Source organism: Chrysemys picta, unplaced genomic scaffold (genome assembly GCF_011386835.1).
Source record: "Chrysemys picta bellii isolate R12L10 unplaced genomic scaffold, ASM1138683v2 scaf116, whole genome shotgun sequence".
Classification (NCBI taxonomy): domain Eukaryota; kingdom Metazoa; phylum Chordata; order Testudines; family Emydidae; genus Chrysemys; species Chrysemys picta.
In genome coordinates, this window is record NW_027052823.1 from 23,666 (window position 1) to 95,754 (window position 72,089).

Consider the following 72,089-nt stretch of genomic DNA (forward strand, 5'->3'; position numbering starts at 1 on the left):
TCCAATCCAGGCTCTGCTGTTCTGATGCTGCAGAGCCGATAGGGAAGGTGTGAGGGTTCCTGGGCAGCATGGTTCTCTTTCTTTCCCGGTACTTTCCAATGGAGGGAAGAAAGGGAGACATGAGATGGAGTCTCTCCCTGGCTTACAGATAACCCATTCTGCAGTAACACAAGTGTGGACTCAGGGGAATGCTGTGCTGCGGAGCATGTGCCCTGCAAGATATCACTCATGAAGGGAAGCAACACTGCTCTTGGCACTGGAATCTGGGCAATAAGGAAGAGAAGTTGGAAATTCTCCCTGGGGAGGGGAAATGGGGAAACCCAGTGGGATGATGTGTATGACTGGAATGTTAGTGTCGCTGTGACGTTCCCTTCTGGTGTTATCTGGACCAGTGATATACTAGGCCACTCCAATCCTTGACTCTGGGAGCCAGCCTTACCCTGCTCTGCTGTGAAAACCCCACTCCTGGGCTTTTCACCCACAGCCTCTCGCATGTAAGCTGCTCCCAGCTACTCGCAAGCGAATGACACCAGCCAATATCTCCAGTCCCAGACGCAACCCTAGAAACCTCCATCTTGCAGTGTCCAGTTATGCCCACTGGATGCTGCAAGGTTATATAAGTTCGTCAATTTAACAAAGAAATTGATATGCACCAGGCTTGCTATCACAAGGGGAGCCTCGGACACACTTCAAACCAAACACACTGCTTCACGTAGAATAAACAAACAGATTTATTAACTATAAGTGATTATAAGTCAAAGCATAACAAGTCAGATTTGGTCAAATGAAATAAAAGCAAAACGCTGATCTTAACACTTTCAATGTCCTTAAAAATGCTTCTCACCACAGGCTGGCTGATTACTTTTCAGTCAGGCTCTCCCCTTTGATCAACATTTCAGTTGCTTGCTGGTAGTGGTGTCTGTAGATGTAGGTGGAAGAGAGAGAGCATGGCCTTTCTTTCCTTCTGACTTTGCTCCCCGTCCCCTTCAGAGTCAGGTGAGCATTACCTCATCGCAGTCCCAACCTGCCTAAAGGAACAGGGTGACTCCCTTGAGGGTCTAATAACAGATTATTTTGTTGCTGCCTGCCTAAGCCAGTTTCCATTGTTCCTGTGAGGCTGGGCTGGAGCTATCTCTAGACCAGATCCTGCATTCCCTGGGCACTCTAATTCCCTTTGGCTTTGGGAGGTGCACAAGGAAAGTAGGTGCAGGTCTGAAAAGCAAATTCATATTCCCCCAGCAACACCAAAACCACAGCAGTACTCAGAAATTCGAAAGCCACTAACAGTGGGGAAACCTCGGGAAAAGTTCCCCAAAGCCCTAGCTACAAAATAAAATATTGATCATTATTAATGCAGTTTGTTAAAGAACAAAGGCCCAGTGAGGAATCAACTGCAGGAGACATAAGCCATTCAAAACTACATAAAGTACAGTGAATATGATCCAGGCGTAAATCAACATCTCTTCATTTCCATGGCATTAGCATGATTTACACCCGCTGAGAATCTGGCCCATTATGTGTTTGCACATGTTTGATGGGAGGTTGGATTGGTAAACAAAAGCACAATGTTGTCAAGGGGGTAATAATTACTAGGAAATTACTAGTTCTAAAATACATGGCTGGCAATGTGCTCCCTTGCCTCTCTTAACAGCTGTATGGAACTAACAAATCTTAAAAAAAGGCAACATATCAGTGAAATCAGTCGGGGGGAGGGTCAAAAGTTATCCAAAAAAACTGTTTTTTGATGGAAACAGGTTTTCAACTAATAAACATTTTTCACAAAAAGGATCTGCTTTCTGTGGAAAAACTCAAATACTGCAAACTCAAAAGATTTTGGCCCAAAAACAGATGATTTTGGGCGTGGATCAAATTTTGGGAGGGGTTTCAGCTGAAAATTATCAGGTTTTGAATTTTTGCAGGAAAAAATATCAAAATTTTCTGCAAGAAGCAAACCAGCCCATTTTTCTTTCAGACAGGGCTGGCTCTGCCCAAGTGCTGGCAAAGTCCACAGTTCCCACTGACTTCAATACGACAGTGGGCACTCAACTCTGGAAAAATCAAGCCCTTAGAGCTGCTCCTAGAGCGGGGAACTGTATCTAAACCCGCTACGGTTTTCTAGCCATGTATTTTTTTAATGAGAAAATAAAAAAAATTTGCAAGGAAGGGAGCTTGCAGGGACCGCCCCACGAGCCCTGAGCTCAGCGTTACGCGGGGGCTCGCTGTCTGCCAGGGAACTGAGTCTTTGAGTTCACTTGGCTGCTGCCAGGGGGACGGGACAGCTCCTCTGCACTGGGCATCTCTGGAGCTGCAGGCGCCTGGCGTGGCCTTGGGGCTCTGGCTGCCCCTGGCTCCCGGCTCTGCCTGGCCCTGGGGCTCTGGCTGCCCCTGTGTTCTCCACACGTTGGGTGGCCCCCGCTCACCTTGAAGCCTGGCGGCTCCCGCAGGTCCCACCGGCAGGCACAGCAGCAGGATGCCCATGATGCCGGTCACCTTCCTGGCCATGGTGTTCAGTCCCCGCAGGACTGGAACCCGCCGGGCTGGGGCTGGGCCTGGGGCTGCTGCATTAGCAGGCGGGGCTTCCTCCTCCTTCCTGGTGCGCTGCCCGGGGCCTGAGATGGGCCAGGAGCCCGGATGCTGCGGCAGGGGGCACAGGTGATCGGCCCATGGCTCCTCCTCCCGGGACTGCTGCAGCGTCGGTGTTTGACACAGGCCATTGGAAATTGGAAAGGTGCAGGAAAGAGCCACAAATACGATCCAAGGGGCTGGAGAAAATGTCTGATGGGGAGAGATTTACAGAGCTGAATCTATTGAATATCACAAAAAGAAGATCAGAAGTGACTTGATTACAGAGCATAAATACCATCCCAGGGAGAGACTCCCGGGTACTAAAAGGCTCTTTAGCCCAGCAGAGACCACCAGAACAAAAACCAATGGCTGGAAGTTAGAGCCAGACTAATTCAAATGAGAAATAAGCATATACGCTGACTTTTATTTTTCCTGGTGGGTGCTCCATCCTCACTGCACCCCAAGGCCCCCCCACTCCACCTCCTCCCTCGAGGCCCCGCCCTCACTCTGCCTCTTCCTGCCTCTGCTCTGCCCTCTCCTCCGAGGCCCCATGCCAGCTGCCAAACAGCTGAATGGCAGCCCAGCTGTGACTGGTGGGTGTTGACCACCCCTGCTATTTTTTTCCATGGGTGCTTGAGCCCTGGAGCACCAATGGAGTCAGTGCCTATGCCTGATTCTCTTCTCACTTGTAGCCGTGTAAATCAGGAGCAACCCTAAGGAAATCAGTTAATGAACCCCAGCGGTTCACCAGCCTGGGAAGAGCCTAATGAGTGGCTGTGGTTCAATAACAGATATAAACCCAATCTGACAAGCCAGAGAAGGCACGTCAGACTGGCAGTGCCAGCAGGAATCTGAAACACACTTCTTGAGTTGAAGAGGGTACTCAGCAGGGGTAAGGCTGACTGGCATAGCTATACTGGCAAAGACGCTATAGTGTAAACAAGACCTGCATTAACCACGTTTTCAGGCAGTTAATTTCCCTTGTTTCCTGAGGAAGTGGTGTTAGTGAGGGGGCATGATTGGAGGGCACCTGTGGGAGGGGAATGATCTGCCACTTTAGCTACCAGCTCTGAGCAGAGCAGCTTGGCACGCACAGAATTGGGGAAAGGCAGTGGCAGTGAGTCTGCATGCCCCCCACCCCCAAACTGCACCCATGGTGGAACTCCCCATCCCCCCCCAACACTGCAGCATCACCACCCCCGCCAGGCTCCCTCTGCCTGAAACAGGACTCACCTAGTGGTGCCTGCAGTTGGCACTGGCTGGGAGCTGGAGCTTGCCCAGGAGATCTAGGTAGCAGGCGGGGCGACCCAGGAGAGCAGGGTCTCACCACTGCTGATCAGACTGGGTTTTTGCAGAGCAGAGGGAGCCTGCTGCTCCCCCCTTACCCACCTCTAACCCTAGCTGGAGCAGTGGAGCAGCTCCCTGAGGCTGCTGGAGGAGGAGCCCCACCCTCCACCGAAGTCTGACTCAGGCCTGGGTCAGCCTTTGCTGCAGCAAGCCCAGGGGGGCTACAAAAGTTGAACAGCTAATAGGTGATTAATGCAGCCATCTACCAGCTGATCGGTGGGGGTGGGGCTACTTATCCCTGGCTGGGGCTGCAGCTCTATTGCTGGTGGGTGTTAAGCACCCGCTAATTTTTTTCACTGAGTTCTCCAGCTCTGGAGCACCCATGCAGTTGGCACCTATGGAAATAAGGCCCAACATTATGACAGTGGGGGGTGATTAACCACTAGAACAACCGGCCAATGGAAGCATTTGATTACCCAGATTCTGATTCCTCCAGATCCAACCTGGAAGCCCTGCTGGAAGGTGCTTTCGCCAAACATAAGTCATTGGGTCAATATAGGGGTAACTGGGAGAAATTCTCTGACCTGTGCTATACAGGGGGTCAAAGTCAATGTTCTAATGTTCCCCTCTGGCCTTCAAATCTCTGGACCTATGAAGCTGCTGCCAGGCAGCACTAGGTATGACGGCTTGAGTGTGTGCCAGGCGCTGGGAACAGGCCTGCTCAGTGCATGGCACAGGCCCACATTGCAGAGACTGGGGTGTGGAGCTGAGAACAGAGAGAACTGTCATTGTAGGCTGTGTTCAGGATGGGATTGGAAGGGACAACAGGTGTCTGGAGTTGCCCGTGTCTGGGGTCTTGGACAGACAGCAGAGGGGAAGCTGTGTGTGGTGTACATTGCCCTGGTACAGTTTCTAGTAGCAGGGAAGGGAGAGAGATGAGGAGCCAGAGAGGGTTTCTGGAGGCAGGTTGGGTGGGGACTGTGAACCTGGGACAACAGGGGGTGTTTTCATCAGAAGGATGTGAGTTGTGTCAGGTCCTTCCAGAAAGATCCAGACTGCTGACCCCAGCTTTGTGACCTGGGATCTTTCTGTGTGGGACACAATTCCTCATTTCTCAGTCTAGTCATCTAGACATCTGAATTCCCATCACAATTAAAAACAGACTGTGTCTCCTGTTCATAGAATCATAGAAGATTGGGGTTGGAAGAGACCTCAGTAGGTCATCTAGTCCAACCCCCTGCTCAAAGCAGGACCAACACCAACTAAATCATCGGAGCCAGGGCTTTGTCAAGCCGGGCCTTAAAAACTTCTAAGGATGGAGATTCCACCACGTCCCTAGGTAACCCATTCCAGTGCTTCACCAACTTCCTAGTGAAATAGTGTTTCCTAATATCCAACCTAGACAGGCAGGAGTATAAAAAATATTGCTCGAGCATGCAGGGATGTAATCAGAAAGGCCAAAACACAACTGGAGTTGCAGCTATCATGAGATGTGAAGGGTAACAAGAAGGATTTCTACAGGTATATTAGCAACATGAAAAAGGTCAGGGAAAGTGTGGGACCCTTAATGAATGGTGGAGGCAACCTAGTGACAGATGATGTGGAAAAAGCTGAAGAACTCAATGTTTTTTTTGACTTGGTCTTAGCAGACAAGGTCAGCTCCCAGACAGCTATCCTGGGCAAAACAGTATGAGGAGGAGGTGAGCAGCCCTCAGTGGTGAAAGAACAGGTTAAGGACTATTTAGTCGATTTAGTTGGTGTTGGTCCTGCTTTGAGCAGGGGGTTGGACTAGATGACCTCCTGAGGTCTCTTCTAACCCTAATCGTCTCTGATTCTATGATTGTTTTTCTATTTTTCCCAGTCATCCTCCACCCCTTTCTAGTCAATGTCATTTTACTGGTGCCAGGGGCAGTGTCTTCATGTGACCAGACCAGGCTCCACACTGAGATTTCTGGGATTACACTCGGCTGTTTGCAGACTACGAATAGTGTCATGATACAAATCACTCACCTATATTACCATCATAACTGGAACTGGTATCACAGATCCTAGTGAGTGCTCCTTCCTGGCTACCCGCTAAGGCTGCTGTCAGGGCCGGCTCCAGGTTTTTTGCTGCCCCAAGCAAAAAAAAAAAAAAAAACAACCGGAGAGCCACCGCCGAAGCAAAAAAAAAATCTACACAAAACCCCCCGGAATGCCGCCCCTTGAAAAGTGCCGCCCCAAGCACATGCTTGGAATGCTGGTGCCTAGAGCCGGCCCTGGCTCTGTATTCCCAGGGGTGTTTCAAGCTCATGGAGCATGAGCAGAGTCCAATCACACCCCCAGTTTTGGGGTCCTTGGCGCAGTCTCTTGCCACTTAGGACTTGGTCAGATAAAAGAAAGACTTTGAAGCTTCTCCATTCTGATTCTCCTTCCATATGTTTGTGTTCTTCCAGCATCCAGCGAGTCTCCTTTTGAGCCTCCAAGGAGAGGCATGTGTGTAGTAAAGGTTGGCTTTTCAGCCTGGATTATCACACACACATCGCCAGAGGAGCAGAGGGGAGTGAAAAAGTCAACAGACAGATTGGAAACATTGTTTGTTGATGTTTTTTAACTCTCATGGTTTGTGGGGCCAATCTGATGGTTTTTTAGGATCTGACTCATGATTTTTGATCTCTGAGGCTGACAGTCCTGCCCCAGTGTGTCAGAAGTGAGTGAAATCTGCTCTCCAAAGCAGGAGTAAAGGAAGAAAATGGCCAGAGTGGTGAGTGAGTGGGGACAGTGGCGACTCAGGGTGGAGAGCTGTGGGAGCTGCAGCAGGAGGAGGCAGAGTCGTGTCTCAGCGCAGCACTGCAGTCCCTAGTGCAAACGGCTCTGCGACAGAAATGTGATTGTGGCAAATCAGGCAGCTGGTCTTGCTGGAAGCAGAGATTTGAGCAATTCCAGACGACTGCTGGTTTAATAGAGGAAGCCCAAGAATACCAGGTAAATGCCTGGCCATTTGCCATGGGTGATGCTGCTGATGACATCCTGTGTGCCAGACTCCTCACTCTGAGGAGAGGAAAGACTACGCCAAAGGGAAAGAGGTGTTTAAGGCCCATTTCCTGGGCACATAGAATGTTATCTAGGAAAAGGCCAGTTTGAATAGCAGGTGCCAGGAACCAGAGGAAACAGCTGAGATTTTCATTACTGCAGTTCATAGTCTGGCTGAACGTTGGAAATATGGAACATTTAAAGATGAACTAATAGGAGATGGGCTAGTTATAGGGTGACCAGACGTCCCGATTTTATCGGGACCGTCCCGATATTTCCTTGTTTGTCCCGCGTCCCGACCGACATGCGGTCGGGACAACCGGACAAACAAGGAAATGCCCCGGAGCCTGGAGCCCGGAAGTGCTCGCACCCCACCCCACGCCCCGACTCCACCCCCTCCTCCCCCGATTGGCTCCCTCCCCGAATCCCCACCTCTTCCCCAGGCTCACCATTCCTCCCCCCTCCGCAAGTGCTGGAGGGAGGCCCGGGAGACTCAGGGGAAGCGCGGGACCAGGGTGAGTAAGAGTCCGGCCTGGCCCCGAACAGGCAGGACTCAGTCGGGTGGTAGGGAGAGGAGGGGGGGCGGCCCGCGGGGCCAAGCGGCGGCTGTTGTTCTCCCCCCCGGGCAGCGGGACACAGGAGCAGCTGCTGCTGCAGCTCCCACTGCCGCGGGGGGAGGAAGCGGCCATGGCGCTCGGCGGCTGCGGCGCCCCCGAACCCCCCGAGCCCGGGCCTGCTGCGGGGACCCAGCAGCGCGCACGCTGGGCCCAGCCCCTGGCCAGTCGCGTCTGGGCTGCTGCCCAGCTGGTGCTATCCCGCGGAGGCATCGGCAGCCCAGCCCCGTTCGTTCCCCTGCGGGACCCGAGCGAGACGGGGGGGCTGGGGCCTGCTGCCCCCACTCCGGGGCCGCCGCGGGATAGCACCAGCTGGGCAGCAGCCCAGACGCGACTGGCCAGGGGCTGGGCGCAGCGTGCGCGCTGCTGGGTCCCCGCAGCAGGCCCGGGCTCGGGGGCTTCGGGGGCGCCAGAGCCGCGGAGCGCCGTGGCCGCTTCCTCCCCCGCGGCAGTGGGAGCTGCAGCAGCGGCTGCTCCCGAGTCCCGCTGCCCGGGGGTGAGAACAGCCGCCGCCTGGCCCCGCGGGCCGCCCCCCTCCTCGCCCTACCACCCAACTGAGTCCTGCCTGCTCGGGGCCAGGCCGGACTCTCACTACCCCGGCCCCGCGCTTCCCCTGAGTCTCCCGGGCCTCCCTCCAGCGCTTGCGGAGGAAGGGTTTTTTTTTTTTTTTTTGGCCCCGCCCCCCGCCATGCCCCCCCCCACGTCAGCCCCCCCCCGCGTCCCGATATTTGTCTTTGGTGATCTGGTCACCCTAGCTAGTTATAAGAGACACTGACTGATCAACACAGCTTGAGTTAGACCCAGACTGCACACCAGCAAGTGTGATAGCAAAAGTGAGAATGGTGATGTAAGCAGAGTCTGAATGAATGAGCTCTTCTCTGATTTCTAGTGATGAGCTGGAACAGGAGTAGTCAATTATTTTTTGTCAAGGGCCAAATTTCTTGGTCAAGGTATAGTCAAGGTCCAGACTCCGGAGAAAATAATAAAGACATTATAACAACAATGATAATTATAAGATTTTGGGTCTGTTCAAAAACATCTGGTGGTCCGGATTTGGCCCGCCATCATCTGCCCATTGACTGCTCCTGGGGGGAAAAGACTTCAGGAGCAGATTGTATTTGCACAGACACACCTACACTGCCTAGGCATGCAGCAGAGGGAGCTGCTCTGCCAAAATGATCAGTTTTGGCTGGTTTTGGGTTACAAATCACTCTAGTATTTGAGTGGAAGGGCAATGAAATGTTGTTATCCTGAGTGTGTGAGCAAAGGGCATCAGAACTGTGATTTGCAGGCCCCTGACTGAGTGGGTCACGCAGGGATTCTCACTTGCTAAGCAGGGGGTAGAGTTGCCAAATCCCAGTGAAAGAGAGACAAGGGTGGAGGCGGGAATTCTTTTCTGGTGGTGTGGGCTCTGGCTAAGAGTGGTCTCTCCCTTGTTTAAAGACAGAGCTGGTTAGTCTCAGTGGTGAGCCCTTGTTTTGTTCCGTGGTCACTACCCCTGCAATCACTGCTAACCAGCTGTAGGTGCTGAGCCTTAGACCTGGTGTGGGGCCATGTTACAGTGAAAGGGACTGTCCAGCCTGCACCAGCAGGGAGGTTCCCCACTACTGGCTGAAATCCCTGAGAGCTGGGTAAGTGACAGAACCTCCGAATGTGGCAGCGGAGAAAGTGGTGGCAGCAGCGGGCCATGACAAAAATGGGTGGAGCAGCAGAGTGAACAACAGCAGTGGTGGGTGACAGCAGCGAGTGAATGCTAGCAACTGTGAGCCAATTGCAGAGGCAGCAGCTGAAGCATTGCTCAATGCCTCCCCCCACACCCATGGTGGGAGGTTGTAACGGGGTCCCTGAGGTGTAACGTGGACTGTGGGACTGCTGAGCCCTCCAACCCCACCTGCCTGGGCCGTCCCTCACACTGCGGTGCTAATGTCAAGCTACAAGCCTCGGACAGGCCCTGCACTCACACAGCCATCCACAGGCAGGGACACACCTGTTACCCGAAATTGGGTCAGCTAGTGAGCTTAGGGAGGACTAATGACCCACCAGAGTTTGGCAGAAAGCAGTACGTTTATTATATTGATAGCTAAGCTCAAAATAGAGGGTGGTGTCACATTCACACTTGCATACTCATGCTCCCAGGACAGGCATGGCACTGGAGATGTCAGGATCCTTCAACGTAAGTGTCCCACAGCATAGCGATGGATTGTGCGATGAAGGTAAGTCTTCCCGAGGCATGATGGAATGCAATGCGGTGAACCACTGGCCAGGCGGTCCGGGCGAAGGGCCTTCACGGGAGGTACAAGCTTGTGAGTGCACTGCTGAGCACATGGCCCCTTCCCCTTTTAAGGACCTGCTCCTCATGGCCTGTGACTAGAGATGACTTGGCTGCATCTGGTTGGTCACACTCCACCTCAGCCAGTGTCCATGCAGTGTCCATGCATTGGGTGTGTGAACGCTGCCTAATTAGAGTCCCAGACACCTTGTGGAGCTTGGGGGCGGAGGCTCGACTGATTAGGGGGCCTATAAAAGCGGCCGCCCAGCCAGGCAGCGGCACAGCTGTGAGCAGCGGCACAGGAGGCTGCTAACAGGGGAGTTTGAGTGGGAGTCTCATTGGAGGAGAAGGTATCTGTACTTGTGTCTGTCTTTGTAGTGCTTGTGTGTGTAGAGGCCTGTAGGGGCACTGTGCTGGGAGGGCAGCCGAGCCCTGAGTAGGGGGCGGAGCTTGGCTGATTAGGGGGCCTATAAAAGCAGCCGCCCAGCCAGGCAGCGGCACAGGAGGCAGTGAACAGGGCTGCTAACTGGGGAGTTTGAGTGGGAGTTTGCAGGGGGAGGTGGAAGGGGAGGCAGGAGGGCGCGGTGTCCCGTGTGCTCTGTTTCCCCAGGTGCACTGGGCAGAGACTACAGCGGCCATGAGCCAAGCAGCAGGGGACACAATGCAGATGATTGCATGTGGAAGCTGCGGTATGTACATGGTACTAGAAGGGGGAAGCCTAAACAGAGGTATGTCTGTATGAAGTGCCGTCTAATAGAGCTGCTGGAAGAAAAGATCCGAGGGTTGGAGATGCAGGTAGATACCCGGGTAGAGTTTAGAAGGGGGTTCGAGCAGCTGATGGAGGAAAGGCAAGGAGGGGCTGAAGGGGAATGCTCAGGGGTTCAGGTGGAAGCAGGGGCTAAGGTCTGTGAGGGGGGAATATCTGAGGGAGAACAAGGGCAGTGGAAGCATGTGACCATGAGAAGCAGGCCAAGGAAAAGGAGGGCTAGTGAAGGGGAAATAGAACTCAGGAACAGGTTTGGGTGTTTGGATAGCGAGGAGGGGGGGCAGCAGGTGGTAACTGAAGGTGGGAGGGTGAGGAAGAAGAGAAGAGCAGCTAGCCCAATAGAGAGAGGGGAGGAGTTGATGGAGACAGCACCAAATCTGGGCCCCGGGAGGATACAGGATGGCACAAGGGGGAGTATAAAGGAAAATAGGAACGGACACGGGTTACGACTAGAGGGAACAGAGGATAGATTAGTAGATCGCACTGTTGCCAGGCAAAGGCAGGTTTACGTGATTGGGGACTCCTTACTGAGGAGGCTAGACAGGCCTGTGACCAGGGCGGACCCAGAGAACAGAAGGGTGTGCTGTCTACCGGGTGCTAAGATACGGGATGTGGACCTGCGGTTGAAAAGGATCCTCAAAGGAGCAGGTAAGAACCCCTTGATAATCCTTCACGTAGGAACAAATGACACAGCTAGGTTCTCGTTAGAGAGAATCAAGGGAGATTATGCCAGACTGGGGAAGACGCTCAAGGAAATCGAGGCTCAGATCATCTTCAGTGGGATTCTGCCTGTTCCTAGAGAAGGGCAGCAAAGGGCTGACAGGATTGTGAGGATAAATAGCTGGCTAAGGGAGTAGTGCTATAAGGAGGGCTTTGGGATGTATGGTCACTGGGAGGCTTTCGGGGACAGACAACTGTTCTCACGGGATGGACTTCACCTGAGTAGGGAAGGAAATAGACTTCTGGGAGGGACGCTGGCTCATCTCATCAAAAGAGTTTTAAACTAGGAATCTGGGGGAGACGGTTGGGAGATGTCCAGTTAAACTCCACGCCAGATTCCAACATTGAAAAGGAGGGTGATGAGATAAGAACAGATATGTCCAAACCCTTCCCCCCGGCTATAAGAAGGAGAGGGGGGATGAACAGCAAGGGGTCCGTACCAAATTGCATAACTGATGGGAGACAGGCTAAACGGCATACATTAAGATGTTTATACACCAATGTGAGAAGCCTAGGTAACAAAATGGAGGAATTGGAGCTCCTGGTCCGAGAAATGAAACCGGATATCGTAGGAATAACCGAAACCTGGTGGAACAGTAGTCATGACTGGAGTACAGATATGGAAGGGTATGTGCTGTTTAGGAACGATAGGAACAAAGGTAAAGGTGTGGGGGGGTAGCATTGTATGAGGTAAACTGTAAAGAAATAATAACTGATGGAATGGATAAGACGGAGTCTGTCTGGGCAATACTCACACTGGGTAAAAGAACTACTAGAGCCTCCCCGGGATAGTGCTTGGGGTGTGCTATAGACCGCCGGGACTACCCTGGATATGGACAGAGAACTATTTAATGTTTTTAGGGAAGTAAATACTAATAGGAACTGTGTAATCATGGGAGACTTTAACTTCCCGGATATAGATTGGGGGACAAATGCTAGCAACAATAATAGGGCTCAGATGTTGCTAGACGTGCTAGCTGATGAATTCCTTCATCAAGTAGTAGCTGAACCGACGAGGGGGGAGGCCATTTTAGATTTGGTTTTGGTGAGTAGTGAGGACCTCGTTGAGGAAATGGTTGTAGGGGACAACCTTGGCTTGAGTGATCATGAGCTAATTCGATTTAAACTAAATGGAAAGATTAACAGAATTATATCAGAGACTAGGGTTTACAATTTCAAAAAGGCTAATTTTAATAAATTAAGGGGACTGGTAAGGGAAGTGGATTGGGCTAACATATTTATGGATCTAAAGGCGGATGGCGCCTGGGATTATTTTAAGTTGAAGTTGCAGGAGCTGTCGGAGGCCTGTATCCCGAGAAAGGGAAAACGGTTAGTAGGAAAGAGATTTAGACCAAACTCGGGGGTGGTACCGTTGGACTGGAGAATAGCTAATGTGGTTCCTATTTTCAAGAAAGGGAAAAAAAGTGACCTGGGTAACTACAGGCCTGTTAGTTTAACATCTGTAGTATGTAAGGTCCTGGAAAAAATTTTGAAGGAGAAAGTAGTTAAGGACCTTGAGGTCAATGGCAATTGCGACAAATTACAACATGGTTTTACGAAAAGCAGATCGTGCCAAACCAGCCTGATCTCCTTCTTTGAGAAAGTAACAGACTTTTTAGATAAGGAAAATGCAGTGGACCTAATATACCTCGATTTCAGTAAAGCGTTTGATACGGTACCGCACGAGGAATTATTGGTTAAATTGGAAAAGATGGAGATCGATATGAAAATCCAGAGGTGGATAAGGAACTGGTTAAAGGGGAGACTGCAGTGGGTCATACTGAAAGGTGAACTGTCAGGTTGGAGGGAGGTCACCAGTGGAGTTCCTCAAGGTTCGGTTTTGGGTCCCATTTTATTTAATCTATTTATTACTGACCTCGGAACCAAATGTAGGAGTGGGCTGATAAAGTTTGCGGATGACACAAAGTTGGGAGGTATTGCCAATTCGGAGAAGGATTGGGATATTCTGCAGGGAGACTTGGATGACCTTGTAAATTGGAGTAATAGAAATAGGATGAAATTTAATAGTGAAAAGTGTAAGGTGATGCATTTAGGGATGACTAACAAGAATTTTAGTTATAAGCTGGGGACGCATCGGTTGGAAGTAACGGAGGAGGAGAAAGACCTCGGAGTCCTGGTTGACCGCAGGATGACTATGAGTCGGCAATGTGACGTGGCCGTGAAAAAAGCTAATGCAGTCTTGAGATGCATTAGGCGAGGTATATCTGGTAGGGATAAGGAGGTGCTGCTTCCGTTATACAAGGCACTGGTGAGACCTCATTTGGAGTACTGTGTGCAAGTTCTTGTCTCCCATGTTTAAAAGGGAACTCAAACTGGAATGGGTACAGAGAAGGGCCACTAGGATGATCAGAGGAATGGAAACCTGTCGTATGAAAGGAGACTCGAGGAGCTCGGTTTGTTTACCCTAACCAAAAGAAGGCTGAGGGGGGATATGATTGCTCTCTTTAAATATATCAGAGGGATAAATTCCAGGGAGGGAGAGGAATTATTTCAGCTCAGTACTAATGTGGACACGAGAAGGAATGGATATAAACTGGTGGTGGGGAAGTTTAGGCTTGAAATTAGACAAAGGTTTCTAACCATCAGAGGGGTGAAATTTTGGAACAGCCTTCCGAGGGAAACAGTGGGGGAGAAAGACCTCTTTGGCTTTAAGATTAAGCTTGATAAGTTTATGGAGGGGATGGTTTGATGGGATAACATGATTTTAGTCAATTAATCAACAGCGTGCCATCACTGGTAAATAGTATCAATGGTCAATGAGGGTCTGGCTAGAGAATCTTGCCTGCATGCTTGGGGTTCTACTGATTGCCATATTTGGGGTCGGGAAGGAATTTTCCTCCAGGGTAGATTGGCAGAGGCCCTGGAGGTTTTTTGCCTTCCTCCGCAGCATGGGGCGGGGGTCGCTAGCTGGAGGTTTCTCTGCGACTTGAAGTCCTTAAATCACAGGATTCGGGGACTTCAACAGCTGAGTCAAGGGAAAGGGGGTGGGTCAGCTTTTGTGGCCTGCATCATGCGGGAGGTCAGACTAGATGATCATACTGGTCCCTTCTGACCTTAAAGTCTATGAGTCTACCTGGGAGCTCTCCTGATCTTCCAGCTGTTCAACCAATCCATTCATCCCACAAGCATTCCAGGAGGGAGGGGTGGGGGAAAGTGTAACAGACCTTTTGAGCATACAGGTTATACATAGCATACAGATCACTGCTGCTCCTACAACAACACCCAACTGCATTACATGAATACTCTCCCAGCCACTCATGAGCCATAGTAGGGAGGCTCCAGTCAATTCCCCCCAGCTCCCCAGCCTTGCACCCCAGGATTGTACCATTGTGCACTTGTCAGCAGCCTAGCCAGTGTAAGCTCATTACCTAGTTCACCACACCCTCAGTGTGGAATGGACACACATCAGCCTTTGTAGTCTGAGCTGCAATTCCCCAAGCACGTCAAACAAAACACACTGTTTGAGGTAACATATCAAACAGGTTTATTAACTACAGAACAGTTGATTTAAGTGATTATAAGTAGCAGATGCAGAGGTCTTAATTCTAACTTAAAGAGGCTAAGCAAGATTTGAATCAAGCAGTGTCTCACCCTAAGAGCTGGTACAAGCAGCTTCCACTTCTCCAATACACAGACTGAACCCCTTTCCAGCTTGGGACCAAACTCCCTCCTTCAAAGTCTTCGGCTACACTACGGACCTTACAGCGGCACAGCTGTACCGCTACAGATGTGCCGCTGTAAGGTCTCCCATGTAGCCACGCTTTGCCGATAGGAGAGAGTTCTCCTGCTGGCATGATTAAACCACCCCCAATGAGCGGCGTTAGCTATTTCTGCAGGAGAGCCTCTACTGCCAACATAGCGCTGTCCATATCAGCACTTCTGTCTGTGACAGTTGTCTGTCAGGGCTTTCTTTTTTCGCACCCCTGACCGACAGAAATTTTACCAACAGAAGTGGTGTTGACAAAGCCTTTGTCTTTCAGACAATCTTCCAGGTGTTGAGCTGAGCGGGGAGAGAGGCCAAGTAATGATGTCACTCTTCCTCTTTTATACTTTTTTCCGGCTGCTCGAAAGATTCTTGCTGTGACGTGGGTTAGCGTATCCCCATGGCATACGTGCCTTCTCCGAAAAGTCTCTGGGATAGTGGATTGAGTGTTGATGAGCCCTTAACTCCTGTCTGGCCACTGATGGCTGCTCCTTTGTCCCTACTGAAAGGCTGGCTTTGGGCATCTCCCAACCCCATGACCTATTTCAGTAACACAAAAGGCAATACCTCATAACTTCACACACAATGATAGCAGAGACAATCCAACAGGATATTACGGTTCAACAGATCATAAAGTAATCGTTCTAGATTACTACATTTTTAATTGACTGAAACAAAGACATTATTTTAAATTAATCAGTCACAGAGGTTTAGTATGTTCATAACAATGTTCATTGCTTTTAGAAAAAGGGAACACTAATTTATTTTGTGTTATCTCCATAACCAGACATGTTTATGAAATTTCACCAACTTTATGTTTCCAAAGATTTTAGGCATAACAAAGGATTTTAAATCTTACTAAGGTACTGATTGTGCTGGAGGGTTCTCTTAAAACTAGTTAATCAAATAGTTCAGAGGTAAAGAAAGGGAAACTTGTTTGTCCAGCTATCTGGAAGGAAAGCGTTGTCCCTTTAAGGGCTAGCCTCTCTTCAACAGGGGGGTGAAGGGAGAAAGGGATGGACAGAAAGGACAGGGAGACTTTGGAAGCAAGTTTTTTGTACTATAGTAACTAAAATTAAAATATGTATTTTAGATAAGAGTGGTCTTTTGAAGGATTTATTTTAAAAACTATATGTCTGAAGAGCCAAGCATGTGAGGCTAAAGGTGAATACTCAGATCGTGGATCTAAAACTCTATGCAAGGATTTTTTAGAGATGTGATTTCATAATCTTCAGCAATCTTCTAATGAAATAGTTTAAAATTTGCTTTAAAAATAAGGTCCCGTAGACTAACATATTCTGAGTAAATATTACAGTAATGCACAACTGTTTTTGTCAGTAAATTCAGAAACTGAGACCTGGTCCACACTAACCCCCCCACTTCGGACTAAGGTACGCTAATAACGTAGCTGAATTCGAAGTACCTTAGTCCGAACTTACCGCGGGTCCAGACGCGGCAGGCAGGCTCCCCTGTCGATGCCACGTACTCCTCTCGCCGAGCTGGAGTACCGGCGTCGACGGCAAGCACTTCCGGGATCGATCCCAGAAGATCGATCGCTTACATCCGGACCAGGAAGTAAGTATAGACGTACCCTGACAGTATATACCTAGGGGTTGGCAAATGCCTGTTAAATGGCTTCATTACCACTCGAATGGCTCTTTAACAGTTTCAATGTTGTGCTAATAGGATTGGCAGGCTGGAGGCTTTTTCACTTTTAAGTTACTAGCTCCCTTCCGGAGTAAGAGACACCAGGCTGCAGCAGCCAGCTGTGGGAGCCTGCAGGAAGGGTCAGAACAGGGATAGGAAGGTGGGGGGGTGGACACTAAGACCCAGGAGGTGCCCCGAATTTTCCGGTGCCCTACACAGCTGTGTATGCTGAGTATGCCTAAGGACGGCCCTGGGTGAATGTCACCCCCGTCCCTCCATCTCAGGGACCCAGTCTGAGCTGGGAGTTCATCTGAAAGAAAGGACGGATTCTCTCCCCAGCGAAGGAGGCCTCAGTGAAAGTGAAGATCGGGGCCTCATTATCAGCACTGAAAAATGCCACCTGCCCCTGTTCATAGTCCAGAGAGACCCGAACCTGCCGGTGCCAGCTGCTCTGGGGCAGGGTGCTCTGAGGGGCAGGTTGAACCTTAGACACCCATCCCCACCAATTCATGGCCCAGATCCCCTCCTCAGGGGAAATGCCGATCCAGCCTTTCCTCCACACAGACTCCCTGGCCACCCCGATGGCCCAGAATTCCTCATCCCCCACCTCCACCTCCCAGTACCAACTCCCCGTGGTGAACCCTGGAGAGCCCAGCACACAGTGCCAACGATCAAATCGCTCAGGATTGTTGGGCAGGTCCTGCCGTGTGTCTCCCCATCTCACACCCCGCCGATCCTCAGACAGGATGAGTTCAGGATGAGCTGTGTCTGGATCCAGAGTCACATGCACTGTGGGGAATTCAAGGGAATGGGTTAAAAAACCTCGGGACAGGAAGGGGGACAGCAGCTGAAGGGGGGGGTAGGGAGTGGGGGGAAGGGGAAGGACTGCAGTAGAGGACAGTAGGAGCTGAAATAGGGGGCAGAGAATGGGGAGGGGATAGGTAATTTTAAGTTGAAAAGATCGTAAATGTGTTATAAGACTGAAAACTATTATAACTGTACTTGTCATGAACCCCCCTTTCAGTGACAGGTGGGTCCCCCTTGCCGTCCCTTCATTCCCCATATTCGTCTCCTCACCAAGGGGTGAAGGCAGAAACCCCCCCTCCCTTCAACCCCCGTTGTGATAACTGTCCCTACAGGCTGACCCTGACTGTGAGCGCCGCTGGCAGACGTGAGTGAGAGCTCATCAAAAGTCACAGTAACCCATGGTAATAAATGTTGAAAGTAGGGTGACCAGAGAGCAAATGTGAAAAACGGGACCAGGGGTGGGGGGTAATAGGAGCCTATATAAGAAAATGTCCCAAAAATCAGGACTGTCCCTATAAAATCGGGACATCTGGTCACCCTAGTTGAGAGGAAAGGGGTTGAAAGGGGAGTGAAACAGACTGAAATAGCCCAGACAAAGAGACCTCCTGCTATAACTCAAGGATTGAGTTAAGCTCATGCCTGGTGAACAAGCGACGTGTGGGACTGGTACTAAGGAGACCAAAATTGGTGTGTCAGAAACTGGGTGTAATTGGTGGACAATATAATGAGTGAACAGAGCTATTCCACCTCTCCCTTCCCTGTGGGGTTCTTGAAAGAAAAGCCTGTGGCAGGAGAGTCTGAGACTCACTGCTGATGGGGGGAGGGGTGACTGAATGGAGTGAGCTGCATCATCATGGCTGCCACCCCCACTGTCCCCTGGAACCCCGGGATCCCCCATGACACCGTTGGATCTTTGTCATCCTGAGCCTGAAAGGCACCTGACCAGACCAGGCCAGAATGTGGGACCCAGATGACATCACTACCTCCATTGGGTCTGGCTAAAACCCACCACCACCTGGGATGTGAGACTTTGCCCCTCACTTCCTGTGTCCTCTTCCTCCCTCACGTCTTCTCTTTCCTATAGCCAGGGCTGCCTGGGGGGGCAAGTGGGGCAATTTGCCCCAGGCCCCGCAGAGGCCCCCACGAGAACGTCATAGGCTCCCCCCCGCCTCTGCCTTCCCCCATCCCCCAGCGCCACGGCGCGCCGCATCCAGGAGCAGCCCTGGACAGCGCTGCAGCGGCATGGCTCGGGCGGGGCCTGAGCTCCTCCCGCTCAGAGCCGCGAGGTAAGGGGCGGGATTGCGAGTTGCGGCCGAGCGGCGGGAGCTCAGGCCCTGCTGGAGCCACGCCGCTGCAGCACTGTCCAGGGCTGGGCTGTGTTTCTCCAGCAAGGGTCACACTCCACTTCTGAGCATCTCTCATTGCCTAGTTTGTGTGAATCACATTCATAGGCCTCACGTCTCCCCACACATGGTATCAGGGGCCTAGGTGCCTGACTGAGGCTTTGTAGATGCCACGGGGGGGGAGGGGAGGGGCTAGCTGAAAGTTAGGCATAGTGCCCAAGTTCCTTTGTGGATCTGGGCCTGAGTGCAGAAGGCTCTGGGTGTGTTATATTTCACCCAAACCCACAGGGCTGCACTAATGATAATTCTTTAAACTTATCCCAGACCTTTTTCCCACCATCCTGTTTGTTTCCTACAGCAGTCTGAGGTGCACTCAGAGTTTGCTTCTGAGCTTCAAAGTGAACTTAGTGCCAGAGATAAAAGGAGGATTCAAACTCCTTTGAAATCCCTGGGTATAATAATAAATAATCTCAGAACAACAGTTTCTTCCACCAACAAAGCAGATCTCTGGAAGGGCAATGTCTAGAGAAAGGTTTCTCTCCCTAGCTGATTTAGCCAATATTCTGCAAATCAGTCAGATACACCTCTACCTCGATATAATGCTGTCCTCAGGAGCGAAAAAAATCTTACCGCGTTATAGGTGACACCGCGTTATATCGAACTTGCTTTGATCTGCCGGAGTGTGCAGCCCCCTTTCCCCCCGGAGCACAAGGGGGAATGATGTTAGCTAAGGTGATGGAAGCACTCTTCCACTGGCCTGGAAGACTTTCATACCCCTGACCAATGTAGCTACACTGATAGAATTTTCATGTGTAGACCAAGCCTTAGCTAGACTCTTATTTTAAGCTCTTAAGTGGTGCTATATATATAGCTATACTTTTTCCAGTTCATTGTAGAAAGTGGAACTATGCTTTTCATTCATCTCTTCAATCTCTCACACATTTAAAAAACATAACAATGAATACATTTCAAATATTGCTATATTTGAAAACAAAACAGCTTGTGGAGGTGTCAGCAAGAAGAGGTGTCAGCAAACATTTCTAACAAGACCTTTTAACTTATTTTTATTTTCTAGTTTTTTAATCAGATTCTTAAATGTGTAGAAATAAAATGTTAAGGTTCCACATTAAAAACAATTTTCAAAAGATCATACAACTCCCATCCCTTAGTGGAGGTGTTTCTCTGTACTCCAGGTAGAAGGAAGAGGGAAAATGGAACTTACCAGATTTAGCAAGAATTTCCTCTAAAAGACAAATAAAGAAAAATAAATAATGTATGAAAATGATGATAGTTGTTAAGATGTTTCATAATAGAGGTATTTTTTCTCCCCTGTCCTTTTTTGTATTTTTGCAAAGTCAAATGGTCAAATATGGATCAGTAATAGAAACCTGTGTTCCCAGGAGCCACATCATATGTCAGGGCAATCCAAGGAACCACGCTGATTTTAGAGCAGTTAGGAAAGACCAGCTTCAAACACAGGCCTGATCTAAACCTTAACTCTGGCAGGGCTGTCACCTTTATATGTTTAATACTTAATATACCTTAGAGAATATTTATGAAAATACTTATGTACCTTAATATTTAATACTCATTGGCCCAGAAAGCAAGTGTAGGCTCTGTAGGGTAGGGATTAGGATGGTCACTGGGGAGGGGTGAGCTCCTGGGTTTCAGTCTCTGTGCCTAAGACTATTTAATGATTTATACACCTAGAACAGCTTCGACAGAGAGATTGAGAGAGACCCACTTAGAATAGCCAGCAGCCCTGCAGTTAGGGCACTCGCCTAGGAAAGGGGAGAGCAGGGATTCAAAGCTGGGCCGCCGCAGTTCGTCTGAGTGACTTAATAACTGGGCTATCGGTGATCAGAGGGACATCATCTCTGCAGTGCTGTACATGTAGACAAGCCATGACGCATCATTCGAAAAACTAAGGAGGTGCTCCTTAGTTTTTAGAATGACGCGTCATGGCTTGTCTACATGTACAGCACTGCAGAGATGAAGAAGCTCTCTCGTCAACAAAGCGCTGTCTACACCAGGGTTAGGTCGGTATAATTTTTCACATCCCTGAGTGACGTAGTTATACCGAGATGTTTGTGGTGTAGATCTGGCCTAAGGCACCTTGTGAAACCTAACAACATAGGACTGGAAGGAACCACCTGAATCATTGAGCCAGTCCCCTGCTATCACTGACCACCTCTTTAAATCTAGCCCTTCATTTCCAAACTGACTTAGCTTTTAATTTAAACAATGTTTTCAAAAGCCCCAAATCACAATGAAATAGTTTTGAAGTTTTTATAACTACCAGACAAACAAAAAATCAATTATTTCAACAGCTCTTTCTCTGACTCTGTCATTCACCAACCAGTCTGCCTGCACAGACCAGGGAGCAGAGGCGTTAAGTTGGAGAGGTTGTAGCTGATAGACTTTTTGACCTTTGTTACATCTGAATACCTCAGCTCTTTGACTAAGCAATGGCACTGTTATAAAATAACTGTGCTCTCTGATGCTCAACCATTGCTATTCTCCTGAATTTCAAAAGGTGTGAAGTAAACTTTCTTGTCTGAAATTACAGCACGTTGCTTTGAATATACAGCAGGGAAACAGATTTCCTCCATTCGATGGAAAATTTTATCTCTTCCACTGTCTGACTGAAAACGACAACATGTACTCAGTAAATCCATTGTACCCTGCTTTGCTGCTATTTGAAATGACAGCTGTGTCAGAGATGATGGTGCACACCTTGGGCTGGACTGTACACTGCGCTAACACCTCTGAAATCCAGGAAATACAAAGTTAAGTTACATGCCACCTGTTCAAAGCATCCTTAGTTCTGCCCCTTTTAAGCTGTGTCCCACCATGTCCACAACATACCATTCCCATCAGGCAGAGCAGTTTTCAATCAGTTTTAGCTCAGTGAGAAAAGTTATCTTTTAAACTGCGAGTCTCAATCCTAACTACAGCAGAGTTGCTGCTCCATTATCAGACTTCACTGTTAGCTACATCCATGCAGCCTACCTTGATATACACCTGGACCTTTTCCCTAGTGAAGCCTGCACTTACTCCAGTCCCCTGCTCTCACAGACAGCTCCTGTGGCACTTTGTACCTCAAAGCAGCCCCCTGAAATCCCTATATTCACCCCATCATATAATTATGAGATGTTTCCTACAAAGTATCCATTGTAAAGTATCATTTTAAAATTCTTGATCTGTTTAACATTAATATCCTGTTGGATTGTATGTGCTATGATTGTATGTGAAGTTATGAAGTTTTGCTAGGTGTGTGTTACTGAAATATGTTGTGAGGTTGGAAACATCCACAACCAGCCTTTCAGGTGCAACAATGGAGTAGCCAGATGTGCTGATGGGCCATTAAAGGGAATTCACTTTCCCAGCAGCCATCCCAGAAGATTTCTCAGAGAGGTCACGTAGACAATGGAGATTACTTGACCAATGGAGGCAGACCCCCACCTCGCAAGCATAGATCTTTGCAGCAAACTGGAAGAAACTATAAAAGAAGGGATGTGACATCGTGATTGGCTTCACTCCTGCCACAACTCAACACCTGGAAGAAACATCTAGCGGACAAAGACTTTGAACTGTGGAGGGTGGTCCGGTGCTGGAGGAGAGACCCAGCCACTGTATTGAAGATCTGTGACCTGTTTGTACCATCTGTCAGGGTGAGACACTGCTTGATTCAAATCCTGTTTAGTTTATAGAACTCAGATTGCAAATTTACTTTTCTTTCTTAGGTAACCAACTTTGATCTCTATGTCTGCTACTTATAATAACTTAAAATCTATCTTTCTGTAGTTATTAAATCTGTTTTATATTTTACATAAAATAGTTGAAGTGCTTGGAAAATCTCAGCTCAGGATACAAAGGTTAGTGTGTGTCCTCTCCACATTGAGGGAGGGGCAGACTGGGTAATGAACTTACATTGCTCAGGCTTCTGACCAGCGCAAGACACTTCAGCTCTGGGGTCCTAGGCTGGGGAGCTGTGAGGATTGGCTGGAGCCTCTCTGCTGACGATTCATGAGTGGCTGGGAGAAGCATTCATGTAACTCAGCTAGGTGTGTCCCTTCCTGTGGATATCCGTGTAAATGCAGAACCTGCCAGAGGTCTGTAGCTTGCCAACAACCACCCAGTGGTGGGACAGAGGGCTCAGCAGTCCCCCAGTCCAGGTGACATCCTGGGATCCCCATCACAGCCCCTTCATAAAATCCTATTAAAAAACTTAGCAAGTTCCATTTTAACATTAGTTCTGTTTCATAGATTCATAGATTCTAGGACTGGAAGGGACCTCGAGAGGTCATCGAGTCCAGTCCCCTGCCCGCATGGCAGGACCAAATACTGTCTAGACCATCCCTGATAGACATTTATCTAACCTACTCTTAAATATCTCCAGAGATGGAGATTCCACAACCTCCCTCGGCAATTTATTCCAGTGTTTAACCACCCTGACCGTTAGGAACTTTTTCCTCGTGTCCAACCTAGACCTCCCTTGCTGCAGTTTAAACCCATTGCTTCTTGTTCTATCCTTAGAGTCTAAGGTGAACAAGTTTTCTCCCTCCTCCTTATGACACCCTTTTAAATACCTGAAAATACCTGTTGTTTTCTCTCACAACACTTCCTGGCAGTCTGCTCCAGAACCTCACTCCTCTGATGGGTAGAAACCTTTAGTTCCCAGCCTGAATTGAATTCAAGGCCAGATAATCCCCATTTCTTCTTGATCGATTTGATTGTTAGCTTCAACAGTTCATCTCTCTCCATGTTGTTTACTCCCCTGATGCATTCGCAAAGAGCAATCACATCCCCTCTCAGCCTTCCCTTTGCTACCCAAAACAAGCTCAGTTTTTTTAGTCTCCTCTCTTACGGCAGGCCCTCCATGACCCTGATCATCCTGGGAGCCCATCTCTGAACCTGAAATTCATCCACCTCTGGCTGAGGTTGTGGGACACCCCACAGATGCCAGGACAGGAGAGCAGCCCCTCTTACAAAATATCCAGCTCCTGGGTGCTGATCCTTGGCATTGAGGAGAAGCTACAATTTGCTGCAGAAGTAGAAGAGGAGCCAGGGGAGGGATTTGAGTAGGGAGCGGACGACATGGTTGGAGAACAATTGAGGCAGCTGATTTTGCTGGCACAATGTTCGATCAGGCTCTTCATTTCTCTGGTGGGAGAGAAGAGCTTGAGAAGCAACAAAAGCACCTGGTGCCAGGGCTGAGACCCAACCAGAGTCCCCCTGACCACAGGGGAACCAGCCCCATGTAACCTCCTTGCCCAGCCACATGGCGATGGGGGAAATGACAGCAGGAAAACTTAGAGGTGTTCCAAGCCCCTGCAGCCAGAAGGATTCCTCCAGCAGTAGCCGGCAAAGCAGCAATAGCCTGCTGCCCAGACAGCCTCTGGCCTTTTCAGTTTGCTGGTTTCCTCTTTGCTCTGCTCCGTTCCCTGCCTCCCTCTGCCCTCCATGGTCCTAGGCAGGACCTGAATTGCTAATATATTGAACAATCACATTCTAAAAAACAGTGTTTCAGCCCTTCTTCTTTCATCTTAAAGGAAGAGCAGAAGCTGTGTTTATTTCCCCTTTGCTAGTCTTTTGAATACACCCCACTGGTCCCAGAAATTACCTTTGTCTTTCTTCATTTCAGATCGCAAGGTTGCTAGAAGGAGAAAAAGGCAAATTATGAGCTTTCGTTCTGCCATGGTTATGGTGATATTCCAACGGTTGAACACAATGTGTTGTGCTTGTGAAAGAGAGGGACAGATTTACAGTCAGTGGTTTAAAACACACCTGTCTCAAATGCACCGTGTGATCAAGTGGGGTCAAGTGAAGGCAGGGAGGAGTCGGCTATGTGGGATGAGGATAGAACTTGGGGGCAGAGAGGTGTGATGATCTGGCAGAATTGGGAGGGGAAAGATGAGGAAAGGAAGGAGATGTAGGACTGTTGTTTTTTTGGGGGGATGCACAGGTCAGGAAAGCCTCATCCCTTAGTGGGAGAGGTTTCAGGGGACTCCAGAAACAAGGAATAGGAAAAATTGAACTTACCAAGTTCAGCAAGAATTTCTTCTAAAAGACAAAAAAGAGGAATTAATAATGTGTAATAGCTGTTAAAAATTTTAGTACAGTGGTTCTCTCCCCACCCCTGCTACCTTCATCCATTTCGTTATGTTTGCAAAGTCAAACACAGGCAGTTTTTGTTTGTTTGTTTCCTGTTTTGGGCATGCTCTCTTGTGACGTTTTTTATCACTAGAGTTGGGCAACATTTTTCAGCTGAAATCATCATCATCGGCAGTTCCTTGGTTCGCGGATGATCTCTACCACAGATTTACTTATGGGTCCTGAGATATCTCAGGAGTCCAATCCTGGAACCACAGATCTGCCCGCAGTAGGTACAGACATTTCCTAGCGGGTCAGCTCCCCATTGTGAGAAAGTTCTTTTTCCTTCCTTCAGCTTTGAGGGAAAGGCGCTTCTCCTCGAAGCGGGCCACTACCTGATGGAGGCTGACCACTGAGGTCAGTTGGTGGCTTGCTCCTCCCAGCTTGTGATGTCCACATCAGTTTTCTTGAGATACATTTTCAGTGTCTATTTGTAGCGTTTCCTCTGACCACCACGGGATCTCTGACCATGGGTGATCTGAGAGTAGATGGCTTGTTTTGGGAGGCGAGAGTATGGCATCCGCACACAATGTTCAGCCCAATGAAGCTGGTTCATGAGAATCATTGCTTAGTGCTGGTGACATTGGCTTCAGTGAGGATGCTGGCGTTAGCGTAGCAATCTTCCCATTTGATGCGAAGGATCTTCCAGAAGCATTGTCGGTGGTACCTCTCCAGACAGTTGGGTTTGCATCCCTAAAGGAGTGTAGGAGTCATATTTGTCTTATGGGTTATGTAAAAGGCCTGAGGCAGGCTGATGGAGCACTTTAGTCTTCCGAATATTGAGTCAGAGTCCTAGGCTTCGATGAGCTTGTGCAAAAAAATCCAGTGTGGACTGAAGGTCAGTCTTAGTGTGCACGAGGATGTCATCAGCATCTGGCCCTGCTGCCTTGCTGTTCTTCATTTGCATGATGGATCATGTTACTTCTTCAAGGGCAGGAGGATCAGCAAGAGATTCTCTTTCATGTCACTGAGGTATAGATTCGATGGTGGCATTAGAGACGGTTGACTCACGATTCAGGAGTGACTCAAAATGCTCCTTCCATCTGGCTTTGATGGCTTCATTGTCCTTAAAATATGTCAACCCGTCTTAGGCTCGGAGTGGTGTAGGACCATGGGATCATGGATTGTAGACTTGTTCATTTAAATTGCACAGATTACAGCTAATAGCCTTTTTGACTATTGGTACATCTGAATCAGGGCCGGCTCCAGGCACCAGCTTCTCAAGCAGGTGCTTGGGGCGGCCGTTCCGGACAGGGGCGGCAGTTCCAGGTATTCGGCAGCAATTCGGTGGAGGGTCCGTCACTCCGCCTGGGAGTGAAGGACCTCCCGCCGAATTGCCGCCGCAGATCGCGATTGCGGCTTTTTTTTTTTTTTTTTTTTTTGGTACAAAGGCCCATGGTTCAGAAATCCCTTTCCTAGGCCAGTGTTCTCGACTCGGCTGACACATTGTCCCTGAAAGGGTCAGTTGAGAACTCAGCGTGCGCACAGCAAGCTGGAAATCTGCACAGTGTGTGGAGCGTGTGTATGTGACTTGGAGCTTGGCAGGGCAGCAGCACTGGTTCGTGGGGTTAAGGCAGCTGGGCTGTGCAGGAGCACTCCACAAAGCAGGGTGGCAGACATGGGGTCTGCAGCTGGGAGTGTGTCTGAGAGGCCCAGAAGCACATGGGATCCTGGGGTTAGGCCCACCCACAGCAGACTGGCGTCAGTCCAGAGAGGGGGTGACACAGGGCCTTGAAGTGATTTAATTAGCTAGCAAAACACCCCTACCTTGGACCCATGAGCAGCCTTTGCCATGGGAATCACAGCGTGAGAGCGGTGAGTCGGGGATCCTTTGCAATCTTCACAAAGAGCTTTGGCAATCTCCTTACAGAACCATGTGAGCTCCTTGCCATGTTCCCCACAGACATTCCCTTCCCTTCCCCTTTTTCCTGGTTTTAACCCCAGTTGTTTGATGAACTCTGCTATGCTGTCCAGCTGAGTGTTGGAAAGGTCTTTTCCAGAATGTGCATTTGGATGTTTAAAAGCGCGCTGGCGCAGCTTACTGACTCGCTCAGACCTCAGCAAAAAGAATATCCCCATTGTTATTGCTGCTTGCTGTGCACTCCACAATATCTGTGAGTGTAAGGGGGAGACATTTATGTCGGAGTGAGAGATTGAGGCAAATCGCCTGGCTGCTGATTACGTGCAGCCAGACACCAGGATGGTTAGAAGAGCACAGCAGGGCGCGGTGCGCATCAGAGAAGCTTTGAAAATGAGTTTTGTGACTGGCCAGGCTACGGAGTGAAACTTCTGTTTGTTTCTCCTTGATGAACCGTCCGCCCCCACCCCACCCGGTTCACTCTACTTCCCTGTAAACCAACCACCCCACCCTCCCCTCCCACCCTCGAGCAGCACATGCAGAGGCAATAAAGTCATGGTTACTTCACATTCATGCATTCTTTATGAATTCATCACACAACTAGGGGGATAATTGCCAAGGTAGCCCGGGATGGGTGGGGGAGTAGGGAAGGAAAAGGACACACTACAGTTTAAAACTTTAACTCTTATTGAAGGCCAACCTTCTGATGCTCGGGCAATCATCTGGGGTGGAGTGACTGGGTGGCCGGAGGCCCCCCCCCACCGTGTTCTTGGGCGTCTGGTTGAGGAGGCTATGGAACTTGGGGAGGTGGGCTGTTGGTTACACAGGGGCTGTAGCGGCGGTCTCTGCTCCTGCTGCCTTTCCTGCAGCTCAACCATACGCTGGAGCACATCAGTTTGATGCTCCAGTAGACAGAGCATTGACTCTTGCCTTCTGTCTGCAAGCTGACGCCACCTATCATCTTCAGCCCGCCACTTGCTCTGTTCATCCCGCGATTCAGCCCGCCACCTCTCCTCTCGTTCATATTGTGCTTTTCTGTAGTCTGACATTGACTGCCTCCATGCGTTCTGCTGTGCTCTGTCAGCGTGGGAGGACATCTGGAGCTCCGAGAACATATCATCCCGAGTCTGCCGTTTTCTCCTTCTAATCTTCACTAGCCTCTGTGAAGGAGAAACATTTGCAGCTGGTGGAGGAGAAGGGAGAGGTGGTTAAAAAAGACACATTTTAGAGAACAATGGGTACACTCTTTCACGTTAAATTTTGCTGTTCACATTACACAGCACATGTACTTTCGTTACAAGGTCACATTTTTCCTCTTATATTGAGGGCCTGCCGGTTTGGTGTGAGAGATCACTCACGCAGTGCCAGGCAACAGATTTCGGCTTGCAGGCAGCCATGGTAAGCCACAGTCTTTTGGCTTTTTTAACCTTCTTAACATGTGGGAATGGTTTCAAACAGTAGCACCCTCCTTTCCCATACCAAGCACCCGTTGGGTTGGCCATTTAAAAGGGGCTGCGGTTTCCGGGTTAACATGCAGCACAAACCCAACTAACACCCCCCCCAAATCTCTGGGATGATCACTTCACCCCTCCCCCCCACGGCGTGGCTAACAGTGGGGAACATTTCTGTTCAGCAGAGCAGGAACGGGCACCTCTGAATGTCCCCTTAATAAAATCGCCCCATTTCAACCAGGTGACCGTGAATGATATCACTCTCCTGTGGATAACAAAGAGCGATAAGGAATGGATGTTGTCTGCATGCCAGCAAACACCGAGAACATATGCTGCCATGCTTTGTTATGCAATGATTCCAGACTATGTGCTACTGGCCTGGCATGGTAAAGTGTCCTACCATGGCGGACGGGATAAGGCAGCCCTCCCCAAAAAACCTTTTGCAAAGGCTTTGGGAGTACATGAAGGAGAGCTTTCTGGAGATGTCCCTGGAGGATTTCCGCTCCATCCTCATACACGTTAACAGACTTTTCCAGTAGCTGTACTGGCCGCGATTGCCAGGGCAAATTAATCATTAATCATTAAACACGCTTGCTTTTAAACCATGTGTAATATTTACAAAGGTACACTCACCAGAGGTCCCCTGTGTGCCCTCAGGGTCTGGGACCACGCCTTGGGTGAGTTCGGGGGTTACTGGTTCCAGGTCCAGGGTGATAAACATATCCTGGCTGTTGGGGAAACCGGTTTCTCCGCTTCCTTGCTGCTGTGAGCTATCTACATTATCTTCATCCTCATCTTCCTCATAGCCCGAACCTGCTTACCTGTGTGTTTCTCCATTGAAGGAGTCAAAGCACATGGTTGGGGTAGTGGTGGCTGCACCCCCTAGCATGGCATGCAGCTCTGCGTAGAAGCGGCATGTTTGCGGCTCTGCCCCGGACCTTCTGTTTGCCTCTCTGGCTTTGTGGTAGGCTTGTCTTAGCTCCTTAATTTTCACGCGGCACTGCTGTGCATCCCTGTTATGGCCTCTGTCCTTCATGGCCTTGGAGACCTTTTCTAATATTTTGCCATTTCGTTTACTGCTACGGAGTTCAGCTAGCACTGATTCATCTCCCCATATGGCGAGCAGATCCCGTACCTCCCGTTCGGTCCATGATGGAGCTCTTTTGCGATCCTAGGACTCCATCCATGGTTACCTGTGCTGATGAGCTCTGCGTGGTCACCTGTGCTCTCCACACTGGGCAAACAGGAAATGAAATTCAAACATTCGCGGGGCTTTTCCTATCTACCTGGTCAGTGCATCTGAGTTGAGAGTGCTGTCCAGAGCAGTCACAATGAAGCACTGTGGGATAGCTCCTGGAGGCCAATAACGTCGAATTCCGTTCACACTACCCCAATTCCGACCTGCTAAGGCCGATTTTATTGCTAATCCCCTCGTTGGAGGTGGAGTAAAGAAATCGGTTTAAAGGGCCCTTTAAGTCGAAAAAAGGGACTTAGCCGTGTGAACGTGTCCAGGCTTAATTCAATTTAACGCTACTAAATTCGACCTAAACTCGTAGTGTAGACCAGGCCTCACTCCTGTTGTGTCTGTTGTGTAGATTGTGAGCTCTCTGGGCCAGGGAGTCTCTTGTTACACATCTGTGACTGGGGTTCCTAGGCACTAACACACCATCACTGATACTGATAACCATTAACAGCGAACAGGGGAATAAACAAATGTGCTGACTATACTGTGGCCTTCATCGCTCCTTCATCACTAACCCACCTCAGAGTAATACAGCACCACCCACCCCTCCTGAACTTCCCAGAGAGGGGCCACCAGTACAGATGTGGACAAGGGAGCGGGGTTGGGCAGAGGGAAGGTATTAGAGGGAATTACTGGAGACAGGCCCATCCAGCTCAGCATATCGGGGGGACCAGTAAAGGGCAGGGAGCCATTAGCTCAGCTGTAAATAGGGCCAGAGATCTCCTGCTGTTACCACTGGGCATGCTGCCTCTGCCTAATCCTTTCTAGCAAAGTTACACAGACAACACACATGGTGACAGCCCAGCCTGGCACACCCACTCTGGCTGCCACCCCTTCCCCCACACACTGCTCGGCCTCGCTCCTATTGAATGTGGCAGTTGCGTTATAGACACACGTTACAGCTTAGCAATATCGCCTGTGTGCCCAGCACCACGTGTCCCTGCTGGGCTCCCCACTCAGCCCCTCTCCCTTCCCTTCCACTGTTCTCTGCTGCCCTTGGCTTGCCCAGCATCGCCTCGGGTTAGAAGCAAAACGAGGTCTGCATGAAGCATGGTCTGAGTATGCCTCTGCCCCACCCAGAGACCAGGGTGAAGCCCTGCCAGTCAGGTTTACTGGACCCTGCTTTAGCGCAGGGGGCTGGACTTGGTGACTTCTCCAGGGCCTATCCAGCCTGACATTTCTATCCATGAGCTCTGCTCTGTTTGAGACGCTCTGGGACTTGGAGCCTGACCAATTGCAATCAATGGTGAGATTCCCATTGGCTGCTGGGTTTGTCCCTAGGGCACATCTCATCACCCTGTGTATTGCAGTGTGTGTTGTTAGGGTCCTAGAGACCCCTGGGTTATTGTTATGGGGGCCACTGAGCTGAGCTCACAGAGTTCTGTCTCCTCTGTGACATCTCCTCTGGGTTTTGCTATCCTGCCCCTGAAAATGAAATTGTCAGAAAGTAACAACATAGATCAATGTATTTGACAAACGTATTTAGCAACTATTTATGATCAGTTCTTGGGCAGCTGACAAACCAGAATGGAGGTTGAGCTCACTGGACACATCACATGCTGCACATTATTCCCCCAGCTCTGCTTTTCAGCCCTTCTGTCCCTCCCCCACAATCTCCCCTGCCCCCCCCCCCACACACACATACACTCTCTGGGTCTTGGTCTCCTGACTTGTATTTACCCCTTAGCTCTGCCTGAGGAATTACTAGGGTTACTCCCATGTTATTTCTGTAGCCCCCTCAGTGCCCTGGGCATGTTCTATGGTTCCTGCCCTGGGAGCTTCCAGGCTGGGCTGGGTTTAGGGGCTCACTAATGGGTGTAAGCAGGGAGGAGGAGGAGACATCTGCAGGCCCAGGGCAGTAGGTCAGGGTGGGTGTTCCAGGCATGGAGGAAGATGCAAAGATAGAAGGACATTGGGCAGGGGCAGGCAAGAGGCTGGCATGGACTAACACATAGGGTGAGGGGCAAAAAGCTTCCTGGGTTCTTTCCTCTATCCCCTTCCCCTGGCCCAGCTACCAGATTCCCTTCCCCAGCTCTCCCCATTCCCCATCCCCTCTCTATTGTGCTGGGACCAACTCCCCTCACACGGCTGAGTCTGCAGCACAGAGCAGACCATCTATTCGACACTGGTGACGCCGCACCTGGAGTATTGTGTCCAGTTTTGGTCCCTCCACTACAGAAGAGATGTGGACAAATTGGAGACAGTCCAGCGGAGGGCAATGAAAATGATTAGGGTGCTAGTGCACATGACTTATGAGGAGAGGCTGAGGGAACTGGGCTTGTTTAGTCTGCAGAAGAGAAGAGTGAGGGGGGATTTGATAGCAGCCTTCAACTATCTGAAGGGGGGTTCCATAGAGAATGGAGCTAGGCTGTTCTCAATGGTGGCAGATGACAGAACAAGAAGCAATGGTCTCAAGTTGCAGTGGGGGAGGTCTGGGTTGGATATTAGGAAACACTATTTCACTAGGAGGGTGGTGAAGCACTGGACTGGGTTATCTAGGGAGATGGTGGAATCTCCATCTGTCAGGGTTCCCTCCCCACGCTGAACTCTAGGGGACAGACATGGGGACCCGCATGAAGACCCCCTAAGCTTATTTCTACCAGCTTAGGTTAAAAACTCCCCAAGGCACAAATCCTTCCTTGTACCTTGGATTAGGTAACGCTGCCACCACCAAGTGATTTAAACAAAGATTTAGGGAGGGCCACTTGGAGACCTACCTTCCCCAAATATCTCCCCAAGCCCCTACACCCCTTTTCCTGGGCAGGCTTGAGAATATATCCTCACCAATTGGTACAGGTGAACACAGACCCAAACCCTAGGATCTTAAAACAATGAAAAATCAATCAGGTTCTTAAAAGAAGGATTTTAATTAAAGAAAAGGTAAAAGAATTACCTCTGTAAAATCAGGATGGTAAGTACTTTACAGAATAACAAAAGACTCAAGAACACAGAGGATCTCCCCTCTAAGCAAAACCTTAAAGTTACAAAACCAGGCATAGTATCAGAGGGGTAGCCGTGTTAGTGTGAATCTGTAAAAAGCAACAGAGGGTCCTGTGGCACCTTTGAGACTAACAGAAGTATTGGGAGCATAAGCTTTCGTGGGTAAGAACCTCACTTCTTCAGATGCAAAACCAGGCATAAACCTCCTCTTACACAAAGGAAAACACAAGCCAAAATAAAAGTAAACTAACACATTTCCTTGCTAAATACTTACTAACTCTATAGGAGTTGGATTGCTTGCTTCCTTGATCTGACTCCAGCAAGCACACAGAACAGACAGACAAAGCCTTCCCCCCCACCCAGATTTGAAAGTATCTTGTCCCTTTATTGATCCTTTTGGTCAGGTGCCAGCTTGAGCTTCTTAACCCTTTACAGGTAAGAGGATTTTGTGCCTCTGGCCAGGAGGGACCCCATAGCACTGTATACAGAAAGGTGGTCACCCTTCCCTTTATATTCATGACACCATCCTTTTAAGGCCCAGCTTGACAAAGCCTTGGCTGGGATGATTTATTTGGTGTTGGTCCTATTTTGAGCAGGGGGTTGGACTAGATGACTTCCTGAGGTCTCTTCCAACCCTGATATTCTATGATTCCATGATGGGTACAGCAACGCTTTGGTGGTCTCAGTCCTGCTCCCTGTGGCTGTTTCACTCCTCCTCATGAGCAAAGAGTCCCTAGGGCAGTAAATGGCAGGACGTTCCCTAACACTCACTGGCCACGTCGCACTCACTGGGCCCCCGGGACTGGCTTCCTTTGGGAGTGGCCCTGAGGGAATCTGGGAATCCCCCTGACTTGGAGCTGATGCCACTGGGATGCTCTTGGAGATTGTGTGGGAGGTGCTAAAATGAGGGGCCCTAGGCCCCAGGACATTCTGAAATCCTGCTGCAATTCTCTGAATTTTATACGATTTAAAAAAAAATTGAGGACAAAAATTGCAAGTGCCCATGTGGGACTCTGTGAGTGTGTGTGTGGGGGGGCAGCCTTCGTTGAGCTGGCCTAGTCGTTCTTGTTCTGAAAGGGCCTCACCACTGTACCGAGTCCCTTACAATGGACAGTGTCAGTGTTATGGAGGCCCCGAGAGATTGTGGCTTGGTCTACAGATAAATGTTGTGTTGGCAAAGCTAGCTTGCTTAGGAGTTTGAACCCGCCTCACCCCCAGCCCACATAGGTATGCCAGAAAAAGCCGCCCTGTGGCCCTTTTGTTGGTACAATTTGTTCCCGTCAGGGAGCTGGTGTCATCTCTCCTGGGGAAAGCATTCTCTGCTACTATCCGCTGCATCTCCACTTGGCAGGAGGGGCTGCTGCTCATCTTGCTGCATAGACGAGGCTGAACCATCTCCTCAGCCCACAGCCTCCCAGCCTACCCATTGCAGCAGCTGCCCCCCACAGGCGCTCCCTTGCATACAGGTACATGGGGCTCCCTGCGCAGCTCCAATCCACAGCCAGGCCGTGTCAGCAACTAGCACACGATGTTCTCACGGTGATGTGATTCTGGACAGTCTGGAACCTGTCCCTTGATAATACAGGAAGCTCCATCCCTCCACCACGCTGCTCTTCCCACATCCTGGGGCTGAACAGTTGATCAGGGCTGCCACAGGAAGAGCTCCCCTTCCCCTCCCCCAGCATCCCGAAGCCGTTCTCACGGGAGGGGAGCTGCCGCCTCTGACATTACAAGAGGGTGACACAAGAGGCGATACAAGAGGCTGCTGATCTGGGCCAGGGTTACTGACCAGTGTGTGCTCTAGGGGGCCCAGAGACATTGGGGTCCCATACAGCCCCGCGGTACCAGTACAACCCTTGCCCTCCTCACATGACATACACACACCACACACACACACTGCATTTGGGGCCAGCAAATGAGTGAGGGCCAACACCTGAATGAGAAGCAGGAGGCAATGGGATTTCGGGGAGGGGAGAGATATAATACCTTTGTGTCACATGTGGATTCTTCAGCCACCCCCTCTCCTGCCTGCAGCCACTGCCCCCTCTCCTCCCCACCCAGAGAAGGGCCGTAGGCCTGGCTGCTTCCCCCCAGCCTGGCTGGCCAAACTCGGCAGTACAGCCAGTGTAGACATGCCCCAGAGCCAGGCAGGCCTGGAGTTATTGCCTGGGCAGATTCCTGGCACATGGCTCTGCTGGCTTCTGCCTTCAGCCACCCCCACGCCCCCACAGATTCCCTGCAGCAGTGGATCCTTCCCAGAGATCTCCTGCTCTAACTACTGGGCCTGCTGCCTCTGCCTAATCCCTTTCTAGCAAGGTCTCACCGAAAATGCACATGGTGACAGCCCAGCCTGGCACACCAACTCTGGCTGCCCCCTCCCCCCCCACCACACACACACATACCCCTCTTCCCCTGTGCTATACTCTGCCTTGCTCCTATTGAATGTGGCAGCTGCATTATAGACAAACACGTTACATCTCAGCAATAGTACCTGTGTGCCCAGCACCCCATGTCCCTGCTGGGCTCCCTGCTGAGTCCCTCTCCCTTCCCTCCTGCTGTTCTCTGCTGCCCTCGGCTTACCCAGCATTGCCTCCTGTGAGCAGCAAAATGAGGTCTGCACAAAGCCTTGTCTGAGGATGCCCCTCCCCCACTGCACCCAGAGACAAGGGTGAACCCCTGTCAGTTTATTGGACCTTGCCTCAGTGCAGGGGGCTGGACTTGGCAGGGCCACCCGGGGTGGGGGAGAAGTGGGGCAATTTGCCCCAGGCCCTGCAAGGGCCCCGCGAGCCCTGGCCCGGTGGTGGTCCAGGTCTTTGGTGGCATTTCGGCGGTGGGGGGTCCTTCAGTGCTGCCGAAGACGCGGAGCGACTGAAGGGCCCCCCGCCGCCGAAATGCCACTGAAGACCCGGACCGCCGCCGGGTGAGTACAAGTGCTGCAGCTCCCCCGCTTTGCCCAAGGCTCCCTGAATCCTCTGGGCGGCCCTGGGACTTGTTGACATCTCCAGGGCCCTTCCAATCCCACATTTGGAACTAGTGGTCACCAAATGAAATTAATAGGCAGCAGGTTTAAAACTAATATAAGGAAGTATTTCTTCACACAATGCACAATCAACCTGTGGAACTCCTTGCCAGAGGATATTGTAAAGGCCAAGACTATAACAGGGTTCAGAAAAGAACTAGATAAGTTAATGGAGGATAGATCTATCAATGGCTATTAGCCAGGGTGGGCAGGGATACAAAACCATGCTCTTGAAGTGTCCCTAGCCTCTGTTTGCCAGAGGCTGGGAATGGGCAACAGGGGATGGATCACTTGATGATTACCTGTTCTGTTCATTCGCTCTGGGACACCTGGCATTGGCCACTGTTGGAAGACAGGATACTGGGCTAGATGGACCACCGGTCTGACCCAAAGTGGCCAGTTTTATGTTCTTATGACATTTCTTATCAGTGGGCTCTGACGTATCTGAGACTCTCTGGGCCTTGGAACTGACCCTAGCGCACAGCTCATCACCTGTGTATTGCTATGTGCATTGTTAGGGTCCTAGCAACCCCTGGGCTATTGTTACAGGGGGGCACTGAGCTGAGCTCACAAAGTTCTGTCTCCTCTGTGAAATCTCCTCTGGGTTTCCGCCACCCTGTCCCTGAAAATGAAAATGTCAGAAAGTAACAACAGCCCTTGCGCTGACCCGAGTGATTCTGCAGGGACACGGTGGTCCAGAGTCTGACGTTCACAGCCCAGCCCAATCCAGGCTCAGATAAGACTCAGGTGCAGCTTTCACTTTGAATGTGGCAAACCCCAAGTTCCTGAAGAGGAAGGAGCAAAGAGAAACTAACAATGTGATTTTATCAGCTGTTCTTTTATGTGGCCATATTATTGTTTCCAAGGAAAGAGGTGAGAATGGGAGAGAAAAATCCTATTTAAAAATTAAGGGGAAAAGCTATCAAGACACCCTAGTTACTGTCCAACTGTTCCCGATCATTACTCAGGGCATTCTCCCCTCCCCCATCATTTACAATCCAGCTGAGATGATGACCTTGGATAACAGCAGCAGAAAGGGGCAAGTGACGAGCATCAGGGACAAAGGGTAACAATAAGCATCAGTTGATTGAGCTGCAGAGGGGAGCGATGTCCAGTGGGAGCCTCTGGGGGTCAGAGTCTCCTTTTTTATTGCACATCATTGAACTCTTATCTGACAGAGAGGCCCTGAGTTGGGGTAATAGCAAGGCTGAGCCCATGTGCTCCAGAAAACACTGATAGGAAATGATAATTAAACACTCCACTGCCTGTGCTGACAGAGCTCAGGGGCTCTGAGATGCTTCAGGTGCAGCTCTGAAAGAAGTTCCAGTGTCAGGCTGCACAATTCCTTGCCCTGCTACAGACGCCCTGGGTGGCCTTAGGCAAGTCACTTGGGCCCAAAGTTTCAAAGGTGTTTTGATGTCTAAAGATGCAGATAGGTATCTAGTGGGATTTTCAAAGGTGTCTGGGCACTGAGCTTCCAATGGGAGTTAGGCACCTCGATGCTGTTGAAAATCCCACTAGACACCCAACTGCATCTTTAGGTGCCCACAGACCTTCCAAACTCTGCCCTTAGTCTCTGTCCCAGGTTTGTAAAGCTATTTAGGCACTTAAAGATTCAGACAGAAGCCGAGTGGTATTTTCAAGAGTGCCTGTGTGAGTGAGGTGCCTGGCTCCCATGAACTCCCTTCAGCTGTGATCCTGCCCCTTCTCTATTCGCCCCAGGTATAATCAGTCGAAGGCGCTTCCTGGTAGGAATGGCCATGCAAACCAGGGATTTCTGCTGAATGTTATAAAATATTCATGGGAAGCAATGTTTGAAAATTAAGGCCCTAATCTAACAAGCACATGCATAACTCTCACAATGCAAGGAAACCCACCAAAGCCTGAATCACAAATATTTGCACCAAAATCCTGTTTATAAGAATTAAATTCATCCATTCAGGACTCAGAAACAATCCCATGTGACCTGTGTGTCCAATCAGAACTAACCCATGCAGATCAATGTATTTGACAAACGTATTTAGCAAATATTTTTGAATAACAAATAAATCTGAAAAAATTGTGGTCAGTTTGTGGGCAGCTGAGAAACTGGAACAGAAGCTGAGCTCACTGGATACAACACATGCAGTACATTATTTCCCCCAGCTCCGCTTTCAGCCCTTCTGTCTCTCCCCCACCCCCACACTCTCTGGGTCTTGGTTTATTTACCCCTTTGCTCTGTCTGAAGAATTACTGGGGTTACTCCCATGTTATTTCTGTAGCCCCCTCAGTGCCCTGGGCATGTCGTATGGTCCCTGTCCTGGGAGCTTCCAGGCTGGGCTGGGTTTAGGGGCTCACTAATGGGTGTAAGCAAGGAGGAGGAGGAGAAGTCTGCAGGCCTGGGGCAGTAGGTCAGGGTGGGCGTTCCAGGCATGGAGGAAGGTGCAAAGATAGAAGGGGTAGGCAAGAGGCTGGGGTGGAGCTAACATGGAGAGGGGCAAAAAGCTGCATGGCTCCTTCCTGTGAGTGAGTTTCCTTCACCCAGCCAGGGCCTATTGCTCACACAGTCCTGGGGCAGGGGTCTCACTCCCCTTCCCCTGGCCCAGCTACCAGATCCCCTTCCCCAGCTCTCCCCATTCCCCCTCCATAGGGTTACCATATTTCAGCAAGCAAAAAAGAGGACGGGAGGAGCCCCGCCCTAGCCCCGCCCCTGCCCCTCCCACTTCCCACCCCCCAGAACCCCCAACCCTCCCCCCGTTCCTTGTCCCCTGACTGCCCCCTCCTGGGACCTCTGCCCCTAACTGCACCCCAGGACTCCACCCCCTATCTAAGCCTCCCTGCCTCTTATCCCCTGACTGCCCCAACCCTTATCCACACTCCCACCCCCAGACAGACCCCTGGGACTCCCACGCCCCATCCAACCACTCCCCACCCCCTGACAGCCCCCCCAGAACTCCCAACCCATCTAAACCCCTCTGCTCCCTGTCCCCTGACTGCTCCGATCCCTCTCCCCCCTCCTGCTCCCTGACAGCTCCCCCCCAGAACTCCCAACCCCCCACCCCTCCCGCTCCTTGTCCCCTGACTGCCTCCTCCTGGGACCCCTGCTCCTAACTGCCCTCCAGAACCCCACCTCCTACCTAAGCCTCCCTGTTCCTTATCCCCTAACTGCTCCTTCCTAAGACCCCCCCCAACTGCCCCCCAGGACCCTACCCCCTACCTGTACCCTGACTGCCCAAAACTTTCTCCACTCCCCCCAAAAAGCCCCCCCGAACTCCCGACCCCCCCCCCGTTTCTTGACTGCCCCCTCCAGAACCTCCCTGCCCCTTCTCCTGCCCCCCTGGCCCCCTTACCCTGCTGCTCAGAACAGGGTGTTGGGCTCTGCGCGAGCCGGAGATGTGGCTGCGCTCCCCAGCACAACACACAACACGGTCCCTGGCCCTGCACAGTGCTGCTGGAGCCGGGCGCGGGGCTGCCGGGGAGGAGCTGCCGGCTCAGAATGCAGGGAGGGAGGGAGGAGGAGGAGCTCCTCTACAGCTGCTCCGGAGTCCAGCCCGTGACTTTCCTGCAGCCCTCCCAGCCGCTCGCTCTGCTCTGCCGGGGGGGGGGGGGGAAATGCCGGACATTTTGAGTGATTTACAAATTCCCCCCGGACGCTATTTTTAGCACAAAAAGGAGGACATGTCCGGGTAAATCCGGACGAATGGTAACCCTAGCCGACCCAGGCTGGAGATGCGCCTCCTCCCCCCACACCCTCCTTACCTGCTTCAGGCTTTCCGTGAATCAAATATTCGTGGGAAGCAGGGGAGGGGGCGGAGTTGGGGCGGGGACTTTGGAGAAGGGGCGGAGTTGGGGCGGGGGGGCATGGGCGGGGCCCCGTGGAGTGTCCTCCTTTTGGAGGCTCAAAATATGGTAACCCTAGACCGGGTCGGCCCGCCCAGCACTGCCAGTCCCCGGCCGAGCACCCGCGGCCCAGCCTCGCCGACCGCCGGCCCCCGAGCCCCCGGCCCGGCACCGCCGGCCCCCGAGCCCCCGGCCCGGCCCGGCCGACCTCCGTCCCCCGAGCCCCCGACCCCCGAGTCCCCGGCCCGGCACCGCTGGCTCCCGAGCCCCCGAGGCCCCGGCCCGGCACCGCTGACCGCCGGCCGCCGGCCCGCATGTCCCGATTTTCCCAGACATGTCCGGCTTTTGGGGATTTCCCCCCGGACGGGAATTTGGAGCCCAAAAAGCCGGACGTGTCCGGGAAAATCCGGACGTATGGTAACCCTACCCCTCCATCACACTGAGACCAGCTCCTCTCACAAGGCTGAGTCTGCAGCACAGAGCAGCCCTTGCAGCAGAGCCTGGTGCTCTCACACCTGCCTCCTGTGCCGTTTCACTCCTTGCCATGGGCACAGAGTCCCTAGGACAGTAAATGCCGAGGCGTTGGGACTGGCTTCTTTTGGGCGTCAGATCAGGCAGTTAATGGCCCTGAGGTGACCTGGGAATCTCTTCAAACCTAGCTTACAGCTGACCCTGCTGGGAGGCTCTGGGAGGCTGTGGGGGAGACACTAAAATGAGGGCACCTAGGTCTGCTCCACTAGGACAGTCTGAAATTTTGCTGCCATTTTATACAATTAAAAACAAAGTTGAAGCCATAAATTGTACGTGCCCATGCGGGATGCTGTGTGGGGCAAGCAGCCTGTGGTGAGTTGGTCTAGTCATTCTAGCTATTGTAATGAAACGGCTTCACTGCCATACTGCGCCCCTTGCAATCACTAACAAGACAGACAGGCAGAAATCAGCAATTTCTCAAAAGGACAATTTCCCTCTGCTTTGCACAGTCTCCTCCCCTCCACTCCCCTCCCCTCTGTCCGGCTGACAGCCCCAAATCCTCCTACCACCCTGCCTACCCCCATAGGAAGATACTCAGCAGCATTCTGGTTGTAGAAGAGGGATTTGAAATACCAGTATAACCAACCACAAGCATAGGAGCACAGAAAATCATGAGCCTGGCCCCCAAAAGATAAAAAATAAATCATGCCTTCTGGTCTGCTTGGGGATTTTTGAACTCCTACTCCTCCACTCCGTCCCCTATCCAGCCCCTGATGTTCCCAGCCACATCCATCCCCTGAGGAGACCCCTTGCATTTGCCCCCTGGCAGGAGAAACCAGGCAAGCCAGCTGGTAAATAGATGATATGGTGGACTGGCTATTTGGACCAGGATCAGTTATGGTTGGCATCATGTTACCAGGATTGCTGACCCCAAATGTTAGAAAGTCATGAACCTGGCCCCCAAAACACCATGAAATTTATTTAAAAAAACCGAAACAAAACACATTTTCTCCCAAGACTTCTGGCCGCACTCACTTTCAAGCTTCTGTCTGCAACCAGGAGGGCTTAAAAACTAACTTTTTTTGTTTAAATAAAAACTGAGTCTCTCACCTAGTCACCTGACTCCAGGAGCTGGGGTTCTCTGTCAAACACCAAGTATCACGAGACTCACAATAAAATCGCAGGAGCCGGTGACATTGTGTTAGCTCGCTCTGTTGTTCACTTTGTGGCGCAGAGCAGGTCTGTTTGGGCCCCTCCTAGACCTTTCCCCACATCATCGCATGCGGGGAGTGGGCAGGGTTGGCCCTTTGTGAAAAGGCTGCAGGACCTATCCACAAACCAGTGACAGCCTCAGGCACCTGCACTGATCCTAGCCATCTGTGCAGAGCCCCTGGGCTTGATCACTTGATCATTGCCTATTAGGTTCACTCCCTCTGGGGCACCTGGCATTGGCCACTATCAGCAGGCAGGATGCTGGGCTGGATGGACCCTTGGTCTGACCCAGTATGGCCGTTCTTACGTTCGTATGTTCTACACTGACTCTGCTCCCTGATGCCCATCCTAGCTCCATAGCAGCATCAGTCCATTGGAGCCGCACTGCCAGGGCTCCCCTTGCCCATGGCTGCCCTGGCTCACTTGCTGAGGGGCAGGAGCTGGACTCTGAAGGAAAAATGATGCAGCACAGATTGAAAAATCCCTCCCAGGCTAGGTCTCTTCCTGGGGCCTTCATTCTTCCCCTCCCTTGGCCTGAGCCTGCCAGACAGCAGTGCCCACTCCCCCCCCCCCCCCAGAGGAAGGGAAGGGTGAGAAAAAAGGAACAAAGATCAACTAATTACTGGGGAGAACACAAGAAGGACAGGGCTAAGCCAGAGAGTGCCAGTGGGGTCATCAGGCAGAGAACCATGAATTATGCCTGCTGCTCTGAGGAGATGTCTGGGGAGTGACTGGATGCTGCCTGGGGAGCTCTGCCTGGACTTGTGAGGGAATGAGGAAAAGGAGAGAGCTGCATAGGCTGAGCTGGGCCAATGCCAGGCCAAGCTTATGAAGAGGTCCCTGGGCTTCCTGAGGCTTTGGGCAGGGTGACCATAAATAACCAGGGGAGGGGAGAAGAGAAGCCAGATCTGAAGGGGATGGTCGAGGTGCTGAACCCCAGCTGCAGAAGGGGCAGGGATGTGTGAGAGGCAGGCCACTGCTGTCTGTGAACACCTCAGGGCTCCATGAAGGAGCCTCCAGCTCATGTTGCCAGTGGGCTGTGGAACCCAGGTGCAGTGGGGTCTCTCCCAGGGCTTCATTTGTGCCAGGGCTTGCCAGGATTGAGCCCCAGCACCTCTAGGCTGGCCGCATCAGTTATGAAATTAAAAAAATTGCTTAAGCCCAGGCACCTTTTCATTTCAAATGACCAGTCTGCCAACAATTCTTAAACATAAACATCAGCCATAGCACAATGCTCACTGGGTGCACCAAAGTGCAAAGGAGGAACAGAAAATCAGGAATTGATACTGTTTATCCCCCAAAATGGCTTTTTGTATGAAAAAAAGAATATTTGCTTCCCTCTTTAATTTGTGAATGTGGTGAGTCCTCCATCCCATTTATTTAAAATATATAAAATTGTATTTTTATTTACAAATGTTTGCATGAAAGATATAAAACAAAATCTGAATGCCGAACACTGACGTTTTATAGCAAAGATACTATTCATTCACCAGTATAGCTCATGACCCCTATTAATCACTGAAGTATTGGTTATTCAATTATTCAATGATTAATTAGTAAGCAGGAATTGCTGCACATTGATGGTAACATGCTACTTCAGACACTGAATGAACCCAGCAGAAATGGGCTTCATTGCTGTAAACACTATGATAAAAATGTGAGAACTAGTGGCAGTACAATTAGGCAAAGAGTCAGACCTTAGTTATGTAAGTCATAACTTAGTTTCATTTTTATATTCCAATACACTAGTGATTCTCCAGAATCCAAGAATAAAACAGTTGATGACCCAAGCACTTGGGACCAGTAGCTTTAGAGAGACGCTGGTCCATGAGGGATTCTCTGGTGAAGTGATCCATGGACTGAAAGAAAGGGAGAAACACTGATCTGCAATCATTCAGCGTCAAGGTAATGTATTGAATTCAACTCGAAGGCTGTTGATGTTTACTGACTTTAATATGTTCACTGTTGTTATATCTATTTCTAGTCATAATTCTATTTTTTAAATCTATTTTGCTATGTCTTCATAGTACACAGGCAAAAAAAAAAAACCTCTATGTTGAAGGCAAAAGTGAGAATAAATATAATTAATTTCAAGGTAAAAATCCTGACAAGATCATTATAGTTAAGGGGGGAAATCTGTCAAATGTTAAGAATTTCATGATCTTGGTGGTCTTGAATATATTTATCAATAACTTCGACTTGTTATTTAACAGTTCTATTTCTGTAAGGAATTGTAGCAGGGTACTGATGCAAAAGCACCTCATTATCATGTTCTTTCTTCCCTCTGGGGGTACGTCTTCACTACCCGCTGTATTGGTGGGTAGCAATCGATTTATCTGGGATCGATATATCACATCTCGTTAAGACGCAATATATCGATCCCCGAACGCGCTCACCGTGGACTCCGGAACTCCACCAGAGCGAGCGGCGGTAGCGCAGTCGACGGGGGAGCCGCGGCCGTCGATCCCGCGCCGTCTGGACCCCAGGTAATTCGATCCAAGATACTTCGACTTCAGCTATGCTATTCGCGTAGCTGAAGTTCCGTATCTTGGATCGATCCCCCCCCAGTGTAGACCAGCCCTTGGCTTTGCCCCCACCCCCCCTTCAGAGTCAGGTGAGCATTACCTCATCGTAGTCCCAAACTGACCAAAGGAAGGGAAAGGGGGTGACTCACTTGAGAGTCCAACAGATCCTTTGTTGCTGCCTAGGCCAGTGTCCTTTGTTCCTGTGAGGCTGGGCTGGGTTCATCCCATATATGCCTCGATGAGGTGTGAACTGCCCCTCTGTTCCTGGAGAGTTTTGTCTGGGCTTGTTTTAAGCCATGAGGACACATTTTCAGCCTCACAACTATATAGATGAAATTACTACCTATAACATTATTGTAACAACAATGCTCAGTGCATCATAAACCTTCTGAAGACACCCGACATGACAAACTTTGCATTGGATACCACGCAATTATATTACAAGGATGAACATGGGGTTGCAGGGTGTTCCCCCGAGATACAGAGTGTCACACCTACACAAAAGAGGAAATAGTTCTTATATAGCAATTCCCATCACTAGATCTCAAAGGGAACATTTACACGGCAACAAAAGACCCACGGCAGGGCAGCAGGAGGCACAAATCAGCTCACAGGGCTCTATCTCCAGGATTACAAATTGCAGGGCAGACGTTTTGGCTTGGTCTGGAATCCAGGCTGTGAAAGCCCACAAGGAGGGAGGGTCTCAGAGCCTGGGGTCTAGTCTGATCCCAAATGTTTACACAGCAGTATTTAGCTCCACAGTCCGAGCCCTAGTCAATTGACCATGGCTCTCAGACTTGGTGCCGGGAATTATTTATTGCAGTGTAGACATACTCAAAGTGTCCTACAAAGGAGGTCAGGGAGTAATTATCATCAATTTACAGATTAAAAGCCTTTAAAATGGCTCATCTAAGAAACTGAAAAGTATCTAATGGTTATTTCCCTCCCTCTGCTCCAGAAAAAAAATCACGTTATGCCATGAAATTGGACAGTTTTAGCACTGGCTCAAGCAGGTGGCTGGTTTTAATGATCAGAATATTAAAAGGATGCTGAAATTGCCATTATTTGAAACACTACCTATGATTCCCAGTGAGGAAAATGTAGCTCATATAAAAAATCTTTGTCAACAAAGCTGTGAGATTCATTTTCCCTGTTGAATTGATAGAGGGCGTATGTTGGGGCCAGCAATGGTTGAGGAGATTGAAGGCTCTTGTATATAGTTGCAGCACTAAACACTTACTTATGGTAAGCGGGTTTGTGTCAGAATTATTACTGATCACTGCCCCTTTTCCATTAAAGGGCGGGGAGAGAACATAAATCCTTTTAACCTTCTATTAAAAACACAGGGGAAGGAGAAGGGAAAGGAAAACTCTTAAAGCATTTACAACTGAAAGAACTAAATAAGACTTTCATTGTGGCTGCTTCCCATACTCCCTTTCTCTGTACAGCATTTTCTTTAGTGGAAAATCTCCTCACCTTTGTCTAAACTAGAGATTTTGGCCATATCAGACAAGTGACTTGTTTGCCAGCTATAGCAGGGGTGTAAATGGTCATCTAGACACTCTAGAAATGTTTGTTCCTGGCTGGACTATCCTTGGGCTCTGGTGCTGAAGAAGGATTGAATGACCTTGTTGGGGACATGAGGTAGATACAGTAAGATGGTTGCTTTGGGGGTGTTGAATTCCAGTCCTGTTTCTTTTAAAGACAAGACAAAACAAAGCAGACACACACAGGAGAAGAAATATAAGAAGGCCCAGCTTCTGTCCCTATTATTTGCCATTTAGCAGCTGCAAATTCCAAGAGTTTTATTAGTAGAGCAGTGCAAAGAACTGACTTTTAATTTTGCTGGCAGTTCCAAAAAATTTGGCGGGGGGAAATGTTTTAGGTAACCCTGAATGAAAAAAAATTCAAAATTTTGGCCTATAAAAATTTTTTTTCAGTGACATGAAGTGTTTGACATGAAATGTAACATTTCATTTTGTTTTGGAGCTTTTAAAATGTTTTTATATATTTTAAATAAAATTGAAGAAAATTTAAAAAAAAAGTCATTTTGAATTGAGAAATCAAATGTTTCCATTCAACAATGTCAAAACAAAACAATTTCCTTTTTTCTGCATGTTTGTTGGTTTGTTTTTCACCAAAATAATTCTGCAAAATTAACATGAATTCGCAAAATGTTTTAGTCAGCCTAAATCTGCATTTTTTACTGGAAAAAGAGGTTCAGACAAAAGGTTTCACGCAGCTCTACTTATTAACCTGAGATTTAGCTGTTACTGGCTGGGGTGAAAGCATGGCTCTCAGGTTGTCTCTTTCAGTACAGCAGAGTTGCAAAGGTGGAGTTTTTCTGGCTGCCTAAGCTAGACTCTCATGAGACGGAAGGCAAAACAAGAAAAAGAGGAAGCGTAATGTGGAGTGCTCCTGTGTGGGAAGGAAAAATGATGTGCTAGAGCATGGGTGATATTAGGAACTTCAGGTTCTCATCATCCCAGGCATTGCCCAGGATTCAGCTGAACCCAATGGAGATTGTCCCAGTTTTGGGGTTAACTGCACCTGTTCCCCCTTCCTGGCCTCCAGCCATCATCCCACTATGAGCAGGATGATTTAGTTGGGGTTGGTCCTGCTTTGAGCAGGGGGTTGGACTAGATGACCTCCTGAGGTCCTTCCAATCCTGATATTCTATGATTCTATAACCCCTGTCCCTCTCCCTCCAGACCACAATTTTAGGGCTGCAGTCCCCCGGCAATTCCCTGTGACTACCCTAGCAGGTCTGACTTTAGGTTAGCACCTGCAGTTCTGCTCTCCCCCAGGGATAATGACAGGGTTACCAGTGACTAGCCAGCTTTCACAGAACACAGTATCTTGATTTAGTACAAGTGTATGTCAAAGAAAACCTATCCTAAAACAATAGACAGCACAGATATTAACCTTAGCCAGTGTCACCCATCATCCACAGGGAGTCCTGGTAGGTCCATACACTGGTCCAGAGTGAGTCTGACCTAAGTCAGATCAGGCTGAATCGTTATACTATTTGGGGCCTTTGTCGTCAGGCCTCCAGGACCAGGTAAAACCAATCAGTGCTACTTCTCCCCAGGACCAAAGCTTCAAAGGTGCTGGGTGTCTGAGTAACTGGCATTGGGACTTGCATTCATTACCCTCCCCACCCCGCAGTGAGTCCAGATTCTGCTGAAAACTCACTCAGCGAGCCAGAAACACACAGCTGCATATACCGATTATTGATACAGCAGTCTGTGAACATCCCCTGTGCCCATAGTGGCTATCACATCTCAGTAGAACAGTCTTTGAAGTTTCCATGCTTGCAAGGTCTCACGTTTGTCACAGTGATCTTGTCTGGTTGCTTCCTCTTGTCTGGTCAGGACGTCTTTCAAGATGTGATGGCTAAATGAGTGGGCTGATTTTCGGAGATGCCAAGCTCCCATAATTACTTCTGAAATCAATGGGGACTGTAGGTTCTCAGCACCTCTGAGAATAAAGCCACTTACTTTGATACCTAAGTAAAGATTTAGGTGCCTAATTTTAGACACTAAGAGTAACATTTTCAAAAGTATCTAAGTGATTTCAGTGTCTAAGTCCCATTGAAAGTCTAGAACAATATTTTTGGAATAAGAAATTACAATATGAATATTAGTACTAGAAGTTCTCATATTAATTATGATATTAAAATGAATATAGAATCCTAGAATATCAGGGTTGGAAGGGACCTCAAGAGGTCATCTAGTCCTACCTCCTGCTCAAAGCAGGACCAATTCCCAGCTAAATCATCCCAGCCAGGGCTTTGTCAAGCCGGGCCTTAAAAACCTCCAAGAAAGGAGACTCCACCACCTCCCTAGGTAACGCATTCCAGTGCTTCACCACCCTTCTAGTGAAATAGTGTTTCCTAATATCCAACCTGGACCTCCCCCACTGCAACTTGAGACCATTGCTCCTTGTTCTGTCATCTGCCACCACTGAGAACAGCCGAACTCCATCCTCTTTGGAACCCCCCTTCAGGTAGTTGAAGGCTGCTATCAAATCCCCCCTCATTCTTCTCTTCTGCAGACTAAACAATCCCAGTTCCCTCAGCCTTTCCTCATAAGTCATGTGCTCCAGATCCCTAATCATTTTTGTTGCCCTCCGTTGGACTCTTTCCAATTTTTCCACATCCTTCTTGTAATGTGGGGCCCAAAACTGGACACAGTATTCCAGATGAGGCCTCACCAATGTCGAATAAAGGGGAACGATCACGTTCCTCGATCTGCTGGCAATGCCCCTACTTATACAGCCCAAAATGCCATTAGCCTTCTTGGCAACAAGAGCACACTGTTGACTCATATCCAGCTTCTTGTCCACTGTGACCCCTAGGTCCTTTTCTGCAGAACTGCTACCTAGCCATTTGGTCCCTAGTCTGTAGCAGTGCGTGGGATTCTTCCGTCCTAAGTGCAGGACTCTGCTCTTGTCCTTGTTGAACCTCATCAGGTTTTTTTTGGCCCAATCCTCTAATTTGTCTAGGTCCCGCTGTATCCGATCCCTACCCTCTAATGTATCTACCACGCCTCCTAGTTTAGTGTCATCTGCAAACTTGCTGAGAGTGCAGTCCACACCATCCTCCAGATCATTAATAAAGATATCAAACAAAACCGGCCCCAGGACCGACCCTTGGGGCACTCCGCTTGAAACCGGCTGCCAGCTAGACATGGAGTCATTGATCACTTCCCGTTGAGCCCGACGATCTAGCCAGCTTTCTATCCACCTTACAGTCCATTCATCCAGCCCATACTTCTTTAACTTGGTGGCAAGAATATTGTGGGAGTCCGTATCAAAAGCTTTACTAAAGTCAAGGAATAACACATCCACTGCTTTCCCCTCATCCACAGAGCCAGTTATCTCATCATAGAAGGCAATTAGGTTAGTCAGGCACGACTTCCCCTTCGTGAATCCCTGCTGACTGTTCCTGATCACTTTCCTCTCCTCTAAATGTTTCATAATTGATTCCTTGAGGACCTGCTCCATGATTTTTCCAGGGACGGAGGTGAGGCTGACTGGCCTGTAGTTCCCCGGATCCTCCTCCTTCCCTTTTTTAAAGATGGGCACTACATTAGCCTTTTTCCAGTCATCCGGGACCTCCCCCGATCGCCATGAGTTTTCAAAAATAATGGCTAATGGCTCTGCAATCTCACCCGCCTACTCCTTTAGCACCCTCGGATGCAGCGCATCCGGCCCCATGGACTTGTGCACGTCCAGTTTTTCTAAATAGTCCTGAACCACTTCTTTCTCCACAGAGGGCTGGTCACCTTCTCCCCATATTGTGCTGCCCAGTGCAGCAGTCTGGGAGCTGACCTAGTTCGTGAAGACAGAGGCAAAAAAATCATTGAGTACATTAGCTTTTTCCACATCCTCGGTCACTAGGTTGCCTCCCTCATTCAGTAAGGGGCCCACACTTTCCTTGACTTTCTTCTTGTTGCTAACATACCTGTAGAAACCCTTCTTGTTACTCTTAACATCTCTTGCTAACTGCAACTCCAAGAGTGATTTGGCCTTCCTGATTTCACTCCTGCATGCCTGAGCAATATTTTTATACTCCTCCCTGGTCACTTGTCCAATCTTCCACTTCTTGTAAGCTTCTTTTTTGCGTTTAAGATCAGCAAGGATTTCACTGTTTAGCCAAGCTGGTCGCCTGCCATATTTACTATTCTTTCTACACATCGGGATGGTTTGTTCCTGCGACCGCAATAAGGATTCTTTAAAATACAGCCAGCTCTCCTGGACCCCTTTGCCCTTCATGTTATTCTCCCAGGGGATCCTGCCCATCTGTTCCCTGAGGGAGTCAAAGTCTGCTTTTCTGAAGTCCAGGGTCCGTATTGTGCTGATCTCCTTTCTTCCTTGTGTCAGGATCCTGAACTCGACCATCTCATGGTCACTGCCTCCCAGGTTCCCATCCACTTTTGCTTCCCCTACTAATTCTTCCCTGTTTGTGAGCAGCAGGTCAAGAAAAGCTCTGCCCCTAGTTGGTTCCTCCAGCACTTGCACCAGGAAATTGTGCCCTACACTTTCCAAAAATTTCCTGGATTGTCTGTGCACCGCTGTATTGCTCTCCCAGCAGATATCAGGGTGATTAAAGTCTCCCATGAGAACCAGGGCCTGCGATCTAGCAACTTCTGCTAGTTGCCAGAAGAAAGCCTCGTCCACCTCATCCCCCTGGTCTGGTGGTCTATAGCAGACTCCAACCATGACATCACCCTTGTTACTCACACTTCTCAACTTTATCCAGAGACTCTCAGGTTTTTCTGCAGTTTCATACAGGAGCTCTGAGCAGTCATACTCCTCTCTTACATACAACGCAACTCCCCCACCTTTTCTGCCCTGCCTGTCCTTCCTGAATAGTTTATATCCATCCATGACAGTACTCCAGTCATGTGAGTTATCCCACCAAGTCTCTGTTATTCCAATCGCATCATAGTTCCCTGACTGTGCCAGGACTTCCAGTTCTCCCTGCTTGTTTCCCAGGCTTCTTGCATTTGTGTATAGGCACTTAAGATAACTCATCGATCGTCCCTCTTTCTCAGCATGAGACAGGAGTCCTCCCCTCTTGCGCTCTCCTACTCGTGCTTCCTCCCAGGATCCCATTTCCCCACTTACCTCAGGGCTTTGGTCTCCTTCCCCCGGTGAACCTAGTTTAAAGCCCTCCTCACTAGGTTAGCCAGCCTGCTGGCGAAGATGCTCTTCCCTCTCGTCGTTAGGTGGAGCCCGTCTCTGCCTAGCACTCCTCGTTCTGGGAACACCATCCCATGGTCAAAGAATCCAAAGCCTTCTCTCCAACACCACCTGCGTAGCCATTCGTTGAGTTCCATGATTCGACGGTCTCTACCCAGGCCTTTTCCTTGCACAGGGAGGATGGACGAGAACGCCACTTGCGCCTCAAACTCCTTTATCCTTCTTCCCAGAGCCACGTAGTCTGCAGTGATCCGCTCAAGGTCATTCTTGGCAGTATCATTGGTGCCCACGTGGAGAAGCAGGAAGGGGTAGCGATCCGAAGGTTTGATGAGTCTCGGCAGTCTCTCCGTCACATCGTGTATCCTAGCTCCTGGCAAGCAGCAGACCTCTCGGTTTTCCCGGTCGGGGCGGCAGATAGATGACTCAGTCCCCCTGAGGAGGGAGTCCCCGACCACCACCACCCTCCTCCTCCTCTTGGGAGTGGTGGTCGTGGAACCCCCATCCCTAGGACAGTGCATCTTATGCCTTACAATCGGTGGAGTCTCCTTCTGCTCCCTTCCCTCAGATGGGTCATCTAGTCCACTCTCCGCATTAGTACCTGTAGAGAGAACATGGAAACGATTGCTCACCTGTATCTCCATTGCTGGTGCATGGACGCTCCTCTTTCTTCTTCTGGAGGTCACATGCTGCCAAACCTCTTCACAATCCTTCTGTCCCTGCTGCGCCTGTTCTGAATCTTCAGAACATTGTGGCCGTAGAAGCATCTCCTGACGTCTGTCCAGGAAATCTTCATTTTCCCTTATGCAACGCAGAGTCGATACTCGTTTCTCCAGGCCTCGAACCTTCTCTTCCAATATGGAGACCAGCTTGCCCTTCGTACAGACAAAGTCGCTTCTGTCCTGTGGAAGAAAGACAAACATGGCACAACCTGTGCAGGTGACAACAGCTGATCGCTCACCTTCCATATCACCGTCCTCTTAAGAGCTTCCTCAACTGTTGCAGGAACTACTCAGAGAAACCCATAGATGAAAGCCTCAGTGGGCTCTGCCCAGGCAAACTCCCGCTTTTAGCCTCTGCTGTTCGCCGCTCAGCTGGTTCGCTGCTGACTGGCCTTATATACCAGTCAGGCCCCCTCAAGGCCCACCTGGAACAAAGCACTCCCAATTCACACTTTTCAAACAACCAAGCAAGCAATCAAGCACACGGTCAAACTGACCAACTGTCCCAGCAGCAGACACTCAGATACTCACCAACACAGCCCCCCTAATGCAGCACTTAGCGTACCTCCTCTCGGACAGCTCCCAGGCAAACTTCCTCTGTTAGCCTCTGCTGTTCGCCGCTCAGCTGGTTTGCTGCTGACTGCCCTTATATACCAGTTAGGCCCCATTATATAATAAATATATAATATATATAATAAAAAAATAATAAAATATTGTGCTTAGCTGTCGGTTAATTTTAGATAGCAATTGGATTTTTAAATTAAATTGGTAGAAGAAGAACCATCCTTTGAATTTGCACTGGCCTTTCTGTCTCTGTCATATATTCCTAGAGCAGCTTCTCTCGATGGAGTGACACTTCTGGGCCTAGCCAGTGAGCACAGTCATGGGATCAAATAGCTCTTAAGTCTTGGCATGACCAGCAATGGTCCTAAAACTTTAGGATGCAGAAAGTCACCTTCCTGGAGCTGTGAGCCAAACATTGTCTTGACCTGCAGTGCTAGAACACCAATTAGCATGGAGACATGCGTGGCAATTGCAGTGTGGAGCTTATCTCTTCAGATTGCTGCCACTTGGTGGTGAACCAGTTTGGTGTGGGGAAATCCACAGTGAGGGAAGTTGATGGAGGTGTGCAAAGCTCTTCCCTCCATATATGCTGTTGCATAAGGTGATCAGGCTAGGTAATATTCAAACCAAGTAGCTCAGGTTTTCCAGCTGCGGTGAGGCTAGCGTTGTGATCACTTTGCCCATTCTTTGCCTATCTCATCAAGCATTTGTCCATGAACAAGATGGGGTAATTCTCCATGGTTTTGCAGGCCTCATTGGATCACTGGAGCAAATTCACGGACATTAATGTTGGATGGCTGGGAAAAGCACTGTGTTTTCATAATTATCGTGTGGTAATTGAATTGTGTGGTTTCTATACTTGTGATAAAATATATCAGTCTGTGAGCTATTCATAGATGTTAAGGTCCCAACAGAACATTACATCATCTATTCTGACCTCCCTTCTATCAATCCCATACCATTAAATTTCACCAAGTTAGCTCTGTATGGAACCCAATAATTTGTGTTTGACTAAAGCGTCTTTCAGAAAGGAATCTAGGCTTGATTTGACGACATCAAGAGATTGAAAAACCACCACTTCCTTTAGTAGTTTGTTCCAATGGTTAATCACCCTCACTGTTAAAAATGTGAGCTATTATTTCTAATCTGAATTGTTCTGGCTTTTACTTCTAGTCATTGGTCGTTGTTAGGACTTTCTCTGCTAGATTAAAGAGCTCTTTAATACGCAGTATTTTCTCCCCACAAATGTTCTTGTGCAGTGTATTCACACTGTATTCACATCACCTCTCAATCTTCTTTTCGATAAGCGCAACAGATTCAGCTCTTTAAATGTGTCCTTTTCAGTCATTTTCTCCTGCCCTTGAATTATAGTTCCAGCTCTTTTCTGTGCCCTCTCCAATTTTTCATAATCCTTTTTAAAATGTGGACCCCAGAATTGGATGCAGTATTTCAATATCAGTCTCTCCAAGGCTGGATACAGAGGTAAAAATCACTACCCCCCTGTTTTACACCCCAGGGTCACATTAGCTCTTTTTGAAACAGCATTACAGTGGGAGATCATGTTAAGTTATTTGGCCACTGTCACCAGCTGAATCCTTTTCAGAGTCACTGCAGTACCTGTTTGCTTGCCCTTTGAACAATCATATAACTATAGCTGATTAATAAATCCTTCCATTCTTATAACAACCAAAGCAAATACTTGTGTTTTTATTGCTAGAAAAAAACGTCTTCAACATTGAGTAAAGTTTTCAAAAGTGCCTAAGAGCCAGATTTTCAAATATATTTAGGTGCCTAAACATGCAGCTCGGTGCATAGCAAGATTTTCAAAAGAACCTGGGCACCTAATTCCCATTATCAGAGCTGTATATGAGAAGATGAGAATCAGGTCCAAGAGTCTTCAAACTTGAAACTGTTCACTGCCAGCCTATCAGACCTGAAGAACTGAGTCTGTTAGCACTAATGCTGCCTTTTTAACAACACTGTGTGTTTATTATTCTTTAAGGGGATTTTGATCTCCGCCCTGTAGTCAGCACTTGGTATGGATTTACATTAGTATAACTCTCCAGTATTCTTCTGCTCTCATTCCAGGAATAGGTGAAAGCAGCACAAGGGAGGATATTTCAGTTCAGTTAAATGCATTACATTAAAAAAGAAAACAACTTATGGACAGTTTAATATCAAGATCTACTGCTATGCGATGAGACAGCTTCAGAAAGTGAAGCTGGATACAGAAGTTAAAACTGTCAACTGAAAACAGACTCTCCTTAAGTAATGGACTATTAGAGAACTGAGAGCCCCTCAGAGTCTCTGAAACTGCTCAAAACAGTTTTTCAGGGTTCAGCAGGTAACTGAAACCTGAACCTTAACTATAGCATGGATATCACACTTGTATACTTAAATACTTAATATATTTTAGAGAAGACTTACAAAAATACCGAAAACCCTAATATTTAATACTAATTGGGCCAGAAAGCAAGTGCAAATGGCTCTGTAGGCCAGGGACTAGGATGCTCACCAGGGAGGGCTGCACATCTGGGTCTCAGACTCTGTGCATATGGCTATTTAATTATTTATACAAGGACAGCTTCGACAGGAGAGATTGCAAAGCACCCCCTTAGAAGAGCCAGCAGCCCTGCAGTTAGGTCACTTGCCTAGGAAAGGGGAGAGGAGGGATTCAAAGCTGGGCTGCCTGCAGTTCTTCTGAGTGACTTATTAACTGGGCTATCAGTGATCAGAGGGGCACCGCCTCCTCCTCAGTGATTAGAATGATTGGAAAAAGGCAACTATAGTGCCCATCTTTAAAAAAGGGAAGAAGGAGCACCCGGGGAACTACAGGTGGTCAGTCTCACCTCACTACCTGGAAAAATCATGGAGTAGGTCCTGAAGGAATCAATTTTGAAGCACTTGGAGGAGAGGAAGGTTATCAGGAACAGTCAACATAGATTCACCAAAGGCAAGTCAACCTGATTGCCTTCTATGATAAGATAAATGGCTCTGTGGATATGGGGAAATCAGTGGACGTGATATAGCTTGACTTTAGCAAAGCTTTTGATACAGTCTCCCACAGTAGTCTTGCCAGCAAGTTAAAAAAGTATGGATTGGATATATGGACAATAAGGTGGATAGAAAGCTGGCTGGATTGTCGGGCTTAACAGGTAGTGTCTATTTGGCAGCCGGTAGCAAATGTGGAGTGCCCCAGGGGTTGGTCCTGGGGCAGGTTTTGTTTAGTATCCTCATTAATGATATGGATGATGGTCTGGATTGCACACTCAGCAAGTTCATGGATGACACTAAGCTGGGGGGATAGGTAGATACTCTGGAGGGTAGGGATAGGATACAGAAGGACCTAGAGATATTGGAGGATTGGACCAAAAGAAATCTGATGAGGTTCAACAATGACAAGTGCAGAGTCCTGCACTTAGGACGGAAGAATACCAAGCACTGCTACAGACTAGGGACCAAATGGCTAGACAGCAGTTCAGCAGAAAAGGACCTAGGGGTTACAGTGGACGAGAAACTGGAATTGAGTCCACAATGTGCCCTTGTTGCCAAGAAGGCTAACAGCATTTTGGGCTGTATAACTAGGAGCATTGCCAGCAGATTGAGGGATGCGATCATTCCCCTCTATTCAGCATTGATGAGGCCTCATCTGGAATACTGTGTCCAGTTTTCAGCCCCACACCACAAGAAGGATGTGGACAAATTGGAAAGGGTCCTGGAGAGGGCAACAAAAAGAATCAGAGAGCTGGGGCACATGACTTACGAGGAGAGGCTAAGGGACCTGGGCTTGTTTAATCTGCAGAAGAGAAGAGTGAGGGGGATTTGATAGCAGCCTTCAACTATCTGAAGGGGGGGTTCCAAAGAGGATGGAACTAGGCTATTTTCAGGGGTGGTAGATGACAGAACAAGGAGCAATGGTCTCAAGTTGCAGTGGAGGAGGTTTAGGTTGGATATTAGGAAACACTGTTTCACTAGGAAGGTGGTGAAGCACTGGAATGGATTACCAAGGGAGGTGGTGGAATCTGCTTCCTTAGAGGTTTTTAAGTTCCGCCTTGACAAAGCCCTGGCTGGGATGATTTAGTTAGTGTTGGTCCTGCTTTGAGCAGGGAGTTGGACTAGATGACCTCCTGAGGTTTCTTCCAACCCTAATCTTCTATGATTCTATGATAACCATGCTCAGAAACTTATCAAATTCCATTTTCCAACTCATTCTGTTGCTTACCCCACAACTCCTGCGGGGACGCTGCTCCAGAATCTCCCTCCTCTGATCATAGAATCCTAGAATATCAGGGTTGGAAGGGACCTCAGAAGGTCATCTAGTCCAACCCCTTGCTCAAAGCAGGACCAATTCCCAACTAAATCATCCCAGCCAGGGCTTTGTCAAGCCTAACCTTAAAAACCTCTAATGAAGGAGATTCCACCACCTCCCTAGGTAACCCATTCCAGTGCTTCACCACCCTCCTAGTGAAATAGTGTTTCCTAATATCCAACCTAAACCTCCCCAACTGCAACTTGAGACCATTGCTCCTTGTTCTGTCATCTGCCACCACTGAGAACAGCCGAGCTCCATCCTCTTTGGAACCCCCCTTCAGGTAGTTGAAAGCAGCTATCAAATCCCCCCTCATTCTTCTCTTCTGCAGACTAAGCAATCCCAGTTCCCTCAGCCTTTCCTCATAAGTCATGTGCTCCAGCCCCCTAATCATTTTTGTTGCCCTCCGCTGGACTCTTTCCAATTTTTCCACATCCTTCTTGTAGTGTGGGGCCCAAAACTGGACACAGTACTCGAGATGAGGCCTCACCAATGTCGAATAGAGGGGAACGATCACGTTCCTCGATCTGCTGGCAATGCCCCTACTTATACAGCCCAAAATGCCGTTAGCCTTCTTGGCAACAAGGGCACACTGTTGACTCATATCCAGCTTTTTGTCCACTGTAACCCTTAGGTCCTTTTCTGCAGAACTGCTGCCTAGCCACTCAGTTCCTAGTCTGTAGCAGTGCATGGGATTCTTCCGTCCTAAGTGCAGGACTCTGCACTTGTCCTTGTTGAACCTCATCAGGTTTCTTTTGGCCCAATCCTCTAATTTGTCTAGGTCCCTCTGTATCCTATCCCTACCCTCCAGCTTATCTACCACTCCTCCCAGTTTAGTGTCATCTGCAAACTTGCTGAGAGTGCAGTCCATGCCATCCTCCAGACCATTAATGAAGATATTGAACAAAACCTGCCCCAGGACCGACATGGAGCCGTTGATCACTACCTGTTGAGCCCGACGATCTAGCCAGCTTTCTAGATGGGCACAAAGCTTCAGTTTCCAGCCTGAATTTCATTCAGGGCCAGTTATACTCCATTTATTCTTTTGACAAATTTGTTCATTAACTCCAGTTCCTCCTCTCCCTCTCTGGTGTTCTCTTCCCCAGTACATTTACACAGAGCTAGCACATCCCCTCTCAGCCCTTCCTTTGCTAGGTAAATCAAGCTCAGTTCTTTTAGTCTCCTCTCCTAAAGGTACGTCTTCACTACCCGCCGTATTGGTGGGTAGCAATTGATTTATCCGGGATCGATATATCGCGTCTCGTTAAGACGCGATATATCGATCCCCAAACGCGCTCACCGTCGACTCCGGAACTCCACCAGAGCGAGCGGCGATAGCGCAGTCGACGGGGGAGCCGCGGCCGTCGATCCCGCGCTGTCTGGACTCCAGGTAATTTGATCCAAGATACTTCGATCCAAGATATTCGCGTAGCTGAAGTTGCGTATCTTGGATCGATCCCCCCCACAATGTAGACCAGCCCTTAGACAGTCACTCCATGTCTCTGATCATCCTGGGAGCCCATCTCTGCACCTTTCCAGTTTGAATTAATTCCCCTCTGGCTGAGGTTGTGGAACAGCCCACAAACCCCAGGGCAGTAGAGCAGCCCCTCTGACAAAGTATGCAGTTCCTGGGTGTTGAGCCTTGAAGTTGAGGAAAAGCTATAATTTTTGCAGAAGTAGAGAAGGAGCCAGGGGAGGGATTTGAGTAGGGAGGGGATGACATGGTTGGAGCACAATTGAGGCAGCTGATTTTGTTGTCACAATGTTTGATCAGGCTCTTCATTGTTCTGGTGGGAGAGGCGATCTTGAGAAGCAACAAAAGAAGATGGTGCAAGGGGTGAGACTCAAGCAGAGTGCCCCTGGACACAGGGGAAACAACCCATGTAACCTCCTTGCCTACCACATGGGCATGAGGAAGATGAAAGCAGGAAAACTTTCCAAGCCCCTGCAGCCAGAAGGATTCTCCAGCAGTAGCCTTTGCTTCTCCCTTGAACACACCCCTTTGGTCCCAGAAATTACCTTTGTCTTCATTTCAGATCACACAGAGGAAGAAAAAAAGGCAAATTATGAGCTTTCATTCTGCCATGTTCATGGCGATAGTCCAACTGTTGAACACAATGTGCTGGGCTTGTGAAAGAGAGGGACAGATTTACAATCAGTGGTTTAAAACACACCTGTCTTCAATATGCCGTGTGATCCGGTGGGATCCAGGGGAGGCAGGGAGAAGTCATTGGCTGTGGGGATGACGATAGAACTTGGAGGCAGAGAGGTGTGATGGGCTGGGGGAGTTGGGAGAGGGAAGCATAGGAAAGGGAGTCACAGTAGGAGTCTTTGTTGGGTGGGAGGGTCATGGGCGAGGGAAGCCCCGTCCCTTAGTGGGAGGTGTTTCAGGGGACTATGGAAGAAGGAAGAGGGAAAATGGAACTTAAAAATTTCAGCAAGAATTTCCTCTAAAAGAGAAAAAAAATTACTAATGTCTGTTAGCTGTTATGAAGTTGTAGTATAGTGGTCCGTTCCCTGCCCTCTCACTCTGTACGATTTTCAAATTTTTGCAAAGTCAAACACTAGTAATTGTCATATGTTTCTTTGTTTGTTGGTTTTCTGGTTTTGGAATGCACTTTTCTGCCATTGTTTCATTTTTCCCTTGAAATATTTTTTGTATGAAAATGCATATTTGGGTCAACCAAAACATTTCATGACTTCATGTTGTTTTTTATCATTGTTTCAGTGGAGAACAAAAAAAAGCCTTTTGGGGGGGAATATTAAAACATTCATTTTGAGATTTGCAAATTGAAAGATCAGTTTTGGCGCTAGATTCGCAGGGGAATTACACACCATACACCAAATAGGGATAATGGTGCCTCCTTATACCAACAGACCAGTGATTTTTTTTCAATCAACAATCTGTAAGTGAGGAGGCAATTGATCGACTGCCCCAGTTTGATATCACCATATCTCTTACTGACTGAAACTGCGAAAGCAATTGACCTGCTGTCAAATGGTAAAGAACCTGGAGCAGAAGTGATACCAGCAGAAGTCTACAAGGTCAGAGGCTTGCACATGGCTCTGAAACTGACTGAATTTTTCCAGTCAATGTGGGCTCTAAAACTATACCCCAGGAACAAAAGGCTGCATCTATCGTCCACTTGTACAAGTGGAAAGATAACAGACAGACCTGCAACAACTGTTAGGGCATCTCCTTATCAAGATCCAGCAAAATTCTTGCCAGAATTGCCTTGAACAAGGGCTCCTGCCTGCGTGTCAGTGTGGCTTCAGAAAAAGGTGCGGAACCACAGATATGGTGTCTGCTGCGTCTCAACTTCAGGAGAAATGTCAGGAACAGAACTCCAACCTGTATATGACTTTCTGTAGAGGGGCGGACTCACCCCTGCGGCGCCTCCTGCTGGTCTCTTCTGGGAATTAGCTCGATTTCCAGCCCAGAGCACCCTCTGCAGGCCGGTGATCCGCCTGTCCTTTGGCCCCCGTGTCCTTCCCGGACACTGGTGCCCTTTTATCTGGGGTGCTGCCCCCTGGCAGTACACCCCTCAGTACTAGGGTCTCCCCTCCCCGGGGAACGCCCACCCACTAGCCTTACCTTGCCTCCAAATAAGGCCACTGCCAGTCACCAACTAGCCCCCGCTCCCTGGGGCAGACTGCAGTATAGGCCACTCATCTCAGGCAAGGTTAGGTTTGGACCTGCTGCCTGGGCCTACCCCTGGGCTGCCCTCTGCAACCCCCAGTACTCCTTGGCCTCCTACTAGGCCGCAGCCTGGGGCTTTCCAGGCTGGAGCTCCCCAGCTCCTCAGCCTGTCCCCAGCCCTGCTCCACTCAGGTACTCTGTCTCTAGCTCACTGCAGCCAGGCCCTTCTCCCTCTGAAGGCAGAGAGAGATTGCTTGGCCTCTGGCTCATAGCCTTTTTATATAGGGCCAGATGAGGCCTGATTGGGGTGTGGCCCAGCTGCAGCTGCTTCCCAATCAGCCCAGCTTAGCAGCTCCCAGCCACAACCCTTCCCCTTGGGCTGTTTTAAGCCCTTCAGGGCAGGAGCGAGGTAACCACCCCGCTACACTTTCATTGACCTGACAAAGCATTGGATGCAGTCAGTCGGGAGGGCCTTTGGAAAATCATGGCAAAATTCAGTTTCCCAGAGAAATTCATTGCAGTGGTTCATCAATTTCATGATGGCTCGTGCTGTGGAAGATGGTGAGTCATCTGAACCATTCCCAGTCACCAAGGGAGTCAAGCAGGGCTGTGTGCTGGCACCAGCGCTCTTCAGTATGATGTTTTCTGGCATATTACAGATGCGTTTGGTGACTGTGACGTCTGGATTGGCATCAGATACCGGACTGATGGGAAACTCTTCAATCTGAGGAAACTACAGGCAAAGCCAAAGGTACAGGAAGTGGCTGTTCATGATCTGTTTGCTGATGACTGTTCCCTGAATGCCAGATTTGAGTCTGACGTGTAGCAAAGTGTGGACTAGTTCTCTTCAGCCTGTGACACTTTTGGTCTCACAATCAACATCAAGAAGAGAAAAGTGATGTCCAGCCTGCTGCACCAGGAAAGCCTGATATAGGGCCTGCTATTACAGTGAATGGCCAAGCCCTCCGGGCAGTGGACAAGTTCAGCTATCTGGGCAGTGCACTGTTGTGTGAAGTTCACATGGATAATTAAACCAACACCAGAATTGACAAAGCAAGTGTAGCCTTTGGGAGCACAGAGACATTAGCCAACAAACAAAACTGAACATCTACAAAGTCATCATGTTGCCAACTCTGAGGTATCCATGCAAAACCTGGACAGTGTACCTGAATTACTTTCACATGGGCTGTCTGAGGAAATTGATGAGGATAAGATGGTAAGACAACGTTCCAGATATTGAGGTTCTCAGATGGGTAGGCACTCCAAGCATGAAATCACAGGGGAGATGGGCAGGCCATGTCACCAGACTGTCAGATGAGTCATTGTCAGAGAAGATCTTTTATGGTGAGTTAAAGGAGAGAAAGTGCTCTCAGGGAGGCCAGAATAAAAGTTTCAAAGATTCCCTCAAATTATCCTTGAGGTGTTTCAACATTGACCCAGAGTTTTGGGAAGATCTCGCTCATGCTCGTTCTACCTGGTGAAGTCTCATGCATTCTGGAGCTACCGTCTATGAGCAGAGGAGAACTGCTGAGGCGGAGCAGAAGTGCCAGCAAGGTAACTCTCGTAAGAGCAGCATGTCCATTGTTAATCTAGTTACTCACAGTGGCATTTCTTGTTCAGTTTGCCATAGACAGTTCAAAGCTCTAATTGACCTGATCAGCCACTCACGCGTTCCCAGAAACCAAACCAACCAGTGATGTCATGGTCATCTCCAAACTCGAAGGACAAACAACAGGAAGCCACCCCAGGGCAGAGCGCGGCACAGGCAGCGGCACTGCGATCAATTCTGCTGCCACCGGCACCGATACAAGACTTGCTACCGCCTAACAAGCTGAATCCAGCACCGGTCAGTGCTCCAACAGTTGACTGCAACCCCAAGGCGGGACCAGCGCAACTCCTGTGTCCTGCTCACATAGCAGTTTCTTCGGCACCACAGTCGCCACTGCTCGACACCGAACACACCCCGAGCTACATAGCATGGTACCATCCTTTATCTCCTGCACCATGCATAGTGGTGAGGAAGGATATGTTCAGGACAACGCTCATCCCCATCAGAGATGAGACCTACATGGAATGGAAAGCCTAAGCCTCATTCCTCCCAGCATTCACTGCCCTGGTATGCACAGCAGTAGCCTTACCCATTACCACCTTACCCCATGCAATGGCCACAATGGGGTCCTTGGCCCACATACCAGATCCCCTATCCTTCCCCAGCAACAGGAGGTTCCAGAGTACATCCATCATTACCACACAGAGAAACCTCTTACCCTCCTGAGACAGAGATAGAAGAGAAGAAATACTATCTCAGGCAGACCCGGATGATTCACCACCTGCCCCTTACTCATCTTCTGCACCAGACAAAGCGGTGACGCCGTCTATCCCTACGACACCAGATGACCTGAAACAGTTCCAAGAACTCTTCAAAAGAGTAGCAAATAGCCAAGAAATTTCCTTACATGAGGTGCAGAAGAAACAACATAGGTTGTTAAAAAACTTACAACCAGCATCATTGACCAAGATTGCCCTCCCCATTGAAGAGGCTATAATAGAGCCTGCGGAGGTAATATGGCAAACAGTGGCATCGGTATCCCCGACTAACAAAAGATCTGACAGAAAATACTTCGTTCCAGCCAAAGACATGGAATTTTTGTTTTCACACCATCAAGCCTGCTTTCTAGTAGTAGAGGTTGCTAATCAGTGTAGCAAACAGCCTCATTTACGCTCCTCACTGCCAGATAAAGAACACAAGAGATTGAACCTCTTTGGGCGGAAAGTTTACTCGTCAGCCACTCTTCTGCTTAGAGTTGCTAACTATTCTGCTCTACTAGCAAATTACGACTACTCTAACTATGGTAAAATACAAGAGCTCGTGGAAGACCTCCCCAAGCATAAACGTCCTCAACTCAACGCCATTATCAACGAGGGTCAGTTAATATCAATGGATCAATGGATGTAGCGGACATAGCTGCCTAAAGAACCACAACAGCTGTGGTTATGAGAAGAACATCATGGTTGCAGACTTTGGGAATTCCAAAAGAACTACAGCTAAAAGTGGAGGACCTCCCCTTCGATAGGGATAAACTATTCTCGTCTCCATACCATGAAGGCCTTCTGAACAATGCTGCATACACTAGGCAAACACCCACCGCCTGACAAACGCCCTCACTTTACACCAAACCAGGTCACGAGACACCTCATTTAACCGTCAACAACCACGATACTTCACTCAGAACAGACCCAAACAACGGGCTCAGAGATGACGAGCTACACAGAACCAGACCTCGTCCACCCGTCCATTTACATCTAAGCCACAATTTTGAGGTCTTGGTCGAGGGTATGCACCACCTCCCATATCTCTAGTGCCAACAGATACCCCATTCCACAGTTTTGGTCACCGCCTACGCCCATTTTACCATGCCTCAGCTGCGATAACCACAGATCAATGGGTTTTGGAGATCATACAATCCGGCTACACCAGTCCTTTCACAGCCATTCCCCCTACCCTCCCTCGTATCCCATCCTTCTTCAGGGACCCCTATCACGATCACCTTCTACAACAGGAAGTAGACTACCTCCTACTGCTGGGTGCTGTAGAACCAGCACCACATCAATACCAAGGGAGGGGTTCTTATTCCAAATATTTCCTGACAGAGAAGAAAGGAGGGGATGGAGACCAATCTTAGATCTCCGAAAACTCAACAGGTTCGTATGCAACCACAGGTACAAAAATGATCACTCTGGCCACAATAATCCCAGCGCTAGATGGTTTGCAGCCCTTAACCTCCAAGATGCATACTTCCATATTACAATACATCCTGCCCACAGATGGTTCCTGAGGTTCACAGGCGGACCCAATCACTACCAATACAGGGTCTTTCCCTTCGGACTGTCCACTGTTCCCTGCGTAGTCTCAAAAACGCTCGTGGTAGTAGCAGCACATTTATGACACAATGGAGTCATAATCTTTCCCTATTTGGATGATTGTCTTCTCAGAGGTGCAAACCGAGAAGAAACGGCAGGCATGCTGAAGACCACAATAGACCCGGTTCACCAACTAGATCTACAGATGAACGAAAAGAAATCCACCCTGGAACCAACCCAGCAATTGGAGTTTATTGTAGCCGACCTAGACTCCCTACAAGTCAAGGCAATATTGCCAAACCACAGTTTCACTGCATTGACCAATCTTATTTACACGGTGATCATCAGACCACAAACTTCAGTGAGGACATGCCTTCAGATTCTGGGACATATGTCAGCTACAACTTTCGTAGTAAAGTATGCCAGACTCCATATACGCTGTCTGCAGCACTGGTTGAACATGGTCTATGCACCCAGCAAACACTATCTCAACAGATGTGTGACACTACCACCAAATATTATCCTCACCCTACAATGGTGGACACAGCCAGGGAATGTATGCTCCGGGATTCCCTTTCAACAAGACACCCCCCGCATCAGTGACTATTACAACAGATGCCTCCCGTGACAGTGCCCCCTATAAGGCTTTATGGAATATGCTTATGAATGTATATATGACATAACTAGAATATGTTTTATGCTACATATGTCATGTAACATATCTCTGTAAAGGTTATGATCGACAATCTATTAATCCTATTTGTATGCATGTATCATTTTTGTACTTGAAGTTAGGAATATTGGCGGTATACTTGCTTGATTTCTATTGAGAAGGGAATGTGCAAATTAAATGCCCAATCAAGAACCACTTAAGCCAACAACGAACTCGAAGATGCCAATCCACATTGAAGCTTTCCCAGGAATGTGGCTTGTCTGGTAAGAAATTCAGTCATGAATGCACATGTGACTTGCCCATGTGACTCCAAAACTCCATCTTGGAGCTGGATTTTGCATAGGAGAGAGGAAGGGGGTCTCCCCCCACAAGGGAAAGTCTAGTTAAGCCTTTGGGAGACCCCTCAATTTTGTCTTCAGCTGGCTAAAGAGAGAGCCTCTCTACTCCCAAGGATACCTGAAAGAAATTGGAACAAAGGACAGTAACTACAGGGGGTGAGAATGATTGTTGGACCCAGACTAGAAGGAGACTAGTCTGTAAAAGGAAGCTTATTGAAACTGGTGAGGTTTCATCTGTATTCAGATTTCTTAGACATAGACTTGCGTGTTCTATTTTATTTTGCTTGGAAATTGACTTTGTTCTCTCTGTTACTACTTGGAACCACTTAAATCCTACTTTCTGTATTTAATAAAATCACTTTGTACTTATTAATTAACTCAGAGTATGTATTAATACCTGGGGGGCAAACAGCTGTGCATATCTCTCTATCAGTGTTATAGAGGCGAACAATTTATGAGTTTACCCTGTATACGTTTTATACAGGGTAAAATGGATTTATTTGGGGTTTGGACCGCATTGGCACTTTGGCATCTGAGTGGTAAAGACAGGAGCACTTCTGTAAGTTTCTTTCAGTTAAGTCTGCAGCTCTGGGGCAAGTAATTCAGACCCTGGGTCTGTGTTGGAGCAGACTGGCATGTCTGGCTCAACAAGACAGGGTGCTGGAGTCCTAAGCTGTCAGGGCAGGAAAGTCTTGGCACATCGGTTGGCAAGTCCTAAGGGAGTTTTCTGTGATCCAATCCGTCACACCTACCTGATGGGTTGGGGTACCCACTTGGGTCATCACAATGTACAAGGCAAGTTGTCTGCGATGGAAAATCACCTACATTTCAATCTCCTGGAACTCTGGACGGTACACAATGGATGCCGACACTTCCTTCCACTCACACATGAGCCCTCAATCTCTATTCTCACCGACAATGTGGAGTGCATGTTTTATATCAATCGCCAAGGAGGAGCCAGGTCTCACTCGCTATGTGTAAAAGCCATGAATTTATGGAGCTTCTGCAGCCGCAGCAATATAAACATCACAGCATCATACCTACCAAGGTGCCAAAACACTACAGCCGACAACCTCAGCAGGCACTTCTCACAGGAACACGAGTGGGAAATCCACAACAGGGTTCTCAACACACTATTCCGAAAATGGGGTCACCCAGTAATCGACCTTTTCGCCTCAGCAACAAATCACAAATGTCCACTATTTTGCTCCAGGGCATGGAATGCCTTCCTCATCCCATGGAATGTGTCACTCATGTATGTCTTCCCGCCGTTACCACTGATCCCATGGGTCATCCGCAAGATACGACTCGACACCGCATACATCATTCTCATTGTCCCCACATGGCCCAGACAGACTTGGTTTCCGTACCTCTCACGTCTAGCAGTCTGTGCCCCACAACTGCTGCCTTTCCAGATGGACTTCCTGTCCCAGAACAAGGGCCTGACGCTCCATCCAGACCCAGCGAAACTCCATCTCAAAGCGTGGCTCCTCTTTGGTTCCAACATGGGGAATTGAACTGTTCGGAGAAAGTAAAATAGGTAAAAAAAAGTTGCCTCACCACTAACAATACTTACTGCCACAAGTGAAGAAGATTCTCCCTTTGGTGTCACCAATGACAGCTGGATGCAACCAAGGCGCTTCTATCGATGATCCTAGGCTACCTACTAGAAATGAAGGAAACGGGGTTAGCCATAAGCTCTATTAAAGTACACCTCGCTGCCATTACGGCCCTCCATGAACAGAGAGAAGGGGCTTCAATATTCATTCACCCGATTACATGGTGCTTTCTAGCAGGTATACAGAACATGTACCCAGAAGTACACCAACCTGCACCACCATGGGCTCTCAATCTTGTGTTCAAATGTTTCACAAGACCACCCTTTGAGCCTCTAACAACCTACTCGCTCCTTCACGTGTCACTGAAGGTCGTATTACTAGTGGCAATCACGTCTGCCAGACGTGTCAGCAAAATAGGAGCATTGATGACTGAATGACTGTACACTGTATTTACCAAAGACAAAATCATGTCATGTCCTCACCCAAAATTCTTGCCCAAAGTGGCTACAAATGTTCATATTACCCAAACCATACACTTACCTGCCTTCCAGCCCAAGCCACATAATGACTCCCGAGAAGCAACATTGCACATGCTGGATGTCAGACTGGCTGTAGCCTTCTACTTGGACAGAACTAAACCATTTCGCAAGTCACCAAGACTATTCGTCTCTACAGCAGAGTGCTCCAAGGGCTCTACAATATCGACGCAGAGACTGTCTAAAATGGGTCTCTACCTGTATTCAAACTTGCTACCACCTGCATCACAAAGAACCCACCGTGGGCATCAGATCCCACTCAACGCGAGCCACGGTGACATCGATTGCACTCTTGAACAATGTCCCCTTAATAGATGTTTGTAGAGCTGCAACCTGGACATCGGAGCTCACTTTTGTAAAGCATTACGCTATCACCCAAGGCCTAGTCTCAGACTCTATTGTTGGCCTTACAATGCTCTCATAACACACTTATACATAACTCCTAACCCCTACCACCCTGGAGGGGTACTGCTTTACAAGCACCTTGAGTGGCGCACCCACAGGGACACCACTCGATGAAGAAGAAGAAGTTACTCACCATGTGCAATAACTATGGTTCTTTGAGTTGTGTGTCCCTGTGGGTATTCCACTACCCACTCTCCTCTCATCTACTTCCAGTAGAGAAGGAACTGAGGGGACAGTCAGGGGGGCGCACGCTATAGGAGGTGCCAGTGGCTGCCCTTCCCCCTACCCAGTACTGCTGCGAGAAATCTCTGATCTCCAGCGCACAGACGCACCGACACCTAGAGTGGAGCACCCACAGGGACACACATCTCGAAGAACCATCGTTACTGCACAAGATGAGTAATTTCTTCTTACACTAAATCGATATCATCACACAGTAAAAATCACAGTACACTGGCCAAAACACAGTATTCACAAGGCCTCTCATTTTCAGTTTTTATTTTAAAATGTCCTGGGAATTTATTTAATGTAAAAGTGGGTGAAAATTGGTGCAAAAAAAAATAACTTCACAGTTTCCTGGGACAATAATGGGGGCCGGGAGGACAGAAGAAAAGTCAGAGTATTGAAAGTAAAAACAGTTTAATGCTTTAATGTATTTAATAACTGTATTTAGCTGATAGCTGAAAATACAGTCCAGCTTGAGAGAATGCTTAAAGAACTGACTGCGAAAAGTAGTCAAATAGGATTAAAAATGAACCAGTCGAAAACAAAATATATGAGATCAGATGTTCTGCCAAGAACCCAAATTACTCAGGGAGAAGAGCAGATCCAAGAGGCTGACAAATACGTTTATTTGGGCCAGGAAGTCAAGATGCGCCACGATCAGAAAGGCAAACTGTCGCGCAGGAAAAAAAGCTGGATGGTGCACATTCAACGACATCAGGGACATCTTCCAAGGAAAGATCAGCAAAACAACTCGTGCAAATCTTTTTAACTTGACCGTGCTTCCAGCGATGCTATATGGCAGCGAAACACGGTCGCTGATGAAGACTGAAAAATATCAACTGTCTGTCACACAGAGGGCAATGGAATGAACATTTTTGGGCATTTCGCTCCGCAATCGCATCCCCAATGAAATAATTAGGCAGCAGTCTGGAGTCTGAGATGTTGTCAAAAGCAAGCTCCACAAAATGCGGTGGGCGGGACATGTGGCCTGACTCAGTGACAACAGATGGACTGCAGCTATATCTGAGTGGCATCCGCGAGAACTGAAACAGCCATGCGATTGGCCTCCGGTGGGATGATTTCTTAACAAGGACCTATGGACAAACATGGCGAAGGATGGCCAGAGCAAGAGAAGATTAGAAGATGTGTTGTGATCGGCTCAGTCTTAAAGCAACTAGTATGTACAAGTATGCAAGTGGAACCCTTCTGCCAGTCAATACAACACAAAACTGGTTTGAGCCTCCACCCAGTGACCTGGGCACCTCTAGAGGAAATACTGCCCCTCTCACAAACAGAGTCTGAGTGTAGCAGAGAAACTTTTAATGAAAGGAGGGAAGTAACTCAGCATTAATTTGGGAAAATGGAGGGTTCATAACATAAACCATGAGCAAAAGACCCACCTACAAATAAGTTGGGCTGTGTCCTTCTCCCTCAGGTTCTTAAGTCCAGCAACCCAAAAGTCCCTTTCACGTGTCCGTCCCTTTTCTGCACACCACACTACCCGCCGGCTCAGCGGGTAGCAATCGATGTATCGGGGATTGATTTATCGTGTGTAGTATAGACATGATAAATTGATCCCTGATTGTTCTCCCGTCGACTGCTGAACTCCAGCTTGGCGAGAGGCGGAAGCAAAGTCGACGGGGGAGCCGCGGCCATCGATCCCGCGCCGCAAGGACGCGAAGTAATTCTAAGTTGATCTAGGATATGTCGACTTCAGCTACACTATTCTCGTAGCTGAAGTTCCGTATCTTAGATCGACCCCCCGTCCCCCAATGTGGACCAGGCCTTACAGTGCAGACCCAGAGTCCAGAGGTGCATCTGCAGAATTCACCTCCCACCCTGGGTGGAGGGCGCGGGTAAAAGAGGCACATTACTCGCTCTGTTGCCCGAGCACTTGCGTGCCGCTCCTCTTTGCCAGCTGCATTGACAGCCGATTGGTGCCCCGCTCTTCTTCGTCACTGCGCCTCACCTCCGGGCTCTGCCAATTGCCACCTCGCCAGCTGACTGTCAGTCACCTTCTACTGCCACCTGCCTCTCATGCTGTGACGTCTGCAGGTCAGTCTCTTAGTGATTTTCAGCTCTGGGCACAAACACGGTCCCACCACAAGCAATTTTAGCTCTCAGTGATTTTTAGCTCTTAGCAGGGTGGGCAGAGACACTGCCCAACCACAACTGATTTCAGCTCCAACTGAGATTTTAAAATAATGAAGGGGCTCCTAATGAAGTCTATTTAGCTCTCTCTTTGAACAGTGGGGAGGAACAGGTTAAACCAGACCAGAGACCCTTAAGAAGACTCCACACTTCCTGATTGGTACATCTGTCCCCCCTTACTTTCATAGGCCTCTGGCATTCCAGGCCCTGGCTTAACAAGCTGGTCAGCTGATGGTGACCCCCCCTCATTTGGGACAGGTTAAGCACAGTTCTGCTCCCCGTTGTTCCTACAATAATGACATCATTGAAACAATATTTCACTACTCCTTCATTCAGTACTAGAGTGATTTGTAACCCAGCACCAGCCAAAGTTGATTTATTTGAGCAACACAGCTCCATCTGCTGTATATCTAGGCAGAGTAGGGGCATGGCTACACTCGAAACTCCAAGGCGCCGCTGCAGGAGCGCTCCCACGGCAGCGCTTTGAAGTGCGAGTGTGGTCGCGGCGCCAGCACTGGGAGAGAGCTCTCCCACCGCTGCAGGTACTCCACCTCCCCAAGGGGATTAGCTTACAGCGCTGGGAGCGCGGATCCCAGTGATGGGGCACTGTTTACACTGGCATTTTACAGCGCTGTAACTTGCTGCACTCAGGGGGGTGTTTTTTCACACCCCTGAGCGAGAAAGTTGCAGCGCTGTAAAGCGCCAGTGTAGCCATAGCCTAGGTGTGTTCATGTAAACAGTTTTTTCCTGAACTCTCTCCCACTCCCAGCTAGCTGTCGGGAATTCATTCAGACCCTGCTTACATATGTGGATGCGTGTGTGTGTGTAGATCTTCCACTACATTGCCTTATTTTAACAGACAGCATCACCTTTCCATTTAGGCTAATTTGTTATTGACATAAACACATTTATCTAATATAATGTATTGGCTGTTCTTAACATAATCTGTATTTTCATATACTGGAGAGGTCCAAAAATTGGATGAAAATAGTAAAAACTGAATAACAGCTTTTGTAAAACCCAGGCAATTAAAAAAAATTTGAAAAACTAAAACCGAAGGGCCTTAAGTATTCATAGATTATTACAGGAAGCTCCAAGTGCTTCACACACCTTCAGTCTGGAGAGTCACTACAGCAGCCTAATGAGGCCAGGAGGACTAGATAATGAGGTGAAAGCTGAAGAATAAAAGCCCATCTTTGGAGATACTGGATTACAGCTGCCCTCATCTCAGAGCTTCGCGCCTTCAGCGTTAGCCTCCAAGAGATTCAGTAGCTTGTGTCAGTTCTCTGAGGGACTGGCAGTTGAGCCAGTTCTCTGGGCTAGGGCCCTGTCTCTACACTCTTTGTTTGGGATGCCTCTGAGTTCTGGCCAGGAGTGAATCTGCATTAGCCTATTGACCATGGAGTTACTCAAGGCATCCAGACAATATTTGCACAGCTACACTCTGTTCAGAAGAGAATGAATCCCTCCCTCTTCCCATATGAAGGGGTGGTCCATCGTTCAGTCTGTTTCAGAGCACTCCCCTGTCTAGACTGTGACTGTTCCCAGTCCATCTCCTGTAACTCACATTTCCAGGTGTCTGTCATCCTGTGTGGGGATCCAGGAATGATACGCACCCTGGGCCCCAATGACATTTATTGCCTGTTAAAGGCTCTCTGCACTAGGGCCCTTGAAGGCCTTTCCATGAACTGTGAGACAACTGGCCAGTCTCTCCCAGTCTAGGCCAAGCATTTCCCCACTTGTCTAACAGTTTTCAACACCACCAAACCCAGGTCAGATCCAATCTCCTTTTGTGGTAGGGGCAAAACATCCTTCAAGTTTATTCCTTTGGCTCTGGATGAACGTCGGTTCTTCTCAGGGGAGGAGGTTGGCGTTTGGTGAAAGCAGCGGCGTGTGTCTTACATACTGTGAGGATGTTCCTTACTGCAGTATTTATAACATACCCACATGTGTCCCCAGCTGGGACAGGATTGTACCAGCTGGGAAAAGGTTGGGACTGGCAGGTGGCGTCACTGTCACGATTTTCTAAGTATTCTCCATCAATTTCCCGTTTGTTCAATGTGCCACATCTCAGTCCCTCACCTGCTCTCATATATTCATTGCTCTGTCACATTCCTGATGTGGGTGTTTCCCGAGGACTGTGATTGCTGGTTCAGGATTTGCGGATAGTGTAGGCAGATATCTGTTTATCATCATAAATGAGACACAGCTATTCTGGGGGACCAGTAGCGATTCTGCCCCTGTGAGGATGGCAATAGGAACTGGGAATATGGCAGCACCTCACAGCTCCTCCACCTAACTGCCCTTGTCTCTGTGCCTTACTGAGCTCCAGATCAGTGCTCCCATTCATAACATCCCATGGACCCTGGCGGTGCCTGAGTAGCACCATTGAGCTGGGAGATACTTGATGCTGGTTGGCAGAGGTGGAGGGAGGGTAAAGTAATGCAATCTCCCTGAGGGACCACTGAGGGCAGGGATTGAAGGGGGCACCGTTAAGTTTGTCTGTCTGTGTTGGGGGCAGGGGTCCTCTTGACAGCAAAGCAGAAAATGCTGAATGTAGAGTGCTGAGAATTAAACTCTCCCATTTGGGAAGGGCATGAGGGCCCCCCCCCCAAAATCCTGCCTCCCTACTTCAGCATTGGTGTGAGGGTGAAAGGGGTTTGAAGTACGGCAGAGCATATGCTGTGGCAGGTCTTACCAAGCTGAGATGGTGTTGAGCTAGCCTCCAGGGTAGTAGGTAGTCTGACCATACCTCTATTAAGCTAGGGCAACCTGGCCAAAGTGGAGGGGGTACCGCAGCTACAGGACACAAGGGTTGGCACCCCGAATGCACTGCTGCAAGATTCTCCTGCCAAACAAGCCACACAATGCAGAATAAACTGGAAAACAGCTCAGACTCATGCGTCAGCCTGACCTGGGATAACACAGGACGAAAAACAGAGGCTAGTCTAAC

The 72,089-nt window shown here is 49.0% G+C and overlaps 1 long non-coding RNA gene across 1 annotated transcript; it reads right to left on the reverse strand.

Annotated features, from left to right (window-relative positions):
• Positions 1 to 720: 720 nt before the first annotated feature.
• Positions 721 to 30,184, reverse strand: LOC135978100 (uncharacterized). The gene is made up of 4 exons (XR_010595523.1): positions 27,469 to 30,184; positions 24,800 to 24,820; positions 24,381 to 24,413; positions 721 to 2,804 (listed from the first exon to the last, which is right to left on the reverse strand). It is a non-coding gene; the product is annotated as an uncharacterized LOC135978100 (long non-coding RNA).
• Between the last annotated feature and the right edge of the window lie 41,905 nt (positions 30,185 to 72,089).